Source organism: Amblyomma mixtum, chromosome 3 (genome assembly GCF_055824585.1).
Source record: "Amblyomma mixtum isolate Tamu chromosome 3, ASM5582458v1, whole genome shotgun sequence".
NCBI classification, from domain to species: Eukaryota; Metazoa; Arthropoda; class Arachnida; order Ixodida; family Ixodidae; genus Amblyomma; species Amblyomma mixtum.
Window position 1 is genome coordinate 313,205,404 of NC_143014.1, and position 71,699 is coordinate 313,277,102.

At 49.7% G+C, this 71,699-nt stretch overlaps 1 protein-coding gene and 2 pseudogenes across 1 annotated transcript; 1 reads left to right on the plus strand and 2 right to left on the minus strand.

The window, feature by feature from the left end:
* Positions 1-24,242: 24,242 nt before the first annotated feature.
* On the minus strand, positions 24,243-26,246 carry LOC149355648 (uncharacterized; annotated as a pseudogene).
* A 4,513-nt stretch (positions 26,247-30,759) lies between these two features.
* LOC149355649 (uncharacterized) lies at positions 30,760-42,009 on the plus strand. The gene is made up of 2 exons (XM_089576152.1): positions 30,760-31,897; positions 42,005-42,009. The coding sequence occupies exons 1-2, from the start codon at positions 30,760-30,762 to the stop codon at positions 42,007-42,009; spliced, it is 1,143 nt and encodes a 380-aa protein (XP_089432278.1).
* A 920-nt stretch (positions 42,010-42,929) lies between these two features.
* Positions 42,930-45,841, minus strand: LOC149355650 (uncharacterized; annotated as a pseudogene).
* Positions 45,842-71,699: the final 25,858 nt, after the last annotated feature.

Below are 71,699 nucleotides of genomic sequence, written 5' to 3' on the forward strand. Positions count from 1 at the left end.
CACCTGTATTTTATGACTGCGTTGTTATCCCTGTTTTATTGTTTCTACTGTAGTGACTGCATCTTGTTCCTGCTGATCTGCGTATGCCACAGGTTTGATGTTGTGTCCACACCTATATTGGTCCAGGTTGGACCGATAGTAGGTACTGTAAAAAGGAAGATGATCAGCAGTCGGAGCAGCGGAACCGAGGCGAGGCGCGAGAAGAGACGACGACGATCGGCAGCTGAAGCAGCAGAGTCGACGCGCGGCGCGAGACGAGAGCGTGAACTGTTCTGGGACCGGACCTGTCCTTGCCCGCTCTAACCGGCCTTCACAACTGTCAATAAAGGCCGTTACAGTATAAATAAATAAATAAATAAATAAATAAATAAATAAATAAATAAATAAATAAATAAATAAATAAATAAATAAATAATTAAATAAATCGAATAAAAGCGGTTATATATTTCACATGTTCGCGATGGGCGATAACAGGTGCTATAAACTAGATGCGCGCCCTAAGAATTTCGCCAGAAGGAAAAAAGTCATGACGCGCGTCAATTTCGCTACAAGAATGGAAAAACTGACATCAGTACAGGATGGCAGGTCCCGGAGAAGCATTGCTGCCGAAGTAGAGTGCGCAGTAGGGACCGTAACCTGCAATGCGCGTGCCTTCCTAGCAGAAGATAGGACCTGCGACGCGGAGCGTAGCGGGCGTCCGAGAGCCCGCACTGAGGAACAAGATCGGCTGATCATAGCCACCTCCCTCCGCAGCACCCTTATTACTGCTGCCGAGCTACAGGAGGAAATGGGCCTCTGCATAGTCGTGTCGCTTGTCGGAGGCCACTTCTGACTGCACATCACAAACGACTCCGTCTCGACTTTGCCATAAGCCACCTCGCTTTGACTGCAGAAGACTGGAGGGTAGTCGTATTCTCCTATGAATCGATATTCTGCACGAAGTGGGACCAGCGGCGGTGCGTCTGGACGCCCGTTGCTGCTCGGTAAGTGCACGACAACAAAATGTTCATATTTGATTTACACATCATTTTTGATCTGCACTCACTCGAGGGAGAGAAATTGAACTGGCCATTGACTATGGCCAGTGCTCCTTTTCAAGTGAAATGCAATATATGTTCTAGTTATTTTTGTACTGTTTCATCGTTAACAGTTGATCTTGGCGCCTTTATGTGTAGGATTAAAACCTTCAGCAGTCCGATTTATGAATGAGTATGCTGGAGGTAAAATAGATTGCACTTTTTTACTCGATTCTAACAATGAGAGGTTTTCGGAAATAAAAAATCAGCTTTTGTCACACAAATTGCATAGCCATGTATTTTTTTTTCACTTATGAACAGCAGTTGGCGCAGGTGGTCGCGTCCACCATCCATGGTGCTTCCTATTTCAGCACGACACAAGTCCTACCGACGGATGCAGGCATGACAACGGGTTAACTGAGGTTATGTCACGCCGGGATATTGTCTGCAAAACGAATTACATTTCCACCACAAGTGCGAACTGAAACTGCGTGGAGTCATCAGCGAAACAAGGCTACACTGATTAGCAGCTCATATCTGGCAGCAACGTGCATCTAGCAAAGCAGAAAAGACGTGCAAAAGATGAGCAGCAAAAGTAATGATACTGCCAGCTCAATAGCCCTGATTTCGACTTCACTTACATAAAACGTTTGCTTTTCTATATGAACCTTTTCCCGCTGTTTTGAGAATGCACTATGAAGCAAACAAAGTAACATTTAAGAATGGGGAAATTGTTGTCATGCGATTTTGTGCAAAAATGCGGTAAAATGAACAGAATCATTCTGCTATCTTTATTGTGTGTTCCCTTGCGCATTTTTCATTGTTATTCCTTTCATGCAAACACCAATGCTTGCATCGTATAATCGTTTTTTTCTCCAGGCGGATGCGGCAGCTGCTCGAAGTGCTCTGCATTCGAGAGCTTCTATGGCGTCCCAAAGGAGCAGAATTCAACGTCATTGAAGATATCTGAGGGTTAATGAAAGAGCGACTAAGTAAAAGCTAGCTGCACGGATCACTGCCAGATCTCCTTTGGACGGTGGTTCAAGAGGAATGGAGCAGGCTCCGGGCACATCCTGACCTTGTAAACAGCCTGTTTGACTTCTTGCCTGAGCTCTTTCAACGTGTCGTCAGGGTTGGTGGGGCCTACGTACGGCACTAGAGCAATGACGTGCTTGCGCTCGCGTACAGAAAGCGGCTCGGCGTAAACTGTTTTTTTTTTGTTCGCGGGTTCTGCAATCGCTCTTACTTCTCTCCATGGACTGAGGGGACTTTTCTCTTGTTAATTTTGTAACTACACCTTCCCAACAAAGTGACTTGTGTGAATTAGTTGCAGTGAAATAATAAACTCTGTCTGTTCGTCGAGCTTGTGTAATACTGGCTGAAAGCAGCGCTATCATATCCTGTTCCCGGGAGTTCCATCTGACAAGCCATCACGGACATAAAATAACAGTAATAAACAAGACACCATCGTTGCTCGTAATGAACGAGCCGAGCAGAAATTCCACATGCGCCGTCATGTAGGGCACGCACTTCGACGCTCGGTCGGTGGCACCCTTCATAGAGGTCACTTTCTGCCGTTGCCCCCAGTGCTGCAAACATGGGAACGGCCCGTTGGGCAGGTCTGCGAAACAGCTCCGCGTGCTGAGATGTCGCAGCGTGGTCGCCTGACATCTGTGCTAATATTTTTTACTCGCGACTGTACTGCTCTATGGTTGGGTGCACGAACAACAGCGGCTGCGACTGTGCCGTATGTATGATACTGTTTCCCACAAGATCAAAAGATCGCAACTCAGAGGGTTGCTGCTGTGAAGAGGGAGTACTTCAAACCGACCAGAGCAAGCGTAGTCTGCTTGAAGAACTTTCTTCAAAGTGGCTGCATGCAGAGCTTGTCCCTGATGTGATCTCTAGGGTTTCTGTCAAAAAGGCATGGCTGAAGTGCGGCACATCGATTTTCTCGCGTATGAGATGCGTGTAACCATAGCCAAGAAGCGCCTCCGCTAAAAGAAGAAACAAGTTTACGGAGCCCCTGCACGAGCTTTATAGAGGCTCAGGCATGTGTCGCTCTCCTCAGTATAAGCGCAGGCCAGACTTCCTGGTGCGTGCTGAGCGGGGTTCGGTACGAAGGATCAAAGCAAGGAAGCATCGAAGCTATTCCTATGCGGCATCTCCTTTTTTCAGCCTTTCCTGGCGAGGCTCGACACTTTGAACGTAGCTAAGCGATTGAAATAGAAACATTCGACAGAGGTCTGTCTGCTTTGGGAAGCAAATTTAAGGAAAAAAATTAACGCCAACCAAGCTCTAGTAAAAAAAAAAAACACGACATTTCGAAACTTTACTGGGTTTCTTCGTCAATGTGTGACTGCGGGGTAGTTGCAACGCACATATGGTTGACCATCCGGTCTCTGAAGTTGAACTGTAGATCTAGGATGGGCAAAGGATTCCGAGGGACCGATTAATATTTCCCAGCGTCTGGTGAACGCGCCATGAGGCGGATTTGCTTGGATTTTATCTAATTTGGGTTCCATAGTCCAGTATGCAGCATAAAAAACTCTAGGACGCCTTTGCCAGCACGATTATGATAAGAAAGTGCTTCAGTCGGCGGAGTCACTGACCCGTTAACCCAACGGCTTGGCCGAGGGCCCTTTTCTCAAGCACTTCAGCCCAACAAAGGGACCACCAGGCCGGGGAAAATCTTAAAAAAAAGGTGGGAACCCGGTGGCAGTGGGGATCAAACCCAGCACCTCTTCAATGCGAGCTCAAGTCTATCGACCCGCAACGACGATGGGGCTGCACGGATGTGCCCTTTCAACGGGGTTGAGATGCGATTTTTGTTTAGTTTTTCGTGAGATATTTCGAAACTGACCTTGATTGACGGGGCTAATGAAGCTTTTCATGCCTACCCCATCGAAAAGGGACGTCAGCTGCAGCCCGGCAGTGGCTGGGGTTTTGGAATTTCAGTCAGGGTATGGTTTCACGTACGTTCAAAGGCCTGATCTATTCCTGGCGCCTCGTAACGCTGGGTTGTGTGAACTGTTCACATGACCGTAGGCAACAACGGCAGATCTTTTATCGCGAATGAAGGAATCCTTCCAAAGTGGCACTGCCGGCTTGTGGTCCTAGCGCGGTGTTGTCGGAGTTAATTTATCGACGAGCTAAACCGACTTCCATGGAGGAAGCCTCCTCAAAGTTTCATACGCAGGAGCGAACGGCAGTCGGTGCTGCGAGCTTCTTTCGAAGACATTGAATTTGAGCAAGGTGCCAGAAGAAAGAGGGCTGCACTCTAGATGCCCCCTTCTTGCCCGAAGAGTACCTGTACTGTGTCTAAGAGAATAAGTGGATGCTCCTAGAATCAACAGAAAAGATACACACCTGGAAACAGGATGCGGCATTGTTCACGAATTCACCGCAGACTACGGTACGTATTTTATTGTAGTGAACTAAATTACATTCTACATGTACATTCTACATTCTATATGTAAAAACAAATTTCGTGTAGTCTCCTGCACGCATAGGCAAGGAGCCTTGTTGCCACACATCACAGGTGGTGGCCTCTTTGCTCGTAGAAGCAATTTACCAATTTCTTAGAAACAAAGTGAAACTGTTAAGGTGAGATTTAAAGTGGAACGAAAAACGTCTCCACCAATGCCGTAATGCCACATAGCTGTACAGCGCGCAGCATGAACCACACCACCACTTTCTTGTCAGAATGTCTTTGTGGAAAGTCCGATCACTTCAACAAGCCTGTACAGTTCACAAAAGCAGCAAAAAGTCTTGGCACACAAAAGGCATCACAAAATGCGGTGGTGGTGCGACAAGCACGGATAACAAAAGCACCTAAAAACATGTTTTGGGCGCCAGCACTGTTTACAAGTACAGCAGGAAGGCATCAGTGGTAGAGAAAAGCCAACAACCTTGAAGGGAAAAGCGGCGTGATGAACAATGACTGTATGGGAGACGGCAAAACAGGCACTTGTCCATGTTTGTTGTGCTACTCAGCCCTTCAAGGAAAAATGAGCAACTAGCCCAGACTGCTAACCCTGCGCAAAGCTTCTTTGGTATCTGCTGCGATGACTCTCAAGGGTAGCCCCTCACCCCCCCCCCCTTCCCACCCTCACCGAAACTGATACCCCCAACACTACGCTTCAAGCAGATGACTTAAAATCCAAGGGCATACTCTGCACTGCCCAATCGCCAAATGTGGAAGGTGAGGTGCAGTTGAAATATGGGTACGTTTGTCGCCCTACAGCTATATTTGGTACCAGTGTTGTCCCGAAGCCGATGTCTAACATGACACTGCAGATCTGTTGCTCTACAGTGCATCAATTAGTCAAAGTTAAATTTGTAAAAGGAATAATTAGTGCGTACGAGTTGTTTTCTTGTTAAGAGCTAAAGTATAAGTTCATTTAAATTCTCATTCGCTGTTAAAGCATATTACAAGATTTCAAGAGAGAGCTTTGAAGGTAGCATGTCTACACTGCACTCCTGCTGCTGCTCAATTTGGTAATCAAAAAAGGTAGCAATCAGAAAGAGCCTTTATTTACAATATTTACACTTATATGACACTTATATTTATGCACTTATATGCTATACTTATCGTTGCATTTCATTTACATTTACACTATAAATATGTAGGCAGGCTCAGGCGAAAAGCGAACTATTTTGGCTTTTATAGAACACGAGCAACCTTCACGTGGTATTTCATTTCTATCGTAACTTTTAAACAAAATTACAGAAATTTGCATTAGCTAGAAAAGAAGTAGCAACTATTCGTCTCTTTTTACGTTTTTAGCGCTGGGAGTGCTAGTGGATGGTAATGGGGTCATTAGGTACACTGGAACTGTTTGTTGTCTTAGCTCGAGCTTGTAACGAACCACTGGCTGCCTGGGCGTATTAAATTTTGTGCTGCATGCAGCTGTTCTGCTGGGCCCAGGTGCCCGTGAGAGCACGGGCACTATAATAACGCGCCTCCGCTCCATCGCTTTAGGGGTGTCCTACTTGGTGGTCGTAGAAGGTGATGTTTTGGCACCAGAAGACCTTCCCTCGGCTTTCTGCAACCAGCGGGGCCGTGCGACGGGCGGCGAGAAGAGATCCGCTGGTGGTTTTGTCTCGGAGGCTTTATCAATAGGCCCTGCAGGCTGGAGAAGCTCGTATCCTTCAGCATCAGCCGATCTCTTGGCCCGTGTCCACGAAGACGGCTGCCTTTCAGGTGGCGGTGACCCCGCATCACCAAGTGGCGGCTCCATCTCTGCACTGCCTTGTGCTTGGCGGAGCCATGGCTGTGGGGGCGCAGTGGACGTTGGCTTCGGCTGCTGCTCTGCTTCGGCGTCAGGCGCTTCAGCAATTGTGTCCAGTGCTGCAGTGCTAGAGAGCAGACAGCTGCGGAGAGCCAGCGGCGCCCTTATTGGTTGCGCAGTCTGGTCGGGCTTGCTTGGATGGCTTCGATTACTCGAGCGAGGGCTTGTCTCTGCGTCACATTCAGGACCATCGCCTTCAGCAATGCTCTTAGGAGAATGATGGGTGCTAGCTGCAGAAGAAGCCCTGCGTCGAGAACCACTCAGCCTGGACGTTGGTGTTACAGTGCGCCCTTCTGGGCGCTGCTGCCTGTAAGAAGTCAGGCGGGAACTGCGACGGGCCGACTTAGGCAGCAGCGCCTTCGCAGCACCTGTGGCAAGGGCACGTCGTGTTGTTCTGCCATCTGCCTTCTTGCTGGGCAATTTGTTTTCGTCGGATCCTGGGTCTGGAAGACTTTCCTGGGCGTCCGTTGAAGAGGAACGCTGATGCAACCTTATGATTTTCTTTCCAAGACTTAGTGCTTTGGCTTTAGCAGGACTAGACACGGGGGGCCCCCGTGTTCGACCCGGCTTCAGAGCAGTTCGCTTGCGGAAACTCTGCTTGAGTGGTAATGTAGCATGTTCTTTCCTGGCTTTCCGGTTTTGTAGACGCGATCCGTGATGAGTGGGTGTCGATGCAGACCCTCTTATAACATCGGCAGAAGTGGATGTTCTTTCAGGTCTGTCCCTTATCCTCTGGAACGGCGTTTTTTTCTTAACGAGACTTGGCAATGGTAGTCGTTCCTGCACTACGCTTGCGGAAGAAGGCCGCCTGGCTCTCGTAGTCTTCGAAGGGCTCGGGTTTTTCTCCTTGTCAATACAGCCCAGACGTGGTTCCCTTTCACGGCCCGATGTCTGAAAAATCTGCTTTCGCGGAGTGTGAGTCACAGGATGCTTGCGCCTGGCTCCGCCTGCTCTGGACTGCCCCCGGGTGTCTTGTGCCGGCTCCTTCCTTGCAGGGTTTGGAGTAGCATGTTTAGGTGCTTTCACTCGGCGTGTTTGCAGCTGTCGTTTAGGGCGGGGCATTCCAAACTGCTTCTTGGCTACCCCTGCCATTCTGGGAATAGACGTATTTGACTGCCGGTGAGGGCTGTGTGTGGCCAGCTTCTTGCCTGTAGTCCGTGAAGAGGCCAAGGTGTCTTTCTTGTTGCTTCTTCCTCTAGGACTGGTCGTCCTCGTCTTCCACCTTGGACTTGGTGCTGCATGTTTGGTGCTGGCTGCACCTGAGCTCTCGCTGGCTGGCCATACCTTCCTTGCGGGGTGCTCAACCAGGAGGTGTTCTACATCGGCTGCTGGCGTCATGCACCATGCTGTGGGCTCACGGGCCACTTTGAGGGTTTCCAGTGACGGCGGCTGCTGCATGTTACTGATCTTGGCCAGTAGTGTTTCAGTCTCCAAGGTGCTGGTGCAAGAGCTGCTCGGCCAGCTGGTCTCCGGCTTTCAGTGCGAGTGGGCGGCAGTTCCAAGACCGCCTCTGAGGAGGTACCTGGCAAAATCACGTCGTCTTCCTCTTCTTCCCTTTTATTTTCCGAGGCTTCAGAAGCACTGATGATGACTGCGTGCTGCAGAATAACAGGTTCCTCTTCTTCCTCGTCCCCCCCGCTGTTCTCCACTGACTGCGAAAGCAGGCACGCGCAGGAAGATTGATAACGCCTGGGAACAGGCTTTGCTTGGAGGGTCTTCAATTAGTTCGGTACCGTCACTGTAGGGGAGAGTAGAGGGCTGTTGAGCTTCAGCAGGCATCCAAAACTGAGCATAACTCTCCTGTGCATTGCCGACATGCACAGTGCCGAATGGTGCAGTGCCGAAGTCTGCCGTGCCGAAGTTTTCAGTAGCGAAGTTTTCAGTACCTACGTGAGGAGTACCGACTGTGAAGTGTTAATGTTTGTAGTGTTAAGGTTAGCGTGTCGAGTGCCCACATGTGGACTGCCGAAATGTGCAGTGCCAAATTTAACAGCGCAGACCTGTGGAGTGCTGAACTGTGTAGTGCCACCATGTGCAGCAGCAACCAAGCTGGGTACAGCCTTCTCTTCCTCAGGTGCCTTCACCACAAATCCTCTGCTCAAATGTACATTTGGCAGGCTATGTTGTTGACTCTTGCTCTGAAGAAGCGTCTACATATACCTCTTCAAAACTGACATTCCATGAAGGTCCTCTTCATCCGACGCCAGCACACTTTTGCAAGGCTTGGTGCTGCAGCTGCGGGCGCTGGATGAGGTAATGACTCCTTGGCCTGTGGCTGAGCAGTTCCGACAATAGGTGAATCGTCAGCAGTGGGCGAGTGCAGGCACCTGGAAGCCTCTTGTATCAGGGACTCTGGCAGAAGCGCCTCGCGCTCGGGGGAAGATGTCTAACGAGCTCCCTGTTTCGGTGCCTCTTTCGCATGTGTATCCTGGTCGACACTTCCGGGCTCTACACTGGTATCAGGCTGAAAACAGGGAGCATGGTGCAAATAGGGACCTGGATGCGCTGGCGTCGACTAATAAAAGCAAATAGTACCTGTATTCCGTCTTGCAGATCAGTGCCAGAGCCATCACTATCACTCTCCGTGGGAATCGTGAACTTGCTGGATGGATCAATGGATACTTGTGTGTTCTTTGAACGGCTTGCTTCCTATTCTGCCACCTGCCCACTCCTCTGGCGGGCACAGCATGGAGGAGTCTCCCAGGTTGTGGCCTGGTGTGTCAATGTCACCGCTTGCTTCCGAACTCTTCGAGTCTGACATGACAAATGTATGCGTTTTAACGGACGCATATGCAGCTGTTGCATGGACGTCGTCGCCAACTTCTATGGGCGTAGGACACGTGCCAGCGTGTTCTCTAGAGTCCCTTCGAAGAACAACTGGCGTGGCAACGACACGTGGGAGGACCATGGGTCGCCGCTTAAGGAAGGAGGAAGGTGTGCTTATTGATCGCTTCGCCGCGGAGGTGGTCGGGCGTGGAAGGACCTCCCACAGAGTGCCAGGAGGCATGCACAAGATCGATACCGCATCCTCCTCCAGCTGACTTTGCGCGGCTGGAGCTGTCCGCCAGCTGTTCCTTCAGCTCTTCTTCAGGAATGCCACATCGTCCACCGCTCCACCTCCGCCTACCATCTGCAGACAAATGGCCTGGTTGAGCGTTTTAACCGCACCTCTGGCGACATGCTGTCCATGTATGTAGCTTCCGATCACTCCAACTGGGACCGCGTTCTACCTTTCGTCACCTATGCTTATAATGCCGATGCTCACGCCACCACCGGATTCTCTCCATACTTTCTCCTCTACGGCCGGGAGCCTTCTTGCACAATGGACACCGTTCACCCTTACCGCCCTGATGCTTCTGAATTTATGACTCTTTCTCAAGTCGCCACTTACGCCGAAGAATGCCGCCAGCTTGCCCGGTCTATCACTTCACACTCCCAGCAGCAGCAGAAAAGCACCCGTGATCCCTCTGCCCTTCTTCCCACTTTTCTTCCTGACTCTTTGGTCTGGCTCTGGGTTCCTTCCTCAAGTCCCGGCCTTTCCTCCAAGCTTCTCAGCAAGTACCAGGGCCCCTACCGCATTCTTAAGCAGACATCCCCCGTCAACTACCTCATCAAACCCCTTACACCGTCTGCTGATCAACGTCGCCGAGGCCGCGAAATTGTCCACACCGACCGCCTCAAACCATACTACGACCCCGCTGTCGTCACATCACCCTAGGCCGCCAGGATGGCGTCTTTTCGCCCGTGGACAGTTGTAAGACAGGCCTTCTGCTCCCGAACCCTCGGCGGCTGGCTTAAGGAAGAAGACCACGAAGACAACGGCGCCGGTGCTCGTGCGTGTGCGCTAATCGCTGCCGCTGAGACTGATCGCTGCCTGAGGACTGAACCGAGACGTACCGCTAGCCGTTCGCGACGCAGCGCCTGCGAAGACGTCCTACAGTACAGTGTGTATATATATATATATATATACATATATACATACCGGGTGTTAAAGCGAGCACTTTCAAAAATGTTCAAAAAAAGGTTTTTTTGCGGTAAAAATAAAAATATGGCTTTTGCGAAATACTCTTTTCAGTGTTAGCGGACACCATAAAACCGGTGGATCGAGTTAAGTAGTAAGCTGGATAGCTAATTTTTAATTCTTAAATTTTTAACTAGTAGAGTTGGGCACCTAGTTGCAAATAGAGATTTGTAGGCGGTCGTTATGTATAGCCATATCAGTTTTTAGAATTTCGAAAACGCGATTGCCCTCGAAGCTCTGGATCGAGAAAGTTTAGCTTTTTCGACTAGTTAAGTGCACTGGAGGGGTTGCTTTGCCTTGTTAAAGATCAGGGAGCATGGTCGGGCCGGAGAGGGAATGAGAGAGATCGGAGACGAGGATGCGGGAAATACAAGGAGAAAACTTTATACAATAAAATCAGATTATGTACAAACAAGGAGCTTGATGACGAGACGCTCGATGCTGCGACCCCCGATGATGAGACGCTGGAATGTGCACGAGCGGCTTTCCTGCGCATTTCATGCGTTCGCATGTGCAGGGTCCAGGCTACGTGCAAGTCCAGGCGGTGTAGGGGAGACGCTCGCTGAAAACTTCCTGGCAGACGGACGCTGCTTCCGTGGATAATCCAGGCGTTGACCCAACGTGCCTTTCGTGGCTAGTCGGCGTTCCGCTGCAGCCGCGCCGTTTTGTTCGACACGACGAAGGCGAAACGTAACAGCCTGCATGCTTTCTAAAGCGCATGTATTTTCTTGCGATGCATCAAAATTTTGTCAAAGCACAGCGGCGAGAGTAATCGCGTTTTCTGAAATCTGAAAACTGGTATGGCTGTTACTAACGACCGGCTACAAATTTTTTGTTGGAGCTAGTCGCCGAACTCTGCATGGTAAAAAGAGCATTAATAAAAATGGTCAACCAGCTTACTACTTAAGGTGACTCACCGGTTTTCTGGTGTCTGCCAACACTCGTAATACTATGCCGCAAAAGCTATAATTTTACGCCAAAAATCCTTCTTTAGAAAAATTTTTGAAAGTGTTCACTGAAACACCCGGTATAACGCTAGTGATTACGGCGCACGGCTGCTGATCCGAGAGACGCGGGTTCGATCCCGGCCACGGCGGTCGAATTTAGATGTAGGCGAAATTCTAGGAGTCCGTGTACTGTACGATGTCAGTGCGCGTTAATGAACCCCACGTGGTCACAATTTCTGTAGCCCTTCACTACAGCGTCCCTCATAGCCTGAGTCGCTTTGGGACGTTAAACCCCCTAAAACCATATATGTCTATACCGGGTGTCCCCGCTAAATGTAACCAAGTCCGTCAAGTTACAATTTACGTAGCTTCATTTATTGGCCTTAAAAGAAAGTTATCACGTGACCAGCTGTTCGCTCACTTCTCTGCCCCAATGTGCACCCAAAGTCTCATCGAGGAGAGGACTTCAGAAAAAACGGACTTTATTCTTTAAGGCGCGTCTTGGGACGTTGAAGTGGCACAGTTGTCATGTGGAAGCTTTTTCTTATTGTGCGGGTTATGGTTAAAGGCTGGTAAAAAAACTACTTTACGTAATTATTACTTTGCTCCATATGTCTCCGTAAGCTGTTTCTCAAAGCGATCTATAACTGTTCCTTTGACACTTTGTTCCTCGAGTCAATAATTAAAAAGTTAGTTAATTAAGCTTAACTAATTAGTCAACCTTGAAGAACGAAAAAATACTGCAGGCTAGGTCACGCGACTCTAAACAACCCTCATTTGGTTTCAGACGGCTAAGACAACCCGTGTCTTTTAAAAGCTTGGTTACATTTATCTGGGAAACCCTGGTATATTAGGGGAGCGCGGTACTCCAAGGTTCCACAGGGGTTTAATGCTCCTTGTCCGCTCAGCTTCCTTCTGGCATTTCATACCATCCAGTCCGCCGCAACAGCAAGAAACTTAACAGCGTGTTTGAGCAAAACGATTCAATAAAGGAACAGTAGTAACGGAGTTGTGTTCCATGGCACATAAGCTATTAAAGATATCTAGAAAAAGGTTCGCTTTAAAAGGTTTAACATCCCGAAGTAGCTGAGGTTATGAGGGACGCCATCGTGAAGGGCTCTGGATAATTTAGAATGCACGAGGCTCTTTAACGTGCACTGACATCGCACAGATCTCGTGCGTGTAGCATTTTGTCCCCACTGAAATGCGACCGCAGCGGCGGGGATCGGACCCCTGTCTTTCGGGTCTGCAGCCGAGCACCATAACCACTGAGCCACCGCGCCGGTTCAAAATATAAGTTGCTAAAGTGGACCCCACAAACGGATATGAAGGGATCCTAAGGTGGTTGTAGAATGTGTTTACGTTCTAGGGTTCTGAATTAGACTCGTTGTTGATCATGTCTGTGAAGTTACTTTTTCCATTTTGACTAAAACACTGGTGCAATTAGCCTTTGAATGCGCGGTGTTCAGATCTCCCGCGTCCCGCACGAGCGCAGGAGAGGAAAACAACGAAGAGGAAAACATCGTCCGTGTCGGACAACGTGACGTCACGTTAAGTAGCCTGGAGTAAACAAGTGTAAACTATTTGAGCATATACTGTACTCCAATATTGCAAATCACCTCGATAAAAACCATTTTTTCTTTCCCAAACAGCATGGTTTCAGGGCAGGCTTCTCATGTGAAACACAACTCTTCGAATTCACAGCTGATCTTCATCTAAGTCTAGATTCTTTATTTCAAACAGACGCCATTTACCTAGATTTCTCAAAAGCATTTGATCGCGTTCCTCCCCAACGTCTCATCTGTAAACTCGCATGCCTGTCACTCGACCCTCTAGTCTTTTCCTGGATTCGCTGCTTCTTGACTAATCACTCGCAGTTCACCGTCATTGCTTATCACGCATCTGCAACTACCGTAGTTATCTCCGGTGTACCCCATGGTTCCATCCTTGCTTTGCTTCTCTTCCTAATCTTCATCAACGACCTGCCATCTGGAATCTCGTCATCTGTCCGCCTTTTTGCGGACGATTGCGTCATTTATCGCCGCATATCTGATAACACTGACCAGGAATTATTACAGGACGACCTAAATAAAATACAGAAATGGTGCTCCGACTGGCTCATACAGCTTAATATTTCGAATTGTAAATACATACACATATCACGCAAACGTTCCATTACTAATTTCCAGTACTCGATGAACTCTGTGGCACTGTCAGTAACGAATTCATACAGGTACCTTGGCGTCGAAATAACGAACAAGTTAACATGGTCAGACCACATTATCAAACTTTGCGCAAGTACTTCCAGAGCACTTGGCTTTATCCGAAGATCACTATCAATGTCCCTTCCATCAATTAGACAACAAGCATACGAAAAATTCAATCGCGCTAAAATGGAATATTGGTCAGCAATATGGAACCCTCACCAGACCTACTTAATACAACTGCTCGAAGCTATCCAGAATCGGGCAGCTCGCTTCATAACGTCGCCGTAATCGTCTCGACACAGCGTTACCAACCTAAAATCGTCTCTCGGCCTTGAACCATTAGCACACCGCAGAAAAGTATCAATTCTTTGTACTTTACAGAAACTATGCTTTAACTTCCCTGCACTACACCAAACTTCGTTACATGCTCCCTTACGCTCATCTCGCCGATTATTCAACTCCCTCGGAATTCAGCGGTTGCACGGCGGATCCAACGCTTTCAACAAATCTTTCCTTCCCATCGCCATAGAACAATGGAACAACCTTCCTGAAACCGTTGTCACCGAAACTAATCCCACCAGATTTAGGCAGCTAATAACAGATACTTGAACCGTCTATAGCTACTTCCCTCGCGATGCTCTTCCTGCAATTTGAACTGTTTGTGTCATTGCGACCCCCCACAAGTGTCTTCCTACTTATTTAATTTCCGTACATTTTAATGCTTAATTTTATATACTACTGCTCTGCCATATATTTACTGCAATATTTGGATTACCTGACGTTAATTTCACGTCAAACTTGTTATTCTTGTTATTTTTAATTATGCTTTTTTATGTTTACAGGCCTTTGTATGACCGCTTCACACCACTGTCTGCCCCCCCCCCCCCTTATGTAATGTCCAAGATGGGATCTTTAAGGGTTCAATAAGTGATGATGATGATGAGTACTTCGAGGCGCCCGAGCGAGATTTCACGGAGCCTTGATTCTAGTGCTACGTGCGTTGTGACGTACAAAACGTGTCAGCTGAGTTTGGGTACCAGGTTCAACGGGAGGTACGGTCGCGAGTAAAAACGTTTACCCCACATCACGGATCACAGGAGCGCCGCAATGACAATGCGTGGCGCTGCGGATGACGAAGAGGCTGTTAACGAGAGTGTCGGGACTTTACCGTTCTTCACTATAGGGGGTTCAGTGGAGTGTCACGGCAACGCAAAATTTATTTTTCTGTCTCGGCCTCCCTCTTTTCTTTTCTTTTGAATACAGCATTGCTCTCGTAGGCGACTGGTGAAAATTGGGATAGTTGTTTGTTTTTTGCTGTTTGGCAGTTATTTCGCGAGGAGCCTCTAACGCTCTGCGTAAGGATGGCTACAAAGGAAGAGGGAATAATTGCCTGAAATGGGGCGGTTTTTGAATGTTGCCTAAGCAATGGAGCAAGCGAGAAAAAGCGTTGATATCTTTCACCATGTTCGCGATGGGGGGTAGCAGGTGTTATAAATTAGATGCGTGCCTACGAATTTCGCCAGAGGGAAAAAAGAAATGCCACGCGTGAACTTCCCTACGAGATTGGAAATCCGGACATTAGTCCAGGAGGGCAGGTCTGGAAGAAGGATTGCTGCCGAAGTGGGGTGTGGGGTAGAGATCGTAACCCGCATTGCCCGTGCATTCCGAGAAGAAGACAAAACTGTCGACGCGGTGGGTAACGTCTTCCGGGAGCCCGCAGCGAGGAAGAAGGTCGGCTGATCCTAACCAACGCCTTCTGGGGCCTCCATATTACTGCTGCCGAGACACAGGAGGAACTGGGCCTCCTGGGAGTTTCTTTGTGGACGATTGGGAGAGAGCTTCGGTCAGCCAGACTGTGTATACTCGCGTCGCCTGTAGGAGGCCATTTCTCATCGCGCACCACACACGACTCTATCTTGACTTCGCCACAAGCCACCTCGCTTTGGTTGCAGAAGACTGGAGGGAAGTCGTATTCTCCGATGAATCGATGTTCTGCACGAAGAGGGACCAGCGCCGGTGCGTCTGCACGCCCGTTGGTACTCGGTAAGTGTAAGACAAGAAAATGTTCAAATTTTGTTTCGACATCTTTTTTAATTTGCAGTCGCTCGAGGGTGAGAATTTCATATGGGCAGTGGCTATGACCAGCGCTCCTCTTGAACGGAAATGCATTATATGCTCCAGTTATTTCTATAGTGTTTAACCGCGAACAGTTCATCTGGGTGCATTTATGTGTAGCAGTCGAAGCTTGAACACTAAGATTTATGAATGAGTATGCTTACGTTAAGAGAAATTGCACTCTTTTAATCGGAAATAGAAGATCAGGTTTTGTAAGAAAAATTGCATCACCTTATTTATTTTTTGCAGGTATGAACCGCAGTTCTCGCAGGCCGTCGCATGCAGCGGACGTCGCTCCATTAACGGGGGGCGTTGCATTATGCACAAAGAGCTCGGGCCACTGGTCAGGGTCGAAGGAACGCTCACTGCTGTTTCCTACGAAATTATTGTTCAAAACGACCTTCTCCCTTTGCGGGTGTACTTACGTCAGATCTCAGTGATCACTTGCCTATATTTTTGTGCGCCAAAAGTCAGTTCAGCAAAAATAAAGCACGACATACATATTTCGTTCAACATATGAAACACTGCAACCTTTCCAAGTTTTATAGCAAAGTTTCACGCACTTCGTGGGATCAAGTTTTTGGCAGCGAAGATGCGAACGTTGCTTATGACACATTCATGAAAATACTGAAACCAATCTGTGAGGAGAGTTTTCCTTTAGTAGCAAGGAAGAACGGTAGAAAAATCCGAAAACCATGGGTTAACGCAGAACTTTCCGCGAGGATTAGAAAAAAGAATAACTTGTACCACCAATTTGTCAAAAGCAAACACAAAAAAATACTACTGGAATTTAAAGCTTTCCGCAATCGTATAGATAAAGATATAAAAAAAGCCAGACGTGAATATTTAGACAATGTATTTATGCCTGCAGCAGGACAAATGGATGCAGTTTGGCGTAGACTGAACTCGATGCTAAATTACAAGATAGGAACTGAAAAAGTGTGTAAGATAAAAAGACATGATGCTGAGTTAACAGGAAAAACCCTCGCGAACGCTTTCAACCAACATTTTGTTCAAGGTAACACCGCCATTTGCTCCAATGACCTAGCAAACTTTCCGCGTAATGATAACTCGGTGTTTCTGACTCCAGTAAGTGAAACAGAAATTGCAAGCATAATTCTGAATTTAAAAAATAGCAGTGCCAAAGACGTAGATGGAATTCAGGTAAAACCAATCAAACACGTTGCGCATTTTCTTGCTCCATGCTTAATGCATGTACTTAATCTATGCTTTCAGCAGGCCATATTTCCGCCCAAAATGCAGGTCGCTCGAGTAAGCGTGCTATATAAGGTGACATTTATGATATGGGAAATTATCGGCCCATATCAATTCTCCCGGTCTTTTCCAAAGTCTTTGAAAAAGGTATTTTAAACCGATTGACAGCATTTCAAGAAAAGCAAAAATTGCTAGCTAGTAGCCAGTTCGGTTTCCGCAAAGGATTTAACACAGAACTTGCCCTCTTGACGCAGAAAGAACAAACTTTAAGCGGTTTGGAGAAAGGTAAGCTAGTCTTGGGCCTTTACGTTGACTTATCGAAAGCATTCGACACTATCAGCCACGCAATACTTATTAGGAAGTTCGAACATTATGGCATTCGCGGAAAGGCCGGTGTTCTTATGGAATCCTACCCTAAACATCGTACCCAAATTGTAGCCATTGGTGATTCTTTTTCAGATGCACTTCATGTTTCCCAGGGTGTACCGCAAGGCAGCATCCTGGGCCCCTTTTTGTTCAATTTGTACGTGAACGATGTTTACGGTATCGCTCCATCCGCTACTTCTGTGAATTATGCGGATGATAGAAGCGTGTTTTTCACAGGAGAATCAAGTGATCAGCTAATAGCTGCAGCAAATGTAGCGCTTGCTAAGCTTGATGAATGGACCCAAAAAAATAGCTTGAAGATTAACGCTGATAAAACTAAAGCAGTTTTGTATCATACTAGGAACAAAAACATAGACACACAAAACACAATTACACTACGGTCAACTCCTGTAGAGATTGTGTTTAGTTTTAAAACTCTGGGTGTCATTTTTCAAAACACAATGTCATGGGATGCCCACATAGATTATATTACAAAAAACTATCAAAAATAGTAGGCATTGTTTCGCGAAATCGCCATGTATTCCCTCGCCACATTCTGATGCTGATTTATAATGGTCTTTTCTCCCCTAGACTTAATTATTGTCACTTGGTATGGGCATCGACTACTATATCTAATATAGACAGAGTGCTCATTTTTCAAAAAAAGTTTTTAAGAACTGTCGAAAACGTACCAATGCACTACCACACACATAAATTATTTAAAAAATACAATGTAATTCCAGTAACAAAATCCTATGACTACCGGCTTTGCAAGTTGTTCAAACAAGAAACTAAATGCAACAATTGTACTATTCAGAACATAGCTCAGCTAGAAAATAATGTAGATTCATACCAGACGCGTCATTTTGAACCATGGAAGGTTAACACAAGTAGAACTACATGCGGTCTACAAATGCTGCAAAACAAGTTACCCCGATTACTAAACAGTTTGCAAGCTAAAAACATCCAACTCGACAATATAACTTTCAAAGCACTGCGCGATCTTTTCAAAACGAAGTAAAATGTGATTTTGTCTATAATATTTCCCCATGAATGTATAAAAAATGTGAGTACGTGTTACACTGAAATGTGGTAACAGAATATATGTTTTAGCGTTTCTTGTAATATGTTGTATTTTCACTTTTTTTCTTTACATGTTGTGATAAAATATGCTGTGTATCAACTTTTTTTACGACATTCCGCCAACTTCCAATGAAAGGGGGCCTGCGGCCCTGTCAAGCTGGCTTCTGGCAGCTTTTTCTGCAGCCTTCCTGCATCATGTAATGTGATGTGAATAAACTTCTTCTTCTTCTTCTTCCTTTCGTTCTGGATGGCCCGCTACCTGATACGAGCTTCCTATTTGAGCACGACAGAAGTGCTATCCACACATGCAGGTATTTCAACTTTTTAACTGAGGTTATGTGACGCCGAGATAATGTCTTCAAAACGAAGTCTATTTCCGTGACGAGTATGAACTAAAGCGGCGTAGGATACACTGATAAGCAGCTCATATCTGGCAGCAACGTACACATAGCAAGTTAGAGAAGACATTGAAGAGATGAGCAGCGAAAGTGATCATACCGCCACCTTATTAGCCCTAATTTCGATTTCACTGAGGTAATAAACGTTTGTTGGTCAATATGAACCTTTCCCTCTGTTTTGGCAATGCATTATGAAGCAAATAAAGTCTCGTTTTCGAATGGGGCAATTGTTTTATAGTACACTAAAGACGATAAAACCGACAAAATGATTCCGCTTGCTTTATTCAGAGCTCTCTACCCGAGTTTTCATTGTTGTTCTTTTCATGCAAACGAGAATGCTTGCAGCGTGTAACCGTTTTTTGCGAATGCGGCAGCTGCTTGAGGGGCCCTGCATCCAGGAGCTTCCATGGTCTCCCAAGGGAGCAGATTTAAACGTCAGTGTAAATATTTGGCGGTTATTGAAAAAAACGACTAGCTAAAAGCGATCTGCACGGATCATCACCAGATCTCCCTTGGGGAGCGGTTGAAGAGGAATGGAGCAGGCTCCAGCCATTTCGTGATGTTGCAAACAGCCTGTTTGATGCCAAGAAGCGCCTTTGTCAAAAGATGAAACATGCTCATGGAGCCCCTGCAGAAGCTTTATAGAGGCCCAGGCACGTGTCACTCGCCTCAGCATAAGCGCGGCCGGACTTCCTGAGGCGTGCTGAGAAAGGTTCGGTTCGACGTGTTCAAGCAAGCGAGCAAGCGAGCTATTGAGCTATTAAGGCGGAAGCCTTTAATGTCTCATCGTTGTAAGCAGCAGTTGTCGACAGAAAATGTCACGCTTTTCAATTAGTGGAAACGGTCGTGACGTCACAGTGCGCGAATTTCAAACGGGGCCAATTGTACTTTGGCTAGTAACCATGCAACCAATTGAAGGGATCGTATAGTGATGCTCCAAGTAAGTGGGACTGAGCTTAGTTAATTGCTTAATTACCCAATTAGTCTAATTAGCTTTACTAGTCAGGCCATATAAATAAATAAAACCGATTAAGAAATTGGTCGAGCTCAGGAATCGAACCCCGGTCTTCGGCGTGAGAGACGAGCATGCTATCCACTCCGCCATGCCAGCTCGATAGTTTGGAATGAACAAAGGCGCTTCTAGTGAATACGGTGTCTTCACTCACTCTCATCCTCCTCCATTAACTTCCGGCGAGGTTTAGGTGTCCACCGACAAATGAGAAACAGATACATTTCCTTTCCTCAAAAACCAATTTACAGACGAGCGAGGCGTAGAACCGATTGGGCGATGGCGTTCTATGGACTCCTTGGCAGCGTTGTAAGACGCTGTCGCGTTCCACTCTTAGGGGCGAAGACCTTGACCACACATCAGTGACCACACTTTAGGTCAAAAAAGTGCCCCCTTGAATTTGTGAGACAGTTACTGCGTAATTTCCTTTCCTCAAATACAATTTTCATTTTCTTCATTACGGCTCCTCTTTATCTATCTTCTTTCACTCCCACTTCCTCCCTTCCTCTACGGTGCGGTTCAGGTGTCCACCGAGATGACAGAGAATTACTACGCCATTTCCTTTTCTCAAAAAGCGTTGCGTTCAAAGGGCAAGGCATCGCGCCGAACGGGTGGTGGCGTTCCGTGGACTCCCTGGCAGCGCTACAACGCGCTGTCGCGTTCCACTCCTAAAGGCGATGCTTAAGCGTCATTAATTAGCAGTTAATTAGTATTCAGGCATTAATCAGTAAATAACCATTAATTAGTCATTCGTCATCACTTAGTAATTAGTACTCAATTATATGTGACGCCACCAGTGCCACAGAAACAGCGAAGGTGGTGCGGAAAACGCTTCCTCCTCTACCCACTTTAGATAGTCAAAGTGCCCCCTGAATTTTTAAGCTATTAAGCGAGCTATTAATAGGGCGCATCTTGTTTTTTCATCCGTTGGTGCCTCGTTCCTTTAATCGTAGCTACGCGATTTAAATAGAAACGTTCGACAGAGCGCTGTCGAATTTGGGATGCAAAGTAATGGAAGGAATGAGCGCCAACCGAGCTGTTGCAAAAAAAAAAAAAACGCGACATTTCGAAATCTTGCTCGTTTCTTCGTCAGTGGGTGACTGCGGGTGAGTTGCAGCTTTGAACACAGATAGAGTTGACCACCACGTCTGTGGAAGGTTTCCGGGAGAGCGATTAATATTTCCCGGCGTCTGCTGAACGCGCCATGACTGAAGCAGAAGCCTTGTGCGCGGATTTGGCTTGACCTCCAGCGCGCAATCATTCCGTCAGTCTAACCTGTAGCCGCATGCCTCGTAGTGCTCCGTCACGGCGCTTTTCTGACTCTGACGTCAGCATTGTGCCTAATCCTTTCCGTGAAATACTTTGTTGCCCCAGCGTACAACGCCGGGCACTAAGAGCAAGAACCCTTTAATGGCTCATCGTCCCGTCCGTCCATCCGTCACACTATAGCTGTCAATCATCCCGATGATGTCATCAGTGGTTTAATACGCCGTAACCAGAAACTACTGAATTCACTGTGGCATAGTCTGTCGTAACCATTAATTTGTAATGTGGCACTAATTGGTACCGCTGATAAGTAACTGACTAGTAATAAGTCATTTATTGGTAATCAGTAATAGTTTATTCATTAGCAATTATTCATTAATCACTCATTAGAATTTAGTCATTAACTCCTAACTAGACATTAATTAGTAATTGATAATTAGTGGTTATTTAGTAACTAGTCTTTAATTGGTAACTGGATCAGAACATGGTTGGTGGCTCCTTACTGCGCATGCGCTTGGCGCCTTGGTGGCGCCATCATCGTGTGGCGCTCACATTTCAGCGGACCGAGTCAGACGTCTCCTTTCATTCGTAAACAGCATTCAATCAGCAACAGAAGCACAGAAAGTGATGCAGGAAGGCTTTCGCCTCGCGCACTTTAGATCGTCAAAGTGCCCTTTGAATTTCTGCACACAACACCTAGAGATTTTCGTTAGGATGACGGTCTTTGGGGCGAGCCAGGAGGCTTCCTGGCGTGGTAATAGGCTTGAGTATCGTTAGCACTACTTCCTTGCCGAGAATACGAGCCGAGGTTGTGCTGGCGCCATTTACGAATGGAATGCATACGCGTGTGTCACGCTGACGGATGCTTGGGTTAGGCGTAGAATTGCACTGGTTGCAGCATTTTTGATTACAGGTGATACTTGAAATGAACCAACTGTGGTATCCTTTTCTTCGGTGGTCAGCGAAAGAATATCCGCCAAAATCGCTTTTACAACACCGTTGCGATCTGCACTGAACGCAGCGCCGTGTCCATCTCGGTAGCTTCTACAGTCCTCAATGTGTCGTCGTGTCCTAGTCGCAACCTCTTGACAAGTCACGGGGAGCGGCGTGTCCCAAGGCGTGCCCCGCTGCGGCGGCAATTTGCGCTTTTTTGTGTGTCTAATTTGGGTTCGATATTTGAGTATGGAGCATGAACAACTGTAGGACGGCCCGATTTGCATAAACAGTGCAGGAACGAGTTACTGACCCGTCAACGCGACGGCTTGGTCCAATACTCATTTCCCAAGCACTTCACCCCAGGAAAGCCGAGCATTAGGCCGAAGGGTATTATTGTAACCATTAGATAACTAGTGGCTCTGAGAATCGAACCCCGCACCTCCCGAATGCGAGCTTAAGTTTATCGGCCAGCAGCAATGGCGGCTGCACGGATTCGCCCTTTCAACGGGATTCGAATGTGATTTTCTTAGTTATTCGTGACTTCTTTCGAAACTGACCTTGATTTACGGGGCTAATGAAGCTTTTCATGTCTTCCCTCTCTAACCGGGACGTCAGCTGCAGCCCTGCAGTGGATGGGGCATTGGAATTTCTGTCAGCGTACATTCTCACGTAACCTCGAAGGCCTCAGCTATTACTGGCTCCTGGCAACATTGTGTTCATGTGAGCCGTTCACATGACCATAGGCAGCAAAGGCAGGTCTTTTATCGCGGATGAAAGATTCCTTCTAAAGTGCCACTGCCGGCTTTTCGTCAAAGCGCGGTGTTGGCGGAGTCAGCTTTTCGATGAGCGATACCGACTTGCACCGAGGAAGGAAGCCTTCCCAAAGTTTCATACGCAGCAGTGAACGGCAGTCGGCGCTGTGAGCTCCTTTGAAGGCATTGAAGTTGAGCAAGGTGCCAGAAGAAAGAGGGCTGCACTCTAGATGCCCCCCTTCTTGCCAGAAGAGTACCCGCACTGCGTCCACATGAATAAGTCGATGCTTAAAGAATCACCTGAAAAGATACACACCTGGAAACAGGGGGCGGCATTGTTGACGAATTCACCGCAGACCACGGCACGGTGTTTTATTGTCGCTCACAGGCTGTAGTGAACTAAATTGCATTAAATTGCATGTCCCACAATTCATTCTATATGCAAACAAAGTTTCGTGTTATTTCCTGCACGCATAGGCAACGAGCCCTGTTGCCACGCATTATGGTGGTTGCCTCTTTGCTCGTAGAAACAATTTAGCAATTTCTTGAAAACAAAGTGAAACAGTCAAGGTGAGATTTAAAGCGGAACGAAAAACGTCTCCACCAATAACGTAATGCCATATCCTTAGCTGTACAGCGCGCAGCATGAACCACACCACCACTTTCTTGTCAGAATGTCTTTGTGGCAAGTCCGATCACTTCAACAAGCCTGTACAGTTCACAAAAACAGCAAAAGTCTTGGCACACGAAAGGCATCACAAAATGCGGTGGTCGTGCGACAAGCGCTGATAACAAAAGCATCTAAAAACACGTTTTGGGGGCCAGCACTGTTTACAAGTACAACAGGAAGGCATCAGTGGCAGAGAAAAGTCAACAACCTTGTAGGGAAAAACGGCGGAACGAACAAGGACTGTATGAGAGACAACAAGCACTTGTCCATGTTTGTTTTGCTACTCAGCCCTTCAAGGAAAAATAAGCCAACTAGCCCAGACTGTTAACCCTGCGCAAAGTTTCTTTGGCATCTGCTGCGATGACTCTCAAGGCTAGCCCCTCACCCCCTCCCCGTTCCCACCCTCACCGGAACTGATGCCCCCATCAGTTCAAGCAAATGACTAGTGTTCTAGCAAATGACTTAAAATCTAAGGGCATATTCTACACAGGTCAATCGTCAAATGTGGAAGGTGAGGTGCAGTTGAAATATGGGCACGTTTGTCGCTATACAGTTACGTTCGGCACCACTGTAGTCCTGAAGCCGATGTCCAACCTGACACATGCCGATCTGTCGCATTACAGTGTATAAATTACTCAAATTTAAATTTGTAAAAGGAGTAATTAGAGCTTACAAGTTGTTTTCTTGTTAAAGCTAAGACCTAAAGTTTAAGTACATTTAAAATCTCATTCGCTGTTAAAGCATATTTCAAGAGAGCGTTGAAGGTAGCATGTCTACACTGCACTCCTGCTGCCGCTCAATTTGGCCCTCAAAAAAGGTAGCAATCTGAAAGAGCCTTTATTTACACTGTTTACACTTATATGACAGTTATCTTTATGCACTTATATACTCTTTTAGACTCATAGTTGCATCATATTTTAATTTACCCTATAAATATATAGCTAGGCTCAGGCGAAAAGCGAACTATTTTCGCTTGTATGCAACACGAGCCCCCTGCAGTTAGAAAAGATGTAGCAACTATTCGTCTCTTTTTTTACGCTTTTAACGCTGGGAGTGCTGGTGGATGGTGATGGGGTCGTTCGGTACAGTAGAACTGTCGGCTGTCTTAGCTCGAGCTTGTAACGAACCACTGCCTGCCTGGGCGTCTTAAATTTTGTGCTGCATGCAGCTGTTATTGCTGGGCCCAGGTGCCCGTGAGAGCACGGGCACTATCATGACGCGCCTCCGCTATATCGCTTTCGGGGTGTCCTACTTGGTGGTCGTAGAAGGGCATGTTTTGTCACCAGAAGACCTTCCCTCGGCTTACTGTACCTGGCGGTGCCGTGTCACGGGCGGCGAGAAGAGATCCGCAGGGGGCTTTGCATTGGAAGCTTTATCAGCAGGCCCGGCAGGCTGGACAAGCTCGTAACCTTCAGCATCAGCTGATCTCTCGGCCCGTGTCCACGAAGACGGCTGCCGTTCAGGCGGCTGCGGCTCCGCATCACCAAGTGGCGGCTCCATGTCTGCACTGTTTTGTGCTTGGTGGAGCCATGGCTGCGGGAGGCAGTGGACGTTGGCTTCGGCTGCTGCTCTGCTTGGGCCTCATGCGCTCGAGAAATTGTGTCCAGCGCTGCTCTGCTATACAGCAGACAGCTGCGGAGAGCCAGCGGCGCCCTTTTTGGTTGCGCAGTCTGGTCGGGCTTGCCTAGGTGGTTTCGATTTCTCGTGCGAGGGCTTGTCTCTGCGTCATTTTCAGGACCATCGCCTTCAGCAATGCTCTTAGGGGCATGGTGGGTACTAGCTGCAGAAGAAGCCCTGCGTCGAGAAACGCTCATTCTGGACGTTGGTGTTGCAGTGCACCCTTCTGGGCGCTGCTGCCTGTCAGGAGTCAGGCGGGAACTGCGTCGGGCCCACGTAGGCAGCAGCTTCTCTGCAGCACCTTTGGCAAGGGCACGCCTTGGTGTTCTGCCATCTGCCTTTTTGGTGGACAATTTCTTTTCGTCGGATCCTGGGTCTGGCAAGCTTTCCTGGGCCTCTGTTGAAGAGGAACGCTGTTGCAACCTTACGATTTTCTTTGCAGGACTTAGTGCCTTGGCTTTAGTAGGACTAGACACGGGGGGCCCCCGTGTAGGACTTGGTGTCCGAGGAGCTTGCTTGCGGGGAGTCTGCTTGAGTGATAATGTAGCACGTTCTTTCGTAGCTTTCTGCTTGACCAGACGAGATCTGTGATGAGGTGCTGTCGATGCAGGCTCCCTTATAGCATCAGCAGAAGTGGACGTTCTTTCAAGGCTGCCCGTTATCCTCTCTACTGGCGTTTTGTCCTTAACGGGACTTGGCACCGGCAGTCGTTCCTGCACTTCGCTTGCGGAAGAATGCCACCTGGCTCTGGTAGTCTTCGAAGGGCTCCAGCTCTTTTCCTTGTCAGGTCTGTTCAGACGCGGTTCCCTTTCAGGGCTCGGTGTTTGAAAAATGTGCTTCCGAGGATTGTGAGTCACCGGATACTTGCGGCTCTCTCCGCCTACTCTGGACTGCCCCCGGGTGTCTTGTGCCCCCTCATTCCTTACAGGGTTTGGAGTGGCATGCTGTATAGGTTCTTTCACTGGGCGGGTTTGCACCTGTCGTTTAGGGCGAGGCATTGCAACCTGCTTCTTGGCTACCCCTGCCGTTCTGGGAATGGACGTCTTTGACTGCCGGCGAGGGCTGTGTGTGGCCGGCTTCTTGCCTGTAGTCAGTGAAGAGGCCAAGGTGTCTTTCTCGTTACTTCTTCCTCTCGGTCTGGTCGTCTCCGTCTTCCACCTTGGACTTGGTGCTGCATGTGTGGTGCTGGCTGCACCTGAGCTCTCGTTGGCTGCCCATACCTTGCTTGCGGGCTCCTCGACTCGAGGTGGTCTACATCGGATGCTGGCGTCATCCACCAGGGTGTGGGGATCACGCCCCACTTCAAGGGTATGCACTGACGGCAGCGGCTGCATGTTACTTCTCTCGGCCAGTGGTGTTTCAGTCTCCTAGGTGCTGGTGCCGGAGATGCTCGACCAGCTGGTCTCCGGCTTTTAGTGCGAGTGGGCGGCAGTTCCAAGACCGCCTCTGAGGAGGTACCTGGCAAATTCACGTCGTCCTCCTTCTCTTCTTTCTTTTCACTTTCCGAGGCTTCAGAAGCACTGATGATGACTGTGCGCTGCATAATAGGAGGTTCCTCTTCTTCCTCGGCATGACGTTGTTCGCTTTGTGTTCAGGAAAGTAAAAACAGCGCTGAATTCTACACAAACCACAGAGAATGACGGACAGGACGGAAGCTGTACGTCTTTCTGTGTGGTTTCTGTAGAATTTAGCGCTGTTTTTACGTTCCCGAACACAATGTCACACCCACCAGCCCCGCAAAATGTACTGGTAAACGTTGTTCTCCACCGAGTGCGAAAGCGGGCACGCGCAGAGAGACTGCTAACGCCTTGGAACAGGTTCTGGTTGATGGGTCATCAGTTATCTCGGTAGCTTCACTGTCGCAGAGAGGAGCGGGCTCTTCCGCTTCAGCTGGGATCCGAAACTGAGCAATGTAGACCTGTACGTTACCGACATGTGCAGTGCCGAACGGTGCATTGCCGAAGCATGCAGCGCCGAAGTTTTCGATGCCTAATTTTTCAGTACCGAAGTTTTCAGTACAGCGTGTGGAGTACCGACGTGTGAAGTGCTAATATGTGGAGTGCGAACGTGTCAATTGACGAAATGTGGAATGCCGAACTTTACAGCGTCGAACTGAGCAATGCCGACCTGTGCACTGCGTTACAGCGCAGTGCCACCATGTGCAGCAGCAGCCGAGCTGGGTACTGCTTGTTTTCCGCAGGTGCCGTAACCACAAGGCCTCTGCGCAAATCTGCTCCATGTGGCGAGCAGTGTGGCCGACTCTTCCTTTTGAGGAATCATGTCCACATAGCTGTCTATAAACGAAGTTTTATCAATGTCCTCGTCATACGACGTCTTCCACACGCTTGCAGGGCTTGGTGCTAAAGCTGCAGGCGCTGGATGAGATAGTGACTCCTTTGCTTCTGGGGGATCAGGGCCGGCAACAACTGAAATAGCCTCTTCAATCAGGAACTTTGATAGAAACACCCCGCGCTCGGGGGAAGATCTCTAACGAGCTCCCTGTTCTGGCGCCTTGTTCGCATCTGTATTCAGGTCGGAGCGTCTGGGCTGCACACTAGGGGAGGCTGCTCACTGGGAACATCCTGCAAACTGGGACCAGGCTGCGCTGGCGTCGGCTAATAATAGCGAATATGACCTGAGTGCTGTCTTGCAGATCAGGGCCAGAGCCACCACTTTCACTCTCCATTGGTGTCATGAACTGGATGGATCGGTCACTGGATACTTATGTGTCTTTTGAAGGGCTTGCCTCCTATTCACCACCTCCCCTCTCCTTGGGCTGGCGCAGCATCGAGTAGTCTGCTAGGCTGTGACCAGTGGTGTTAATGTCACAGCCAGCTTAGTAACTGCGAGTCTGACACGACAAATCTAATCATTTTAACTGACGCATATGCAGGTGTTGGCTGGACATCTTCGCCGAGTTCTGTGCGCGTTGTACAGGTGCCAGCGTGTTCTTCTCTCGAGCCCCTTCGAAGAACAACAGGTGTGGCAACGACAGGTGGGAGGACTACGGGTCGCCGCTTAAGGTAGTAGGAAGGTGAGCTTATTGATCGCTGCGCAGCGGAGGTGGTCGGGCGCGGGAAGGATCTCCCACAGAGTGCCATGAGGCATACACAGGATCGATACCTCATCCTCCTTCAGCCGACTTTGCGCAGTATAGTTGCTGACAGTCGGCAGTAGACGTTGAGGGACACGATTCACGCTCAACCACCCTGTCAGGTCAGAGATCGTGTCGAGATAACCATACCAGAGGCGCGGCGCAAGAGTGCGGACGACATGGAAGAGCGAAATACGGCGACAATGGCTGCCGCTTGGTTAACGCACGCTGTTTTCGCTGTGGGCGACGCGGCCACTTGGAAAAGGAACGTTGCAGTGTCCTAACAGATCTAAATTCTGCAAGGTGCATCACTTGTCTCAAGGCAATGACCGTTGAAACCGCTTCGAGCAAATGAGACATGGAAGGGGCACGCACCCGAATGTTAATTTCGGAAAGAAAAAATTGCCGACGATTACGGTATCTGCAAAAGAGGAATTTGAGCACAGCTCATCAGCGGTTTCAGCTTTTCGATAGATTGATGCGAAGGATCCGATCAATACATGCATGTACAATTACAGACAGCTTGTTATTTTTCAGGCATATTTCTTCTTCAAGAAACACTCCACTAACAGTAAAGTTAAACTTAAGAGAGATTACAATACAAAAGAATTATTGCACTGAAAGTGCACTACCACAAGAGGGAGAGGCAAACAAACAAAACACAATTTGTTTACTGAAGCTGAAATGGCGGCTCGGGTGGTCAACGCCCTTCTTTTATAGGCTCACTCCACGTCTGTCTGTTCTTCGCGCCAAGTCAGGCGTGCACATATATACAGTGTCGGCTCTGCAGTCTCCTTCTTGTTCTCGCGCAGGTTATGCGTCCTCATTGGTCAAAGGCTGGGAGTGGCTTCGAGGAGCATCTGGAACTTTCTGTCGTGGCGCCGCCGCCGTCGTGCGAGTGAAAAGGTGGAGGGCATCTCTTAGCGCACGCAAGGCTACGCCCTGTCCTTCAATATCGCGTAGAAGCGACTCGGAAAGTCTAGAACAATCGACGGCATTCCCTCAGCGTGCGCGTTGGCGAGAGGTGGGAGAGGGGGCAGCCACACACTCACGGCTAATCGCTTTCCAGCGGTTCCTTCTCCACCGTTTAATGACGCGCACCGGCGAGAGCCATCCGCGTGGTGCTGTTTTTTTTTTTTGCTTGTTGCTAAGGAGGGGAGGAGGTAGCGCTTTTACCCTCTCCTGGTTACAACGAAAACAACGACGGCTACGGCGACGGCGACAGCGACGCCGCGAAACGCCGAAACGGGCGCCTCAGAGCTGCGCTCTAAAAACAGCTTGGAACCACTGGTACGCCGCACATTTCGCTAGGGGGATATTGAACTGGCCGCGCAAGCGGCCCCTGATCTTGTTGAGCGTCATATCACGACCAGATTTCGACCAACACCGCTCGAAGTGGCCACGCTTGAACTGACCACTAGTCTATTTGTCATGTTACGTGGGACAATTGGCGGTGCGAGGTGAACAGGAACTTTCTGTGCGATGCAAAAAATTGTCCATAGCCTGTTCACTTGTTGTGCTTGTGAACCGGGGTAGTCGGGGAAAAACAACATTGCGTCCGAATTGTCCAGTATGAAGTGTGTTCCGATTTCGGAGAAACGTGGACGAAGTCACAAAATCGGCCTGTAAACAAAACTAAAACATCGTACAATTGTGCACAGTGTCCCCTTAAGCTGACTGAGTACGACACGGTAGCGCCTTTTTGGTCGCTCGGACAACCCTTAGCGGCATTACCTGCTTGCAATAAGCAGACGACCCAACAGTGGTATGGCACGTCTCTACGCAGTTCACAGACTCCGAGCACCTGCGCATGCGCTCAGGAGCTTCCGAGTTCTCGGCGCATGCACTGTGGTACCGAGTGCTAGTGCCGGGAACGTTCCACATGTGGACAATAGAGACGATCTTCCACAGGTCTCTACTACAGTTGAACGTGGTTATAAAGAAGCTGTCAACAGCAAAATAACGTACACAATGATTTAGACAGCATTCTGAGCGAATTTTAACCTTAGGTGCTAACACGCGACTGAAATTAAAAAAAAAACATGCAATGGCTATAACAAGCGATTTCAGCACCCCTGAGCTCAGCTATGAGGAAGTATGTGTCCGACTAAAAGGAAGGGTGATGGTTGGTTGGTTTAGGGGGTTTAAAGTCCCAAAGCGACTAAAGCTATGAGGGACGCCGTAGTGAAGGGCTCCGGGCGAAGACATTTACCCTCCCCCTTCCCTGTTCCGTTTGTGTATTTTTTGCTATTTTTTTCTTTTTTTCTCTTCCTTGAGCCGTGCTTCCTTCTGCATCGTCTGCTTGTTTTGGCTCATGTGTCGAACACCTGTACAGATGAAGACCCTTTAAAAAGAGAAGCAAGAACCATGTAATTTCAGTCTTGAAAAAAGACATGCTCTGTCCGAAACGTCATCTCCCAATAAATGCTTACTTAAATGAAGCGTTTCTCACTCTTTCGCATCTTACCTCTAGCAACCAAGTACGTTTATCTTATTGTGCTATATATATATTGTAAGGCTAAAGAAGATGCGTCTGATGGTTTTGCAAAGACGAAGACGAAGTGACAGTGCTCTCGAGAGTCTTTGGCCAGCGCTACGCTTGTGTGCCTTTCGCCGACCTGATCCCGGACTGCTGCCGTTGCCATTCCCGTCGCCCCAGTACCTCGTACTAAACCCCCCGTTACATTTGGTGGAGGTGCTGGGTAAAAACATCGGCCCTGGAGCTCCGTAGTCGTGCTCTCCCGACGCGCACGATGCCTGAGGACGTCCAACACCAGGCCGTACAAGTGGGCCAGGCTGTCATCTGTGCCGGCTCCCTTCGTCAACGGGACCCGACCATTTTCAGCGGCACGGACGAGAACGATGTTGAAGATTGGCTCACATCGTACGAGCGGGTGAGCGTATACAACAAATGGGACGATGTGACGAAGCTAAACAACGTCATCTTTTACCTCGCCGGTGTGGCTAACCTCTGGTATCGCAACCATGAGGCAGATATTCAAACCTGGTCCACCTTTAAGACTAAATTTTCCGAAGTATTTGGTCGGCCGGCTGTCAGGCAACTCCGAGCCGAACAGCGATTGCGCGAACGATCTCAGCAGGCTAGTGAAAGCTTCACTAGCTACATTGAGGATGTCGTCGACTTGTGCAAGCGGGTCAACGCTCGTATGTCGGAAGCCGACAAGATCCAACACATCTTGAAAGGCATCGATGACGACGCTTTTCAGATGCTTCTAGCGCGCGACTTGCGTACCGTTGCTGAAGTTGTCACGCTGTGTCAAAGCTTTGAGCAGTTGCGCAAGCAGAGGATGCTGACACGCCAGCGGCCACAGCAGGTTGAGTCGCTTGCCGGGCTCACGCCTGCTCCTGACCCATCGCTGCTACAGCAGATTAAAGACTTCGTGCGGGAAGAAGTGGCACGTCAACTTTCCTTTCTGCCGAGCGCTCACGACCGACCATCATATCTGGCTCCAGCCCTCCGACATACAATTCAAGAACAAATTGCTGAGGCTCTTCCACCGGCCCATCCGTCACCACCTGTCACGGTTCCGCTGACATACGCTGACGTTGTCGCCAGACCACAACCTGTGGCGGCTCCGCTCACATATGCCGAAGCCGTCGCAAGACCGCCTCCTGTCGCGGCTCCAGTGACGTATGCCGATGTCGTCGCAAGACCGCAGCCGCAAATCTATAATGCGCCTCCGGCGCATTTGCGAGGGCCAGTGGCTTACCGTCGACCTACTCCAAGGGTCAGCGATTATTGGCGCACAACGGACAATCGGCCGATTTGCTTCTTTTGTGGTCTCCCAGGTCATGTATCTCGGCATTGCCGCCGTCGTCGCCCGGACGCAGAAATTCCTCCCCAAGCTCCTGGGTACTGGCCTCCACCGAGTCAGTACTCTGTGCCAGCTGCGCCGCCGCAAAGTCGTACTTTCTCGCCGGACCGTTCTACCCTCTCCAGCCGCCGGCCCTCTTCTCCACGACGCCGGTCTATCTCGCCTATGCGACGTCGCCCCACCGCTAACCAGGAGGAAAACTAGGCGCCGCAGTTCCTGAGGCGAGAACTGCGTCCACAACGAACTTCGAAAGGCCTCATCCGTCAGCCGCTAACCTCATTGAAATTTCCGTCGACGGCGTTTCTGTCATGGCGCTTGTCGACACTGGTGCTGCGGTTTCCGTCATGGACGCAAAGCTGTGTAGTTCTTTAAGAAAAGTAAGGACGCCAATTGCTGGACTCTCACTGCGCACTGCCAGCGCTCAGAACATCCAGCCGTCAGCAGCGTGTACCGCTCGCGTTGTCATCCAGGGGACCATCTATGCCGTCGAATTCGTCGTATTGCCCTGCTGTTCTCATGCTGTTATCCTGGGCTGGGATTTCCTATCGCGCCATGCTGCTATCATCGATTGTGCTCGAGCTGAAATCGAGTTCTCTCACCTGCCCGAAGCTGTCTTGGACACTGCCCCCCCTTCTGGTGCCTGTGTTAAGGCCCTCGTTGCCGAAGACATTGACCTGCCTCCCTGCTCTTCTGTCCTCGTACCCCTTTCTTGCGGCCCTCTTCGCGACGACACTGTCCTCTTCACTCCGTCCTCTATCTTTCTGCACCGCAAGTGCCTGCCTCTGCCATACGCCGTACTGACTATATCCGCTGGCCTCTCCGTACTGTTCGTGTCTAACCCATTCTCGTTCCCCAACGCCTTGCGCCTAGGTGAATGTCTCGGCACTGTACAGCCATTCGCGTCTCTGCTCATCCGCGAAGAGGCGGACGACGCGCCGCACCTCTCCATAGCCGCACTCAGCCCACCTACTGCTGCGCCCGATCCCTCCTCAACCGAAGCATTCCTTCGCTCCATCGACGACAACCTTCCAGCGCCGCAAAGGGCACAGCTTCTCACTTTACTTGATCAGTTTCGCTCCTCATTTGACTCACATCAAAGTTCCTTGGGCCAAACTTCCACTGTCACCCATGCCATCGACACAGGTGACCACGCACCGCTGCGACAACGTCCCTATCGTGTGTCTGTCGCCGAGCGCCAAGTTATTGAAGACCAAGTCGACAAGATGCTCCAGAGCGGCGTCATTCAGCCCTCAAGCAGCCCATGGGCGTCGCCTGTGGTACTCGTCAAAAAGAAGGATGGCTCCATCCGCTTCTGTGTAGATTACCGCCGCCTTAATAAGATTACGCGCAAAGATGTCTATCCCCTCCCGCGCATAGACGACGCTCTGGACTGTTTGCAAGGGGCCGAACTCTTTTCCTCCCTCGATTTGCGTTCCGGGTACTGGCAAGTTCCTATGAAAGAAGCCGATCGCCCCAAAACCGCCTTTGTGACACCGGATGGCTTGTATGAATTTACGGTGATGCCCTTCGGGCTTTGTAACGCCCCCGCGACTTTTGAGAGGATGATGGACACCATTTTGCGCGGACTTAAGTGGAAGACATGCCTTTGCTACCTCGACGACATTGTGGTCTTTTCCCCGGACTTTGACACCCACCTCTCCCGTTTGAAGCACGTCTTGACCTGCCTCTCTGACGCCGGCCTGCAGCTGAACTTAAAAAAATGCCGTTTTGCCGCCCGTCAATTAACCATCTTAGGTCATGTTGTCTCTAAGCAGGGTGTCAGTCCCGACCCAACGAAACTTCGTGCTGTGGTTGACTTTCCCAAACCCACCTCCATCAAAGACCTGCGCAGCTTCCTGGGTTTGTGCTCGTATTTCCGTCGATTTATTCGCAACTTTGCGTCCATTGCTGCGCCTTTGACTCAACTGCTGTCTGGAAGTGCGGATCTATCACTGTGGTCTCCAGCGTGCGACGACGCATACAACACCTTGCGCCGTCTCCTCACGGCGCCGCCCATTCTGCGCCATTTCGACTCGGCCGCACCTACCGAAGTTCACACGGACGCCAGCGGTGTTGGCCTCGGCGCTGTCCTCGCCCAACGAAAACCTGGCTTTGACGAATACGTCGTTGCTTATGCTAGCCGCACACTCACACCAGCAGAACGCAATTACTCCGTAACTGAAAAGGAGTGTTTGGCGATTGTATGGGCCCTCGCGAAGTTTCGACCGTACATCTATGGGCGCCCTTTTGACGTTGTGACCGACCACCATGCGCTCTGTTGGCTTTGCAACCTGAAAGACCCCTCCGGCCGCCTCGCTAGATGGGCCCTTCGCTTGCAAGAATATGATATCCGCGTCGTGTATCGCACCGGCCGCAAGCATCAAGACGCCGATGCACTGTCACGCTGCCCCCTTCCAGTCGAGTAGGGAAGCGATCCACGGATCCATGCGTTGCGCTGAAGGCATGTCGCTGAGACGAAGCAAGGGCAGAGAAGCGCCGGAGGTGGAAAAGGTGGAAAGGCTGGCGATCTCGGGGGGATGTAACGGGGGGTTTAGTACGAGGTACTGGGGCGACGGGAATGGCAACGGCAGCAGTCCGGGATCAGGTCGGCGAAAGGCACACAAGCGTAGCGCTGGCCAAAGACTCTCGAGAGCACTGTCACTTCGTCTTCGTCTTTGCAAAACCATCAGACGCATCTTCTTTAGCCTTACAATATATATATATATATATATATATATATATATATATATATAGCGAAGTTTACGCTTCGTTAAAGGAAACATATATATTGTCACGTAGTGGTGACTGCAGTCCGGCGAACAGGAACACAGCGAGGATGTCTTCGAAACGAAACTTTTTATTCGGGCTGACTTGCGCCCGCAAAGAACCGAATCACTCGGCGGCGGCGTAGCAACAAGCGTGCTCGGCGGTCGTCGGACAGAATGCCCGCCGCTGTCGGCGGTGCTCTTTTTAAAGCTGATAGCGAGCATTCGAGATAAAGCTTAGGAAGTTACTAGAACCTTCTGGAACAAACTAGAAAACAGCTCCGTCCGGTTGAGATCAATCAAGATAATTCTAGGCGCGTCTTGCATCACAAACGAAGCTATAAAGCGGCGTGCCGGCAGCCTTGAAGCATGAACAAATAAAAACAACAAACAAACGCTACAAAGACTCGCGGCAATATATGCATGTATATATATATATATGCTTATATATACACATATTTATATACATTTATATATATATACCGGGCGTTTCAGCGAGCACTTTCAAAAATTTTAAAAAGGGTTTCTTGGGGTAAAAATATGGCTTTTGCGAAATACTATTACCAGTGTTGGCAGACACCAGAAAACCGGTGAATCGAGTTAAGTCCTTCAGACATGGCAGTTGCGCGAAACACACACACACACAAGACAGGTTACGGGACGAGCGCTACAGGTTACGCGACGAGTTAAGTAGTCAGCTGGTTAACTGTTTTTAATCCTTAAATTTTTAACTAGTAGAGTTGGGCACCTAGTTGCAGACAGAGATTTGTAGGCGGTCGTTAGACATAGCCACATCAATTTTTAGAATTGCGAAAACGCGATTGCCCTCGAAGCTCTGAATCGAGAAAGTTTAGCTTTTTCGACTAGTTACGTGCACTGGAGGGGTTTCTTTGCCTGCATACTTTCGAAATCGCATGCATTTTCTTGCGATGCATCCAAATTTTGTCGAGGCACAGCGGCGAGGGTAAACGCGTTTTCTAAAATCTGAAAACTGGTACGGCTGCTACTAACGACCGGCTACAAATTTCTAATTGCACCTAGTCACCTAACTCTAAGTAAAAAGTGCATTAACAAAATTTAGTTAACCAGCTTACTACTTAAGACAATTTACCGGTATTCTGGCGTCCGCCAAAACTCGTAATACTATGCCGCAAAAGCTATAATTTTACACCAAAAATCCTCCTTTAAAAAAATTTTGACAGCGTTCGCTGAAACACCCAGTATATCGCTAGTGATTATGGCGCATGGCTGCTGACCCGAAAGACGCGGGTTCGATCCCGGCCGTGGCGGTCGAATTTCGATGGAGCCGAAATTCTAGAGGCTCGTGTACTGTGCGATGTCAGTGCACGTTAATGAACCCCAGGTGGTCGAAATTTCCGTAGCCCTTCACTACAGCATAACTAATAGCCTGAGGCGCTTCGGCACATTAAAACGCTATAAATCCATATATGTATATATCTTAGGGGAGCGCGATACTCCAAGGCTCTACAGGGGTTTAATGCTCCTTGTCCGCTCAGCTTTCTTCTGGCATTTCATGCCAGCCAGTCCGCCCCAACCGCAAGAAACTTGACAGCGTGTTTGAGCAAAATGATTCAATAAAGGAACAGTAGTAACGGAGATTGTGTTCCCTGGCACATAAGCCATTAAGGCTATCTAGAGAAAGGTTCGCTTTAAACGGTTCAACATCCCGAAGTAGCTGAGGTTATGAGAGACACCGTCGTGAAGGGCTCGGGATAATTTAGACCGCATGGTTCTCTTTAACGCGCACTGACATCGCACAGATCACGTGCACAGCATTTTGTCCCATTGAAATGAGACCGCAGCGGCGGGGATCGCACCCCTGTCTTTCGGGCCTGAAGCCTGCACCATAATCACTGAGCCACCGCGCCGGTTCAAAATATAAGTTGCTAAAGTGGACCCCACAAACGGATATGAAGGGATCCTGAGGTGGTTGTAGAATGTGTTTACCTTCTAGGGTTCTGAATTAGACTCGTCGTTGATCATGTCTGTGAAGTTACTTTTTCCATTTTGACTAAAACACTGGTGCAATTAGCCTTTGAATGCGCGGTGTTCAGATCTCCCGCGTCCCGCACGAGCGCAGGAGAGGAAAACAACGAAGAGGAAAACATCGTCCGTGTCGGACAACGTGACGCCCTGTTAAGTAGCCGGGAGTACTTCGAGGCGCCGAGCGAGCTTTCAGCGAGCTTTGATTCTAGTTCTGCGTGCGTTGTGACGTACAAAACGTGTCAGCTGAGTTGAAGTACCAGGTTCAACGGGAGGTACGGTCGCGAGTAAAAAAGTTTACCCCACGTCACGGATCACAGGAGCGCCGCAATGGCAACGCGTGGCGCTGCGGATGACGAAGAAGAACGAGATTGTCGGGCCTTTACCCTTCTTAAGTATAGGGGGTTTAGAGGAGTGTCATGACCGCGCAAAATTTATATTTCTGTCTCGGCCTCTCTCTTTTCTTTTTTTTTTAATACAGCATTGCTCCCGTAGGCGACTGGTGAAGATTGGCATAGTTGTTTGTTTTTTGCTAGTTTGGCAGTTATTTCGCGAGGAGCCTCTAACGCGCTCCGTAAGGATGGCTATAAAGGAAGAGGGAATAATTGCCTGAAATAGGGCGGTTTTTGAATGTTGCCTAAGCAGTGGAGTAAGCGAGAAAAAGCGGTGATATCTTTCACCATGTTCGCGATGGGGGGTGGCAGGCGTTATCAATTAGATGCGTGCCTACGAATTTCGCCAGAAGGACAAAAGACATGCCGCGCGTCAATTTCGCTACGAGAATGGAAATTCTGACATTAGTCCAGGACTGCAGGTCCAGGAGAAGCATTGCTGCCGAAGTAGGGCGCGCAGTGGAGATCGTAACCCGCATTGACCGTGCGTTCCTAGAAGACAAAACTGTCGACGCGGTGGGTAACGTCTTCCGGGAGCCCGCACTGAGGAAGAAGGCCGGCTGATCAAAACCGCCACCTCCTGCAGCCTCCATGTTACTGCTGCCGAGACACTGCAGGAACTGGGCCTCCTAGGAGTTTCTTTGTGGACGATTTGGACAGAGCTTCGGTCAGTCAGAATGTGTATACTAGCGTCGCCTGTAGGTGGGCACTTCTTGTCGCAGATCACAAACGACTCTGTCTCGACTTTGCCACAAGCCACCTCACTTTGGCTGCAGAAGACTGGAGAGTAGTCGTATTCTCCGATGAATCGATATTGTCCACGATGTGGGACCAGCGGCGGTGCGTCTGCACGCCCGTTAGTACTCGGTAAGTGCAAGAGAAGAAAACGTTCATATTTTGTTTCTACACCTCTTTTAATTTGCAGTCACTCGAGGGCGAGAATTTCATATGGCCAGAGGCTATGACCAGCGTTCCTTTTCCACTGATATGCATTATATGCTCCAGCTATTTCTATACTGTTTCATCGCTAACTGTTCATCTGGGTGCATTTATGTGTAGCAGTCGAAGCTTGAACAGTAAGATTTATGAATGAGTATGCTGAAGTTAAGAGAAATTGCACTCTTTTAGTCGGAAATAGAAGATCAGCTTTTGTAAGAAAAAATTACCGACGATTACGTTACTTCCTAATGCGAAATTTGAGCGCAGCAAATAAGCTGTTTCACCTTTTCGATAGTGAGTCAACCCCAGCTGCGGAGTTGGTTTCAGGGACAACGCCGCCGATGCCGACACAAACAATATGATACCCTCGCTTCCGCAGCGCTAAGAACCAGGTCTAGCCGTGAGAAGGTGGTCACGTATTCGTCGACGTGCCGGGGCCTACGTGAAATAACCGGCGCGTCGGCAACTGAAGAGCACCCTATCCGCCACACAAGAACAGGGGGGGGGGGACCCTTTCCTCCTCTTTCTGCATGGCGGCGACGGTGTTCTATGCAGTCACGTTATCTTGACTCTCTAGCGGCGTCAGCGGCATCCAGCGGTATCAGTCGGTCGCTGCTAGCGCTGGGGGGATGAAAGGGGGGCGGAGCTGGTTACGAGGCCGACAAGGGGGGGGGACCCTTTCCTCCTCTTTCTGCATGGCGGCGACGGTGTTCTATGCAGTCACGTTATCTTGACTCTCTAGCGGCGTCAGCGGCATCCAGAGGTATCAGTCGGTCGCTGCTAGCGCTGGGGGGATGAAAGGGGGGCGGAGCTGCTTACGAGGCCGACGACAACGCCGACGACGACGCGAAACCCAGGAACGGACGCCAAAGAGCTGCGCTCTAAAATTGCATCACCGTATTTATTTTTTGCAGGTATGAACCGCTGTTCCCACAGGCCGTCGCATCCAGCGGTCGTCGCTGCATTAACGGGCGACGTTGTAGTAATAATATTAATAATTAATAATAATAATAATTCTTTATTGCGCCAAATATTTAAAAAAATATACAGAAATCCGGCCTGCCAAAGCCTCATAGGGCTTCAGCGGCAGAGCCCGACAGGCAGCGGAACCGCGCAGACATACACAGAGGCAAAAAAAAAACACATTCAAAATAACGGACATCAAATTAGTATGACGGTGAGAACAAAATAGACACAAGACTCATGTTACATGAAGGAAAAAAAAAATCCTCATCAGATTAAATCGCAAGGAAGAAAAACCAAAGTGGCATAACAATACCTCAGATCAGTGCAATAAATACAGCAGTAACCAATGACATCACAAAATTTACTTGACAGGTGGTAAAGCACATGTGCGTAATACATGCACATGTATTACGCACAAAGAGCTCGGGCCACTGGTCAGGGTCGAGGGAACGCTCACTGCTGTTTCCTACGAAATTATTGTTCAAAACGACCTTCTCCCTTTCGTTCTGGATGGCCCGCTACCTGATGTGTGCTTCATATTTCAGCACGACAGAAATGCTATCCACACATGCAGGTATTTCAACGTTTTAACTGAGGTTATGTCACGCCAAGACAATGGCTTCAAAACGAAGCGTATTTCCGTGACGATGATGAACTAAAACTGCGTAGGATGAACAGCGAAACAAGGCTACGCTGATAAGCAGGTCATATCTGGCAGCAACCTGCACATAGCAAGGCAGAGAAGACATTGAAGAGATGAGCAGCCAAAGTGACCATACCGCCACCTTATTAGCCCTAATTTCGATTTCACTGAGGTAATAAACCTTTGTTGGTCTATATGAACATTTTCCCCTGTTTTGGCAATGCACTATGAAGCGAACAAAGTCACGTTTTCTAATGGAGCATTTGTTTTACAGCACACTAAAGGTTATAAAAAGGACAGAATGATTCCGCTTGCCTTATTTGGTGCTCTCTACCCGAGTTTTCATATTTGCTCTTTTCATGCAAAGACGAATACTTGCAGCGTGTAACCATTTTTTTTTTTTCATGCGAGTGCGGCAGCTGCTTGAAGAGCTCTGCAGCCACGAGTTTCCATGGCCTCCCAAGGGAGCAGATTTCAACGTCATTGAAAATATTTGGGGGTTGATGAAAAAACGACTGGCTAAAAGCCAGCTGCACGGATCACCACCAGATCTCTCTTGGGGGGTGGTTCCAGAGGAATGGAGCAGGCTCCAGCCATTTCGTGATCTTGCAAACAGCCTGTTTGAAGCCAAGAAGCGCCTCCGCTAAAAGATGAAGCATGCTCATGGAGCCCCTGCTAAAGCTTTATAGAGGCCCAGGCACGTGTCACTCTCCTCAGCATTAGCGCGGCCAGACCTCGTGGGGCGTGCTGAGAAAGATTCGGTTCAACGTGTCCAAGCAAGCAAGCAAGCAAGCGAGCAAGCAAGCGAGCAAGCAAGCAAGCAAGCAACCAAGCAAGCAAAGCAAAGCAAGTATGCAAGCAAAGCAAGCAAAGCAAGCAAAGCAAGCAAAGCAAGCAAAGCAAGCAAAGCAAGCAAAGCAAGCAAAGCAAGCAAAGCAAGCAAGCAAGCAAGCAAGCAAGCAAGCAAGCAAGCAAGCAAAGCAAAGCAAAGCAGAGGAGAGCAGAGCAGAGCAGAGCAAAGCAGAGCAAGCAAGCCAGCAAGCAGAGCAAGCAAGCAAGCAAGCAAGCAAGCAAGCAAGCAAGCAAGCAAGCAAGCAAGCAAGCAAGCGAGCAAGCGAGCAAGCGAGCAAGCGAGCAAGCGAGCAAGCGAGCAAGAAAGCGCAATTGCGCAGTAACTGTCTCACACATTTCGGCGGACATCCGCAAAAGTCGCGCGAAGTGACTTCACGACCATTTCGGCCAATCTGAAAGGCGGGCACATTTGCTAACACTTCTTGGTCACGACAGCATGAGCCATTAAAGGACCTTGTCCGGTTTCTTCTTCAGTGTGTGACTGCGGGTCACACATTGCAGGTCACACTGCGGGTCTTTGAACACCATAGAGTTGGCCACCACGTCTCTGAACTTAAACTGTAGATCTAGAAAAGGGGAAGGTTTGCGGGTGAGCGATTAATATTTCCCGGTGTCTGCTGAACTCGCCATGACTGAAGCAGTATCCTTGTGCGCGGATTTGGCTCGGCCTCCAGCACGCAGTCATTCCATCAGTCTAACTTGTCGTCGCATGCCTCGGAATGCTCGGTCACAGCGCTTTGCTGACTGTGAAGTCATCATTGTGCTGCTTAATCCTTTCCGTGGAATACTTTGTTGCCCCAACGTACAACGCTGGGCGCTAAGAGCAGGGTATTTTAAGGCGAAAGCCTTTAATGGCTCATCATTCCGTCCTTCCATCCATCACACTATAGCTGTCAATCATCCCGATGATGTCATCAGTGGTTTAATACGCGGTAACCAGAAATAACTCACATCATTGTGGCATAGTATGTCATAACTATTAATTTGTAATGAGTCATTAATTTGTACCACTGGTAAATAATTAACTTGTAATCAGTCATTGATTGGCAATTAGTAATAGTTTAATAATTAGTAAGTAGTCATGAATAATTAATTAGAAATTTTGTAATTAACTGCTAATTATAAATTAATCAGTAATCGATAATTCGTGATTATTTAGTAACAAGTCTTTAATTGTTAATTGGATCACCACATGGTTGGTGGCTCCTTACTGCGAATGCGCCTCGCGCCTTGGTGGCGCCACCGTCGTGTGGCGCTGACATTCCAGCCGACCGATGCAGACGCAGTCGCTCTTCCGGAGGCCCTAGGGCTTAAAGATAACAATGGTCATGTAAATAAATCTGCAGTGGAAGTTAGCAAAAAGCGATTGGAGGATTGGTGGCTGAAAAGCAAAGACGTGACATAAGGTTAGAAGTGTAGGAAACCGTAGGTATAGAAGATAGCGGATATTAATGAAAATTGACAAGACAGTTAAAAAAATAAAGAAAAGCTCAGCATGGTGGCAACTGCCACCACCCCGTTTCAAAGGGGGCGCTCCCGTCCGTCCGTCCGTCCATTCGCACTTTTTTTGTCTAATTTGGGTTCCATATTTGTGTATGCAGAATGAAAAAGTGTAGGATGCCTTTGACAGCCCGATTTGCATAAAAAGTGTGGGAACGAGTTACTGACCCGTCAACGCAACGGCTTGGTCCAGGACTCTTTTCTCGAATACCTCACTCCAGGAGAGCCGAGCACCAGGTCGAAGGGAATTATTGTAACCATTAGAAAATTAGTGGGTACCCAATGGCACTGGGCATCGAACCCAGCACCTCCCGAAGCTGAAGTTATCTGCCAGCAGCGATGGCGGCTGCACGGATTCGCCCTGCCAACGGAATTTTGATGTGATTTTCTTAGTTATTCTTCACCTCTTTCGAAACCGACCTTGATGGACGGGGCTAATGAAGCTTTTCATGACTTCCCTCTCGGACTGGGACGTCGGCAGCAGCACTGCAGTGGCTTGGGCCTTGGAATTTCTGTCAGCGTATATTCCCTCGTAAATTCGAAGGGCTCAGCTATTACTGGCTCCTGGCAACTGTGTTCGTGTGAGCCTTTAGCATGTCCGCTGGCAGCAGTGGCAGGTCTTTTATCGCGGATGAAAGAATCCTTCTAAAGTGCCACTGCCGGCTTGTGGTCCAAGCGCGGTGTTGTCGTAGTTAATTTCTCGATGAGCGATACCGGCTTCCATGGAGGAAGCCTTCCCAAAGTATCACACGCAGCACTGAACGGAAGTTGGCACTGCGAGTTGCTTTTGAAGACATTGAAGTTGAACAAGGTGCCAGATGAAGGAGGGCTGCACTCTAGATGCCCCCTTCTTGCTCGAAGAGTGTGGACATGACGAGACACGGTGCATGAATGACGCTTCATTCAAGAAGGCAAGTGGTTAGATAACAGAAATGGGGGCGGCTTCTGTCCGGCTAGGGGCATGTGCATGACTTGCATTACGTCACATCTCCCCTCTCTTTTTTTATAGTCGAAACAAGCAGCGTTTTAGAACTCAGGCGCCGGGTATCTTCGTGGTGGTTGGCGCTTCCGTTCACTCCTGCGGAGTTGTATAGATCCAGATGTCCCTGTGGTGTCTTGGGCTCGCACAGCTGGCAGCGGCGCGGGTGTTTCGTGGTCTGGAGACGAGGGAGGAGGAGCCGGATTGAGGTGTTCTCTTGTGCGCTGAAACTGTTGACCCTCTTCCGTTTTGATGATGTAGGCACGAGGAGTCTCAGCCCGCTGTACGACCGTGACAGGGGACCATGATCTTGAGGGCACGTTGTACATAGTTGCGGTCTAGGCAGTGCGAAGCTCTGGAAGAGGCCGTGTACCTCTGTTGTAGTAGCAGCGTTGCTTGCTCCTGATGTCTTCTAGCCTTCGTCGCACAGTCTTGGGTGGCACTGTTTGTGGCTGTAGGTGGCTGGTTGGTACAGGAAGCAGCGTTATTGTCTGTCGGCCCATGAGCCTCTGCACAGGGGAGAGAGAGAGAGAGAGGGGGAGAGAGAAAAGGACGGAAAGGCAGGGAGGTTAACCAGGCGATGCCCAGTTGGCTACCCTACACTTGGGGAGGGGAACAAAGGGGAAAAAAGGAAAAAGAGCGGCAAAGAAATGAGTCTGTCAAGTGTCCATCGACCACTATGTCACAGGGACAGAGGGCGCGCACAGAAAACTTAGATTATAGGCGGGAATGCAAACCTGAGTCCCTTAGGAAATTCAGGAGCGCTTTCACCGCTTTCCGTTGTCTGGAAGGTTGCGTCCAAGGCCCCAGAACGTTAGACTCTGTTAAAGGACGCGAGTCCAAGCGGAGCAGAGAAGCAACTAGGCAACCGCGCTCTCGCTCAAAACGAGGGCAGTCACAGAGGAGGTGGCTAATCGTCTCGTCACAACCACACTGGCCACACGCAGGAGAGTCAGCCATTGAGATGAGATGGGAATAGGCGTTTGTGAACGCCACTCCCAGCCACAGGCGGCACAACAGCGTAGTATCACTGCGGGGGAGGCCGAATGGTATATGATGTTGGAGCAAGAGGTTGAAGTGATGCGAGCGGGGTGTCCAACCTCCAGGGGCAGACCACGATGTTACAGTCAGGTTTCGGGCGAGCAGTTGAAGGTGCCTTGCTGCGTCAGCTCTTGTCAGTGGTATGCGGACAGTGTTGGTTGTCTCGTGAGCCGATCGAGCAGCATCGTCAGCTAAGGCGTTACCAACAATGCCGCTATGGCCTGGTACCCACTGGAAGATGATTTCATGGTCTTGTTCGATTGCCTGGTGATGCAGATATCGTATCTCCGCTATAAGTTGCTCATGGTCGCTATGTCTCAAGGCAGATTGAAGACATTGTAGGGCAGCTTTTGAATCACAGAAAACAGCCCATTTTTGAGGTGATTGTTGTGAGATATACTGTACCGCCGCAAGAAGTGCGGCCAACTCTGCTCCAGTAGAGGTAGTCCGATGCGAAATTTGTTGGTGAATTTGAGTCTGTCGCGCAGGAACGACCACAGCGCAAGCAGAACTAGTAGAGGTTACTGATCCATCCGTATAGACGTGAGTACGGTCCCAGTATTCGAAGTGGAGCATGGACAGTGTCAGTTGCTTAATGGCTGGCGTCGATAAATTTGACTTCTTCGCTATCCCCGGAATAGCAAGGCGCACACATGGGAGCCGCGTACACCAGAGAGGAGAGGGAGGTAGTGATGCCGGGGTGAACTGTTGTGGGATCGACGACTGTTGCGTCGTTATCACCTTCGCAAATGCAGAATGTGGTCTCTGCAGTGGCAAGGACGCAAGGTGATGCTGTGGAATCCTTGAGATATGACGTATGTGCATTCGCAAGCAGTCTAGGACAATATAAGTAGAGATCGGGTGGTCTTTGGCGAGTGCAATGCTACCCAGTGTTGATGCGCTCCGAGGGAGACCTAGGCATGTGCGAAGGGCCTGACCCTGCACTGACTGGAGGGCACGCATGTTAGTTCTGCACAGGGGACTTCAGAGAAGAGTCCCGAGGTGAATTTCGGCACTTAAGCAATGCGGCACAAAATTCAGTGCTGACGAAACGGAACCGCCTTAACAGCTTCTTAGCTTCCTGTACTGCTTTTTGTGACATTCCATTCGAATGGGGATAGTACGGACTAGACCGGACGTGTTGCAGGCCAATCTTATCGGCGTAATCCTTGAACTGTTGGCTACTGAAGGGTGGTCCGTTGACTGCAAAGTCGCCTTGGGAAGCCACGTGTTGCAAAGATGTCATTGCATGCTGCAATAACCTTGTGAGCTGAGGGCGCTTGCACAAGCTTGATTTCTTTTGCCACATTTTAAGCACTTGCGTCCCTTTGCACGGCATGTTTCACTGTTTGAACACGAGCACATTTGTTACAGCGACTTTTCATTTGGAGGACTGCATTGACCGCCACTTGACGGTTCTTGCTGGAGTGTATTTCTTCACTTTGCTCTTTGCCGTGTTCCCGAGCTCGACACATTTCAACAGTTTTGGCCAACGAAACATTTTCTGAAAGAAGCGTCTCTTGAGGTTTCTTGTCTCTCATTCCCAGAATGATTCTTCTTCGTAGCATGCGTTCTTCCAGCTCACCGAATTCACAGCTTTTTGCTGGTACACGCAGCTCCATTAACCAATCGTTAAAATGTTCGTGTTCCTTCTGTTCACGCTTTCCAAATCGAAACTCGTGATAAGCTAGGTTTAGTGCTGGTTTCTAGAGCGCTTCAAACTTTCGCTTCAGTACAGCAATGTCGCTTTTATCCTCTCCAGCATCAAATACGAAAGTGCTGTACGTTTTGCGTGCGTCTTCTCCAATACTGATGAGAAAAGTGGCTGCCTGCACCTCTTTCGGTTGTTGGTCCAGGTAGGTTGCAGTTGAGAAGAGCTCGAACTCTTCCCTCCATGCTTCCCAGCTAGGCCAGACATCTCCCGCTGTATCCAGGGGCTTCGGTGGTGGCAGCAGCGAAGTGACGGGGGCGGCAGGCTGGGGGAGGTGCTGCTCGGCGTCTGTCATGGCTCTGGTCCGAGGCAATTACCCGGGCCTCCCGGATTGCCGTGCTTCTGCCGTCGGTTACCTTGAACGGTTTCGTTGCGCGTCTCTAACCGGCCACTTCTGACACCATGTGGACACGACGAAGCATGCTGCATGAATGACGCTTTATTCAAGAAGGCGAGCGGTTATATAGGCAAGCGGTTAGATAACAGAAATGGGGCGGCTTCTGTCCGGCTAGGCGCGTGTTCATGACTTGCATTATGTCACAAAGAGTACCCGCACTGCGTCCACATGAATAAGTCGATGCTCCTAGAATCACCAGAAAAGATACACACCTGGAAACAGGAGGCGGCATTGTTCACGAATTCACCACAGACCATGGCAGGAAGTTTTATTGTCCCTCAGACGCTGCAGTGAACTAAATTACATTACATTGCATGTCCCACAATTTATTCTATATATGTAAACAAAATTTCGTGTAATTTCCTGCACGCATAGGCAACGAGCCCTGTTGCCACACATTACAGGTGGTTGCGTCTTTGCTCGTAGAAGAAATTTAGCAATTTCTTAGAAAGTGAAAAATCAAGGTGAGATTTAAAGTGGAACGAAAAACGTCTCCACCAATACCGTAATGCCATATCTTTAGATGTACAGCGCGCAGCATGAACCACACCGGCACTTTCTTGTCAGAATGTCTTTGTGGCAAGTCCGATCACTGCAACAAGCCTGTACAGTTCACAAAAACAGCGAAAGTTTTGGCACACAAAAGGCATCACAAAATGCGGTGGTGGTGCGACAAGCACTGATAACAAAATCATCTAAAAACACGTTTTGGGCGCCAGCACTGTTCACAAGTACAGCAGGGAGGCATCAGTGGGAGAGAAAAGCCAACAACCCTGAAGGGAAAAGCGGCGCAGCGAACAAGGGCTGTTTGCGAGACGAGAAGACAAGCACATGTCCATGTTTGTTGTGCCACTCAGCCCTTCAAAAAAAATCAGCCAACTAGCCCAGACTGTTAACCCTGCGCAAAGCTTCTTTGGCATCTCCTGCGATGACTCTCAAGGCTAGTCCCCCCCCCCCCCCCTCACCGAAAATGATGCCCCAACATTACGCTTCAAGCAGATGACTTAAGATCTAAGCGCATACTGTGCACTGCTCAATCGAAAAATGCGGAAGGTACGCAGTTGAAATATGGGCACGTTTGTCGCCCTACAGCTATGTTCGGCACCACTGTAGTCCTGAAGCCGATGTCTAAGCTGACACATGCAGGTCTGTCGCATTACAGTGCATCAATTAATCAAAGTTAAATTTGTAAAAGAAGTAATTAGTGCTTAAAAGTTTTTTCCTTGTTAAGAGCTAAAGTTTAAGCACATTTAAAATCTCATTCGCTGTTAAAGCATATTACAAGAGAGCTTTGAAGGTAGCATATCTGCACTAGACTCCTGCTGCACAGCTCAATTTGGTCCTCAAAAAAGGTAGCAACCTGAAAGAGCCTTTAGTTACACTATTTACACTTATATGACACTTACATTTATGCACTTATATACTCTTTAAGATTTATAGTTGCATTTAATTTTAATTTACACTATAAATATGTAGGTAGGCTCATGCGAAACGCTAACTATTTTTGCTTGTATGGAACACCAGCCCCCTGCACGTGGTATGTCATTTCTATCGTCACTTTTAAACAAAACTACATAAATTTCCATTAGCTTGAAAAGAAGTACCCACTATTCGTCTCTTTTCACTCTTTTAGCGCTCGAAGTGCTGGTGGATGGTGATGGGGTCTTTCGGTAGACTGGAACTGTCGGCTGTCTTTGCTCGAGCTTGTAACGAACCACTGGCTGCCTGCGCGTCCTAAATTTTGTATTCCATGCAGGTGTTCTACTGGGCTCGGGTGCCCGTGAGAGCACGGGCACTATCATGACGCGCCTCCGCTCTTTCGCTTTCGGGGTGTCGTACTTGGTGGTCGTAGAAGGGGATGTTTCGGGCACCAGCAGACTTTCCCTCGGCTTTCTGCAACCGGCGGTGTCGTGCGACGGGCGGCGAGAAGAGATCCGCTCGTGGCTTTGTCTCGGAGGCTTTATCAATAGGCCCTGCAAGCTGGAGAAGCTCGTAACCTTCAGCATCAGCCGATCTCTCGGCCCGTTTCCACGAAGACAGCTGCCTTCCAGGCGGCCCCGGCCCCGCATCACCAAGTGGCGGCTCCATCTCTGCACTGCCTTGTGCTTGGTGGAGCCATGGCTGCGGAGGGCAGTGGACGTTGGCTTCGGCTGCTGCTCTGCTTGGGCCTCATGCGCTCGAGAAATTCTGTCCAGCGCTGCTCTGCTAGACAGCAGACAGCTGCGGAGAGCCAGCGGCGCCCTTTTTGGTTGCGCAGTCTGGTCGGGCTTGCCTGGGTGGTTTCGATTTCTCGTGCGAGGGCTTGTCTCTGCGTCACTTTCAGGAGCATCGCCTTCAGCAATGCTCTTGGGGCCATGGTGGGTACTAGCTGCAGAAGAAGCCCTGCGTCGAGAAACGCTCATTCTGGACGTTGGTGTTTCTGTGCGCCCTTCTGGGCGCTGCTGTCTGCCAGGATTCGGGCGGGAACTGAGTCGGGCCGACGTAGGCAGCAGCTTCATCGCGGCACCTGTGACAAGGGCACGCCTTGGTGCTTGGTCATCTGTCTTCTTGCTGGACAATGTGTTTTCGTCGGAACCTAGGTCTGGCAAGCTTTCCTGGGCGTCCGTTGAAGAGGAACGCTGTTGGAACCTTACGATTTTTTTTGCAGGACTTAGTGTTTTGGCTTTAGCAGGACTAGACACGGGGGGCCCCAGTGTTGGACTCGGTGTCCAAGCAGCTCGCTTGCGGGAAGTCTGCTTGAGTGATGATGTAGCACGTTCTTTGGTAGCTTTCCGCTCGTCCAGACGCGATCTGTGGTGAGGTGCTGTCGATGTAGGCTCTCTTATAGCATCAGCAGAAGTGGACGTTCTTCGAGGGCTGCCCCTTATCCTCACTACTGGCGTTTTGTCCTTAACGGGACTTGACATTGGCAGTCGTTCCTGCTCTACGCTTGCGGAAGAAGAATGCAGCCTGGCTCTAGTAGTATTCGAAGGGCTCGGGTTCTTCTCCTTGGCAGGACTGCCCAGACGCGGTTCCGTTTCAGGGCTCGGTGTTTGAAAAATGTGCTTTCGAGGAGTGTGAGTCACTGGATCCTTGCGCCTTTCTCCGCCTGCTCTGGACTGCTCCATGATGTCCTGTGCCGCCAACTTCCTTCCAGGGTTGTGAGTGGCATATTGTTTAGGTTCTTTCACTGGGCGGGTTTGCAGCGGTCGTTTAGGCCGAGGCATTGCAAACTGCTTCTTGGCTACCCCTGCCGTTGTCGACGTATTTGACTGCCAGCGAGGGCTTTGTGCGGCCAGCTCCTTGCCTGTACTGCGTGAAGAGGCCAATGTGTCTTTCTCGTTGCTTCTTCCTCTAGGTCTGGTCGTCTCCGTCTTCCACCTTGCACTTGGTGCTGCATATTTGGTGCTGGCTGCACCTGAGATCTCGCTGGCTGCCCATTCCTTGCTTGCGGGCTGCTGAACCTGGAGGTGGTCTACATCGGATGCTGGCGTCATCCACCAGGCTGTGGGCTCACGCGCCGCCTCGAGGGTATTCACTGACGGCGGCGGCTGCATGTTACTTATCTCAGCCAGTGGTGTTTCAGTCTCCCAGGTGGTGGTACCAGAGATGCTCGACCAGCTGGTCTCCGGTTTTCAGTGCGAGTGGGCGGCAGTTCCAAGACCGCCACTGAGTAGGTACCTGGCAAATTCATGTCGTTCTTCTCTTCTTCTCTTTCCCTTCCGAGGCTTCAGAAGCACTGACGATGACTGCGCGCGGAATAATAGGAAGTTCCTCTTCTTCCAAGGTGCCGCGTTGTTCTCCACTGACTGCGAAAGCGGGCACGCGCAAGAAGACTGCTAACGCCTTAGAACAGGCTCTGCTTGGTAGGTCATCAGTTATCTCGGTAGCTGCACGGTCGCAGAGAGGAGCGGGCTCTTCCGCTTCAGGTGACATCCGAAACTGAGCAATACAGACCTGTACGTTGCTGATATATGCAGGGCCGGATGACGCAGTGCCGAAGCATGCAGTGCCGATGTTTGCGATGCCGAAGTTTTCATTACCGAAGTTTTTAGTACCGACGTGTGGAGTACCGATTTGTGAAGTGCTAATATGAGGAGTGTGAATGTGTCGATTGACGAAATGTGGAATGCCGAACTGTACAGCGTCAAACTGGGCAGTGCCGAGCTGTGCAGTGCGTAAAAGCGCAGTGCCACGGTGTGCAGCCGCAGCCGAGCTGGGTATTGCTTCTGTTCCTCAGGTTCCGTAACGCCGAGGCCTCTGCGCGAATCTGCTCTATGCGGCTAGCAGTATGGCCGACTCTTGGTTTTGAGCAACCGTGTCCATATAGCTGCTTATAAAGGACGTTCCATCAATATCCTCTTCATATGACGTCTTCCACACGCTTGCAAGGCTCGGTGCTGGAGCTGCGGGCGCTGGATGAGAAGTGACTCCTTGGCTTCTGGCAGAGCAGGCCCGGAAACAGCTGAAATGGTTGCTATGAGCTACAGAAAGCCCATGGCAGCCTCCTCAATCAGGAACTCTGACTGAAGCGCCGCGCGCGCGAGGGAAGATGTCTAACGAGGTCCCTGTCCTGGCGCCTCGTCCGCATCTGTATTCAGGTCGGAACTTCTGGGCTGCACACTAGGGGAGGCTGCTCACTCGGAACATCCTGCAAACTGAGACCACGCTGCGCTGGCGTCGGCTAACAATAGCGAATATGACCTGAGTGCTGTCTTGCAGATCAGTGTCAGAGCCACCACTGTCACTCTCCGTGGGTGTCATGAAATGGCTAGATCGGTCACTAGATACTTGGGTGTCCTTTGAAGGCCTTGCCTCTTATTCGCCGCCTGCCCTGTTCTTGGCATGCAGAGCATGGTGTAGTCTGCGAGGCTCTGGCCAGGGGTGTTAATGTCACAGCCAGCTTCTGAAGTCTTCGAGTCTGACATGACAAATCTAACCGTTTTAATTGATGCATATGCAGGTGTTGGCTGGGCGTCTTCTCCGAGTTCTGTGGGCTTCGGACCGGTGCCAGCGTGTTCTTCTCTGGGGCCCCTTCGAAGAACAACTGGCGTGGAAACGACAGGCTAGAGCACCACGGGTCGCTGCTTAAGGAAGGAGGAAGGTGTGCTTATTGATCGCTGCGCTGCGGAGGTGGTCGGGCGTAGAAGGACCTTCCACAGAGTGCCAGGAGGCGTGCACTGGATCGATACCGCATCCTCCTGCTGCCGACTTTGCGGCATATAGTGGCTGACAGTCGGTAGTAGACATTGAGGGACACGAAGTCACTCTCAGCCACCCTGTCAGGCGAGAGATCGTGTCGATATAACCATACCAGAGGCACGAAGCTAGATTGGGGACGTCATGGAAGAGCGAAACACGACGAAAATGGCTGCGGCTTGGCTAACGCACGCTGTATTCGCTGTGTGCGACGCGGAGACTTGGAAAAGGTTTGTTGCAGTGTCCTAACAGATGTAAATTCTGCAAGGTGCCCCGCTTGTGTAAAGGCAATGACCGTTGGAACCGCGTCGAAACACGAAGAGATGGAAGGGGCACGCGCCTGAACGTTAATTTCCGTAGAAAAAATTGCCGACGATTACGTTATCTGGTAATGAGAAATTTGAGGGCAGCTCATCAGCGGTTTCAGCTTTTCGATAAATTGATGCAAAGAATGCGAGGAAGAGATGTATGTACAATTACAAACAGCTTTTTATTTTGCAGATATAATTCTTCTTCAAGGAAGACTCCGCTAACAGTAAAGTTACACTTGAGAGAGATTACAATGCAAAAGAATTATTGCACCTAAAGTGCACTACCACAAGAGAGAGCGGCAAACACACAAAACGCAATTTGTTCATCGAAGCTTAAACGACGGCTCCGGCGCTCAACGCCCTTCTCATATAGGCTTGCGCCACGTCTGTGTTTTCTTCGCGCCAAGGCAGGCGTTCACATACACACAGTGTCGGCTGTGCAGTCTCCTCCTTCTCGTGCAGGGCGCGTCTTCATTGGTCAAAGGCCTGGAGTAGCTTGGAGGAGCATCTGCAACTTTCTGTCGGGGTGCCGCCGCCGTCGCGCGATTTAAGAGGAGGGCATCTCTTAGCGTATGCAAGGCCACGCACTCTCCGTCAACATCGCGCAGAAACGACTCGGACGGTCTCGAACAATCGATGGCAATCCCTCAGCGCGCGCGTCGGCGAGTGGTGGGAGAGGGGCAGTCCCACACACACGGCTAATGGCTCTCCATCCGTTCCTTCTGCGCGCGCCGGCAGGAGGCGTCCGCCCGGTGCTTTTTTTTTTGTTTCTTGCTAAAGAGGGAAAGAGGTTGCGTTTTAACTTCTGCTGGTTACAACGGACAACGAAGACGGCGACGGTGACGGCGACGCCGCGAATCGCCGAAACGGGCGCCTAAGAGCTTCGCTCTAAAAACAGCTTGGAACCACTGGCACGCCGCACATTTCACTGGGGGGATATTGAACTGGCCACGCAAGCGGCGACCGATGTTGTTGAGCGTCATATCACGAACAGTTTACGACCGACACCGCTCGAAGTGGCCATGCTTGAACTGACCACGAGTCAAGTTGTCATGTTACGTGGGACAATTGGCGGTGCGAGGTGAACAGGAACTTTCTGTGCGATGCAAAAGATTGTCCACAGCCTGTTCACTTATGGTGCTTGTGAACCGGGGTAGTCGGGGAAAAAACATTACGTCTGAATTTTTCAGTATGAAGTTTCTTCCGATCTTGGAGAAGCGTGGACGAAGTCACAAAATCGCCCTGTAAACAAAACTAAAACCTAGCGCCTTTTGGGCGCTCGGCCAACCCCTTGCGGCATTACCTGCTTGCAGTAAGCAGACGACCTAACAGTGGTACGGCGCGTCTCTACGCAGTTCATGAACTCCGAGCACCTGCGCATGCGCTCAGGAGCTTCCGAGTTCTCGGCGAATGCACTGTTGTACCGAGTGCTAGCACCGGGCACGTTGTACACATGGACAAGAGAGACGATCTTCCACAGGTCTCTACCACAGTTAAACGTCGTTATAATGAAGCTGTGAGCAGCAAAATAACGGATACAACGAACAGTACGGTTTTCCGACCGAATTTTCACCTTAGGTGTTAACTCGTGACTGAAATTAATAAAAAGGGTAGTGGTTTAGCTCTGGTTAAACCGGGTAAATTGCGCAAGCAATGGTGTGCAATCCTTCAGTCGATTCTTCGGCGCGTTGCCTTCGCCTGGTAACATTGCGGTGTTGCTGAACAGTGAGGTGTTGAGATTCTTCGGTGACAGATAACGTGGAACCACTCTGCGAGGCAGAACGTTGTCGCCGAGCTGCATCCTTAGCACGAGGTTTCCAAGACGTTCTTCACGCTGTCCTGGCGTCTCTTGTGCACGTTGTCTCTTTCTCCCTTCTTCCTGTCGTTGTCACTTCTCCTTAGAGGACTGCATAGCAAACCATTCACGCCGAGGCAAGCGCGCATATATAGACGCTTAACAGAGCGGGAGCATGGGCGCCGCCATATTTGGTCCCGTGACCACTCCGCCACGCTGCCAGGGAGTCCACAGAACGCCAACGCCCGTTCGGCTGCACGCCTTGCTCGTCGGTAAATTGGTTTTTGAGGAAATGGGACTGTATCTGTCTCGCATACCTCGGTGGACATCTGTACCTCGCCGGAACGAAAAAGGAGGAAGATGGGAGTCAACGAAGACAGACTATTCACTAGAGGCGCTTTTTATGCGAAGCATATTAACGTAGGTTTCGGGCCTTCGCGCGACGCCCGGCGGTGGCCACCATTGACCCTGAAGTGGGGTCACGTGACATGACGTCACGTGGTGACGTCACACCGGCCTCATATCGTCACACCGGCGTCATATGGGGCCTCATATCGCGCCGTCGGACGTCGCCCGGCGGAGGCCTCCACGCTTCGGTTCGCGCCGTCGCGCGCGACGCGGCGGCGGCGCCACCATCGCTGCATCACGTGATATGTGACGTCACGCCAGGGATGAAGCGGCGCGCGCCCGCCGTCGCGTCAGTCTCTGAGGCCCGCAACCGCGCCAGCGTGTTTGCGCCGGGCGTGTATGCGGTCAAGATGCCTCCAAACGCTAAGGACGTTAATAATAGGAATGCAAAACGAAGGCTGCAGCGTGCTACGGAAACCGATGAAGAACGCGAAGAATAAGTGATGTGCAAACCAAGAGTCATGCATTTACGGACCATAAGAGCGTGTTTGTCGGGCTGCAAAGAATAAAGTACGAAGATTAACCTAAAACCACGTCTCCGTTACTTAGCCCCATCCACACTGAGGCAGCTGCTTAACATGCTTCGCATCCACTGGGCTTAATCTTGATAAGCCTCCAATTTTTTGTTCATTCCGAAGTATCGAGATCATTCTACTTCCTGACGCGATAGCGGACGGTTGCAGGATCATGGGTTCCCACGGAGCGGTGATAGCGGCCGTTACTGGCCGCGGAAACAGGCTTACCAGCGAAGAAGATAAGGAATACAAGATCGTTCTGCCTACCTTGCCCACTGGTCGTGTCGTTTTAAACACTGTGTTTCTGTACGGTGACGTGCGTGTGAGGCCCTGCAGGGTCAAGGACTCCCGTGTCGCCCTCGCCAATGTTAGTGCGCTTCCCGAAGTTGTGGCATTGGGGGCATACCAGATAAACCACGTGTGCGTGGTTACGTTCAGTAGCGCGGATGCCGCAAAGAGACCGGCCGCCTTGAAGGAGCTCGAAGTGAAGAGACGCCGCTGCACAGTGTTCGACCCGGAAGAGCACCAAGTGAAGTTGTGCCTGCACTGGATGCTACATGGCGTCGCCGACGAGGACATCCGTACGGCATTCGCGGCGTTCGGCAACGTTACCGAGGTCACCCGGGAGCGTTGGCGCGTCGCCGGTATGAAGGAGAAGGGGTCCACCCCGAGGACCGTGGTCCTAAAGATGAAGCCAAGCATAAAGGTGGACGACCTGCCCCACCAGGCTCGAGTCGCTGGTGAGTTGGCTCTCGTGGTGGTACCTGGGCGGCCGATGCAGAGTCTACGTTGCGGCGCCACGGGGCACGTTCGGCGTGAATGCAAGGTGCCCAGGCGCTCGAAGTGCCGACGCTACTGACACTCTGGAGGCTGACGGCGTTCGCACCTACGTGTCGGCTATCGGGTGTGTAGCGGCGAGCGACTCCGCAGAACTCATGGACGTCGTCGAAACGGAGGAGGCAGCGAGCGGTGCTGACGACGCCGGCAAAATCCACGGGGTGGTGGTTGAGTCAGCTGTTGCGAGGAGCAACGCTGACACGACGGTCGCACAGGAGAGCGGGTCGCCAACTAGTGACCCATCTTTGACGCGTCTGGAGAGGCCAAAAGATGGAGCCAGCCCGCCAGTGCCCGTGGCCGTGGAATCAAAAGCGGCCAGCGAGGACCAGGACGATAAGGCCGACAGCCGCATGACTACCGGCGTCACTACCCTGGCGAAGCGTCTGCACGCCGAGACCAAGCTCCACGGGGACCAGTCAGCAGAGCCCAGCGTCGAGGAACCTCTGGCAAAAGCGTCTCAAGCGCGACGGTCCAGTCTGCGGCCGCGCCCAAAGGTTCCGTCCGACAAGCGTGGTGAAGACAAGGCGCCTTCTGACGAGGGGCAAGTGCTCGCGCCGGATGACACCGGCGACAACGGTAACGTCTAGCGACATGCTACAGGTGGGAGGTAAGCACCGTGCTTTCGGTGTCTTCTTCCTATGTATAAATGGCTTCTGCATCTCCGTTCAAAGTCGCCACTCTAAGCGTCAGAGGTCTGGCAGGTAAAAGAAAACAAAGCCAGCTGTAACGACTTATAACGGAGCAAGATATTGATGTACTGGCTGTTCAGGAGACAAAGGTTGACGGCGTAGAAGAGACCGGGAGCATGGTGCGATGCTTCACGTCTAAGTATTTTGCCGTCGTTAGCCATGCTGTTGGCACATAGGCTGGTTGTGTTGTGGTTGCTAAGAATTTGGCGGTGCTAGAGGTACACGGTCATCATTCGTGCATGTCGGGTCAATACGTGTCACTCAATATTTCGCTGAGTAACACTGACTGGCGCATTGTTTGCTTGTACGCGCCTTGTGCGGTTGATGGCCGAGCCGCGTTTTTTGAAAATGTCTAAAACCGTCCTCGCACGGACAGACAGCTCATTGTTATGGGCGATTACAACTGTGTCCTTAGCGCGCGCGATAAGAGAAGCGTACAGGTTTTTTGACATAAAAGCACTTAAGTTTTGTTGTGAATGATCGAGAACTGCAACCTAGAGGATGTAGCAAAGTGTCTCGAAGGAGCGCGTGCTGTAAAGTAGACACGATTACAGGGCTCAAGTCACGCACGGCTAGGTCGCATTTATGCATCTGTGGCTACCGTAGCTAAATTGAATTGTTATCGAGTTGTGCTGGTATCATTTCTTGACCATTGTTTGGTTCAATGCAGCATAGGGATCGTTAAAAAGGCGAATAGTTTTTCGTGGCAATTATAAAAAATAAATTACACGTTACTGCAGGACGAATTTTATAACCGAACTGTCAAAGCAAAAATATCAAAAATAGAACCCAGTAAAAACAAGAGGATATGACAGCAGTGAGAGCTCACTAAAGAACCTTTAAAATTAGTAGCAAGACAAAGAGCTACCTGTATACATCATGAGGCGAAACATCAGGAAACGGAGCTAAAGACAGGCCGAGCGCCTGGTAAATGAATAGAAGACTTAAGAAAAACCAAACAAAAGGTAGAGCTAATCTAAGAAAAACGTTATCAGGGAGCGCTGGTGAGGGCAAGGGCTGAAGACACAGCTGCAGGGGAAGCGCCAACTAGACGAGCTCTTGGTTTAGGAAAAGCTCGTGCCGAAAGAATCCGTATTAACGAAATAGAATGGAGAGGTGTTTTAATAACGGACATCGATCACATCTAAGCAGCCTTTTTCTGGTATTATCAGGCGCTCTTCGCATGGCATCCGGTTGATGTTAGCACATTTAAGTAGGTGTTTCTAGCTCACATACCACGTCTTGACGACGGAATAAAAGACAGATTAGAGCGGGACATAACGCAAGGAGAAGTGGAGCAAGCAATAAACAGTTTAAATCGTCTTAAGTCGCCTGGACAGGACGGCTTGAGTGCGGCTTTCTATGAAGAATTCAAACATGTTATTTCCCCTGCCTTGAACGTAATTTTTAATGAAGCCTTTAAAGTAAAAGCACTGCCTCCGTCATATGGGTCGTCCCATACTGTACTGGTTCCGAAAACGCAAGACGTTGATAGATTACGACAGGTTACAGCATACCGACCAATAGCACTCACTAACGTTGAGTACAAAATTTTCATGAAGGTTTTTGCGCGAAGGTTGCAGACTGTCATTCATTACTTAGTTGGTTCCCATCAGACTTGCGGGATTAAATGCCGGTCCATTTTTCCCAGTATTCACGTAGCGCCCAGTGTCTTAGAATGCTGTGATGACACTGATGGTCGGGTGGCTATTCCCCAAATTGATCTAGAAAATGCATTTGACTGCGGCGGCCATGAACTTTTGTTTGCTGTATTAGGCCCCGTTACTGTAGGTTCTGTTATCCGTAGGGGTGTGGTCCTGGCATACCGGAACTGCACGCCGAGATTGATTGTTAACAAGAGTTTGGGGGCCGCCATTCGTGTGCAGCGTTCGGTGCGCCCGGGCTGACCCCTTAGCCTCCTGTTATTTTATGTTTACGTCGAGATCCGTTGTTTGAAAATGATGAAAAACGGGAGTATGAGTGGATCTAGTTTACAAGCAGCCGAAGTAAAGCTCTTGGCATACGCAGATGACATTGCTGTGTTTATAGTTGACGAGGGAGGCATAAGCGAGGCTGTTAAATGTGTACGCGAATTCAGCCAAGCTACCGGCAGCGGGGTTAATTGGTCGAAGTGCCTCGGGCTTTGGCGTGGAAGGTGGCCATCTACGACTGAGCGGTTCGCCAGTGTGCCTTGGACGACGGTACCAGATAACTACTTGGGCGTTCCGCTCGATGCTTACCGAGACAGTGAACAGTATTGGAAAGGTCAAGACAAAGAGATACGGGAGAGAGCGGATAAGTGGAAAGAAACAACCTTGTCCATTTTTGCCAGAGCCACTGTTTGCGACTTGTTCTTTATCAGCAGGCTCTGGTACGTGAAGCAGGTGTTCCGCTGTTCAAGGTTAAACATTCAAAAGCTACACAGGATTTTCTCCGCCTTCATCTGGTCGTCTGAATGGGAGCGCTGCAGCCGGACCAACCTATTCAGACGGGTACAGGGCGGAGGGCTGGGACTGGGCCATTTGTTTTTGCGGCAGCTGGTCAATCGTTTTTGGTTTTTTTCTGGACACAAGAGACCCGCTTTTGCGCACCATACGCTAAGTTGGGCTGCGGTGCATGCTGCCGGAGTATGTAGTCTCTACTACTGAGGTTTTCAGGATCAGCGGCTTTTACCGGGAAATTGTAGCGAGTGTTAGATTCCTTTCCGCCCGGTTTTTAAATGATTTTCTCTCGACTGTGAAACGGAAGAAACTGTACCGTGCTTTGTGCGATATAATTTTCCCAGTGCCCTTGTACAACGCCTTGTACGGTGGAGGCCCAGGCAGAGATGTTTTAAAGCGGGTTAAAATAATGCAGGTGCCGCCGGGAACAAAAAACTTCTTTTTTAAACTGCACACTGGCACCTTACCGGTTAAAAAATTTTTAGAAGGAAGGGAATTTTTTTTTACCCTGGGGATCTCACTGTTTAATTTCCAGAAAGCCGGAAACAATAGACCACGTGTTTTTACACTGTTGGGAAGGGGTTTATTTTTTGGATGTGTTGCAGCGAACCCTAAAGAAAGAATTACCACTTGATACGTATGGCATCCGGTACTTATCTGTAGAAAATGAGGATGGGGTACCGTTTGACTCAATAATGCTAATAGGCCTCCACTGTATATGGCGCTCCAGAATGCCACGCTACCATTGTGACGAAGACGCAAGACCTGCCCGAACATACTTCCGGCAAAGCATGGACAGGTTTCTTGCCATCCGGAGAGCCGCTGCAGAGCCCCCAGAGTGGCTCTCGAGACTAGAGCCGCTGAGGAATTTGCGTTAATTTTAATCTGACGATGCTATATTCATGCAGGCTGACCACGACAGTGCCGTGTGTATGTACATAGCGTTTAGTGTGCTTTGTTGGTTGTTTGTTTTGTTGAATGTTATGTGCCAAAGCCAGGCAATAAAGAAAAAAAAAAGCTGGCATGCGGGAGTGGTTAGCGTGCTCGTCTCACCCCGGAGACCCTGGTTCGATTCCCCAACTCAACCAATTTCCTACTCGGTGTTTTTTTATTTATGCGGTCTGACTAGAAATGAGGCTTATCGCTTAACCGATATCATTCCAATGCCATGGACGCACTGCGTGCCAATCTGCTAACGCTGGCTTTGAAGCCCAGAAGTGGCGGACCTCCTACTGGTGCCATCTGTCGTAGACAGAGCAAACTGCTCGGCGCCGCTTCCGCGGGGCACGCCGACAGCGGTGCCATCTGGCGGAGCGCGGCTGAAGCAACGCTGTTCAAGGTCAACCGTGGCTACCGCCGGGGTCCATACGACGGTTCGAAACCTGGCGCAGTATTGCTTATGCAATAAAAATGCAATGGCTATAACAAGCGATTTCAGCACCCTTGAGCGCAGCTATGAGTAAGTCTGTGTCCGACTAAAACGAAGGGTGAATTCTTCCCAAACGCCCGCGTCGCGCATGCCCTATACACAGAAAGGCGTCGACTACAGGGGAAGCGGCGGGACTATGCGCGATACTTCCGACACATGGCACGAGTTTCCCGCGGCAGTGCGCTCAGCAAAGCGGTCGCCCATCAATAGGCGCTCACGTACTAACACGAAGTCCTCTTTCAGTTGTGGGTGGTTCTGAGATATCCCGGAGCGTTGTTTGCGACATGAGAAATGTGGGGGTCAGGCGTTTCGCAATCTCGACATCTCGACGCTCCGGTTGCGCCTTGACAGAACGAACGAACTTCGCAATGACTGACACGGGAGGAGAGGAGATCAGGTAAGAGTTTGTGTGCTTATGTCTCCTACTAAATGACAAATATCGCCGATCGGCTTTCGTGTAACAAGCTCACATTGCTGAAGGGCTTCGTGAATCCCAAAAGCAAAAACAGAAACGAAAAGCCAATACGATGCCAGTATCTGCTTGACGGGGAGAAGTATAAAAAAACCGCTGTATATAGGTATGCCTTAAGCGCTACACCCTGGTCCGAAAACGGAGAGGGACACTTGGTAAGTTGAAATGTGAGAGCGCCGCTATTTGTCTCAGAAGCAAATCCCGGTACTGTCACCAACAACAGCTCCTTGCGTTGTAGGCTTCACCTGCAAAGCGTTGTCACGTTGAGACGAACACGAAAAATTAAGACCACCATAAAAGAGAACTAGACCATCAGGTGGAGGAACTATTTTAGTTCAAAAAAACAACAACAAAAGGTCCTCAAGAGCGGGCTCCTACTTATCCAAGAATCCACGGAGCTGGCTTTGCTGAGAGCTCTGTCCGCTAGTCATGTTTGGTCAGCTGGTTGAGCGGTAATCAGTGCATAAGCGCTTATCAGTGCAAAACGCCTTCGTATCGCTGTTGACAACTGTTGAAGCATGCTCAGCCAACAAGAACGGAAGCTTCAGCGAGCCGCCACTGTGAGGCATGCACCAGCCCCATATGACGCGACGTTAAAGTTATCGAACGTGGCTTTCAGCGAGCGTTGATTTTCGTGCTGCGTTAATTGTGATGCACAAAACGTGTCAGCTGAGTTTGAGCACAAGGTTCAAGAGGAGGTATAGTCACGAGTAAAAAAGATTACCCCACGTGGCGGATCACAGGACCGCCGCAATGACAACTCGTGGCGCTGCGGGTGACGAAGAGGCTGTTAACGAGAGTGTCAGGGCTTTCCCATTCTTCAGTTTAGGAGGGTGTAGCGGAGTGTCACGGCCGCGCAAAATTTATTTTCATGTCTCGCCCTCTCTTTTTTCTTTTTTTCTGAATACAGCATTGCTCTCGTTCGCGACTGGTGAAGATTGGGATGGTTGTTTGTTTTTTGGTAGTTTGGCAGTTTGCTAGTTTGGCGGAAGAATGATTATAAAGGAAGAGTTCCCGGAATAATTGCCTGGAATAGGGCGTTTTGCTGAATGTTGCCTAAGCGATAGCGCAAGTTACAAATAGAGAATCTCGATAACAATTTTCCGTCCGTCTTGCTAAGCATATAAAGCAATAAAGTATATAAAGGGAATCTTTTATTACCTGCCATTTTTCATGTGTATTTTATGACTGTACTTCGTTAACACTGTTTTATTATTTCTACTGTACTGATTGCATGTTGTTCTTGCTGGTCTGCGTATGCCACAAATTTGATGTTGTGTCCACTCCTATCTCGGTCGAGGTTGGACCGATAGTATGCACAAAGAAATAAATGAATAAATGAATAAATAAATAAATTAATTAATAAATAAAGCGAATGAAAGCGGTGATATCTCTCACCATGTTCGCGATGGGCGATAAAAGGTGCTATAAATTAAATACGCACCCTCAGAATTTCGCCAGAAGGAAAAAAGTCATGACTCGCGTCAACTTCGCTACAAGAACGGAAATCCTGACATTAGTACAGGATGGCAGGTCCCGGAGAAGCATTGCTGCCGAAGTAGGGTGCGCAGTAGGGACCGTAACCCGCATTGCTCGTGCCTTTGTAGAAGAAGACAGGACTGGCGACGCGGAGCGTAGCGGGAATCCGAGAGCCCGCACTGAGGAACAAGATCGGCACATCATAGCCGCCGCCCTCAGCAACACCCTTATTACTGCTGCCGAGCTACAGGAGGAAATGGGCCTCTGCATAGTCGTGTCACTTGTCGGACACCACTCCTGACTGCACATCACAAACGACTCTGTCTCGACTTTTCCACAAGCCACCTCGCTTTTGACTGCTGAAGGCTGGAGGGTAGCCGTATTCTCCGATGAATCGATATTCTGCACGAAGTGTGGCCAGCGGCGGTGCGTCTGGACGCCCGTTGCTGCTCGGTAAGTGCACGACAAGAAAATGTTGAAATTTTATTTGGACATCACTTTTGATCTGCAGTCACTCGAGGGCGAGAAATTGATCTGGCCATTGACTATGGCCAGTTCTCCATTTCAAGTGAAATGCAATTTATGTTCCAGTTATTTTTATACTGTTTCATCGCTGACAGTTGATCTGGGCGCCTTTATGTGTAGGATTAAACTCATCAGCAGTCCGATTTAAGAATGAGTATGCTGGAGGTAAAAGAGATTGCACTCTTTTACTCGATTCTAACAATGAGAGGTTTTCGGAAATAGAAAGTCAGCTTTTGTCACACAAATTGCATAGACTTATTTATTTTTTTCAGTTATGAACCGCAGTTCGCGCAGGAGGTCGCGTCCACCATCCAGGGTGCTTCCTATTTCAGCACGACACAAGTCCTACCGACGCATGCAGGCATGATAACGTTTTAACTATGGTTATGTCACGCCGGGATGTTGTCTGCAAAACGAATTACATTTCCACCACAAGTGCGAACTGAAACTGCGTAGAGTCAACAGCGAAACAAGGCTACGCTGATAAGCAGCTCATATCTCGCAGCAAAGCGCATGTAGCAAAGCAGGAAAGGCGTGCAAAAGATGAGCAGCAAAAGTGATGATACCGCCTTCTTCTTAGCCCTAATTTCGACTTCACTTACATAAAACATTTCCTTTTCTATAGGAACCTTTTACCTCTGTTTTGAGAATACAGTATAAAGCAAACACATTCACATTTAAGGATGGGGAAATTGTTTTCATGTGATGTTGTGCAAAAATGCTATAAAATGGACGGAGTCATTCCGCTTGCTTTATTCTCCGTTATCTAGCGCATTTTTCATTGTTATTCCTTTCACGCAAACACCAATGCATGCATTGTATAATCGTTTTTTTTCTCCAGGCGGATGCGGCAGCTGCTCGAAGTGCTCTGCATCCGAGAGCTTCTATGGCGTCTCAAGGCAGCAGAATTCAACGTCATTGAAAATATCTGAGGGCTAATGAAACAGCGACTAAACTAAAAGCCAGCTGCACGCATCATCGCCAGATCTCCTTTGGACGGCGGTTCAAGAGGAATGGAGCAGGCTCCGGGCACTTCCCGACCTTGCAAACAGCCTGTTTGACTTCTTGCCTGAGCTCTTTCAAAGTGTCGTCAGGGTTGGTGGGGCCTATGCACGCCACTAGAGCAATGACGTGCTTGCGCTCGCGTACAGAAAGCGGCTCAGCGTATACTGTTTTTTTTTTGTTCTCGGATTCTGCTATCACTCTTACTTCTCTCCCTGAACTGACGGGACTGTGCTCCTGTTAATTTTGTTTCTACAGCTTCCAAAAGAAGTGATTTCTGTGAATTAGTTGCAATGAAATAATAAACTCTGTCTATTTGTCGAGTTTGTGTAATACTGGCTGTAAGCAGCGCTATCATCTCCTGTTCCCGAGAGTTCCTTCTGACAAGCCATCACGGATATAAAATAACAGTAGTAAACAAGACGCCATCGTTGGTCGTAATGAACGAGCCGAAAAGAAATTCCACATGCGCCGTCATGTGAGGCCGGCATTTCGACGCTCGGGAGGTGGCACGCTTCATAAAGGTCACTTTCTGCCGTTCCCCCCTGTGCTGCAAGCATGGGACGACCCGATACGCAGGTCTGCGAAACAGTGCTCCGCGTTCTCAGATGTCACAGCCTGGTCGCCTGTCACTTGTTCTAACATTTTTTACTCGCGACTGTACTGCTCTATGCTCGGGTGCACGAACAACTGCGGCTGTGAATGTGCCGTCTGATACTGTTTCCCACAAGGTCAAAAGCTCGCAACTCAGAGGGTTGCTCCTGTGAAGAGGGACTACTTCAATACGACCAGAGCAAGCGTAGTCTGCTTGAAGAACTTTCGTCAAAGTGGCTGCATGCAGAGCTTGTCCCTGATGTGATCTCTAGGGAATTGTGTCAAAAGGCACTGCTGAACTACGGCATGGTTCGATCGATTTTCTCGCGTATGAGATGCGTGCCACTATTGCCAAGGAGCGCCTCCACTAAAAGAAGAGACATGCTCATGGCGCCCCTGCACAAGCTTTATAGAGGCTCAGGCATGTGTCGCTCTGCTCAGCATAAGCGCGGCCGGACCCCCTGGGGCGTGCTGAGCGGGGTTCGGTTCGAAGCATTAAAGCAAGCAAGCATCGAAGCTATTCATATGCGCCATCTCGTTTTTCCAGTTTTTCCTGCCTCGTCACATTGAACGTAGCTGCGCGGTTGAAATAGAAACATTCCTTAGAGGTCTGTCTGACTTGGGATGCTCATTTAAGGAAAAAAAAAATGAACGCCAACCAAGCTCTTGCATTAAAAAAAAACACGAAATTTCGAATCCCTACTCGGTTTCTTCGTCAATGTGTGACTGCGGGCAAGTTCCAACGCATATATAGTTGACCACCGGGTCTCTGAATTTAAAATGTAGATCTAGGAAGGGCGAAGGATTCCGAGGAAGCGATTAATATTTCCCGACGTCTACTGTACGCGCTATGACGCGGATTTGGCTTCGCTTTTGTCTAATTTTGGTTCGATAGTCCAGTATGCAGCATAAAAAACTCTGGGACGCCATTGCCAGCACGATTTTCATAAAGAAGTGCTTGCGTCGGTGGAAAGAGTCACTGAACCGTCAACCTAATGGCTTGGAACAGGACCCTTTTCTCAAGCACTTCACCCTGACAAAAGGAGCTCCAGGCCGGGGAAAATCTTTTAATTTTAACCATTAGCAAACCGGGGGTACCCGGTGGGACTGGGGATCGAACCCAGCACGTCTTGAATGCGAGCTTAAGTCTACCGGCCAGCAAGACGATGGGGCTGCACGGATTCACCCTTTAGACGGGGTCAGAATGTGTTTTTTGTTTTAGTTTTTCGTGAGATATTTCGAAACTGACCTTTATTGACTAGACTAATGAATCCTTTCATGCCTACCCCATCGAAATGGGACGCCAGCTACAGCACGGCAGTGGCTGGGGTTTTGGAATTTCAGACAGGGTGTAGTTTCACGTAAATTCAAAGGCTTCATCTATTCCTGGCACCTGGCAACGTTGCGTTCGTGTGAGCCTTTCGCACGACCGTAGGCAACAACGGCAGATCTTTTATCGCGGATGAAAGGATCCTTCCAAAGCGGCACTGGCGGCTTTTCTTCAAAGCGCGTTGTTGCCGGAGTCCATTTCTCGATGAGCAAAACCGACTCGCATGGAGGAAGCCTTCCCAATGTTTCATACGCAGCAGCGGACGGCAGTCGGCGCTGCGAGCTCTTTCCGAAGACATTGAAGCTGAGGAAGGTGCCGGAAGAAAGAGGGCTGCACTCACGATGCCCCACTTTTCGACCGCAGAGCGCCCGCACTGTGTCCACAATAATAAGTCGATGCTCATAGAATCAGCTGAAAAGACAGAGATCTGGGCACAGGAGGTGCCATTGTTCCCGAATTTACAGCAGACCACGGCACGGTGTTTTATAGTATTTCACACGCTGTAGAGAACTAAATTACATTAGATTGCATGTCACAGAATATATTACATATGTAAATCCAATTTCGTACAATTTCGTGCACGAATAGGCAAAGATCCTTGTTGCCCCATATTACAGGTGGTTGTCTCCTTGCTTGTATCAGCAACTTAGCACTTTCTTAGAAACAATGTGAAACAGTGAAGGTGACATTTAAAGTAGAACGAAAAAACTTCTCCGCCAATGCGATAATGCCATGTCCTTGCGTGTACTGCACGCAAAGTCAACCACACCACCCCTTTCTTGTCGGAATGCATTTGTGTCGAGATCACTGCAGCAAGCCTGTACTGCTCACAGGAAGAGTAAAACTCTTAGCACGCAAAAGGCATCACAAAATGAGATGGCGGTACGAAAAGCACTCATAAAAAAGCATGTAAAAGCACGTTTTGGGTGCCAAAAAAATAATTTTCAGGGAAGGAAATGTGGCAGTAACCGTGTCACATATCTCGGTGGACACCAGAATCGCGCTGCAAGGGAAGATGGACGGATGGAGTGAAACTAGAAAGCAAGGAAAAGGAGCCGTCATGGAGGTGTCAGGATTACTTTCGACCACCTCGGCAATGTTAATGTGCACTGACATCGCACAGCACACAGATGCCATTTGCGTTTCACCGCCATCGAAATGCGGCCGCCGCGGTCGGGATAGCTTTTTGGCGCGAGCACTGTTTCGGTTCGGTTCGTCTTTTGGCGCGAGAAAAACGGCAACAACTTTGAAGGAAAAAGCAGCGCAACGAAGAAGGACGGAAGAGACGAAAAACAAGCACTTGTCCTTGTTTGTTGCGCTGCTATGCTCTTCAAAAAAAAGTGAACAAACTAGCCCAGACCGCTAACCCTGCGCACAGCTTACTTAGCGCCTGCTGCGAGGAGTCTCAAAGCCACGCCCCCCGAAACTGGTGCCCCCAACTCTACGCTTCAAACAGCGTACTTCCCAACTGAGGGCATATTCTGCACAGCTCAATCACAAAATGTGGAAACGGGTGGAATTGAAACAGGGGAACATTTGTCGCCCTACAGCAACCATTGTAGTCCTGAAGCCGATGCCTAACCTGAAGCACGCATTTTCATCTCCAGTAGAGTGCGTCAATTACTCAAACTTAAATTTATGATAAGCAGCAGTGCTTATGAGTTGTTTTTGTGTATGAGAGCAAAAATGTAAGAACATTTAATACCACGTTCACAGTAAAACTTTCTGCAAGAGAGCTTTGAAAGCCGTGTGCAGGATGCGTGACTGCACTGCCCTACTGCTGTTTCCCAATTTGGTCCTGAAGTTTTGTCAGCAATCTGCAAGAACCTTTCTTTCCATTTCATTTTTATTTACACAATGAAGATTGGCAGGCTCAGGCGAAACGCAGATTATTTTCGCTTGGAAAAAATTTGAGCCCCTCCTACGTGGCGTATCAGTTGTATCGTCACTTTAAAACAAAACTACAGAAATTTGCATCAGCTTGAAAAGAAGTAGCCACTATTCGTCTCTTATGCTTTTAGCGCTGGATTTCCTGCTGGGAGTTCGATACACTGGAACTGTCGGTTGTCTCAGCTTCAGATTGTAACGAAGCACTGGCTGTCCGCGCGTCTTTGGGAACTTTCTGCTCTTGCAGCTGCTCTTGTGCTGCGCTAGGTGTCCGTGAGAGCACGGGCACTATGATGACGCGCATCCGATGCTTCGTTTTTAGGGTGTTCTCCTCTTGCTCGTAGATTGGGATGACTTGGCTCCAGCAGACTAGCTCCCTCAGCTTTCTGCAACTTGCGGTGCCGTCTGACGGGCGGCGAGAAGAGCACCACTGGTTGCTTTGTCCTTTTGCCTTTATCATCAGTGTCTGCAGGCTGGACAAGCTCGTAACCTTCAGCATGAGCTGACCTCTTGGCCCGCTTCCTCAAAGATGGCTGCCTTTCAGGCGGCGGTGGCTTCGCATCTCCAACCGGTGACTCCATCCCTTCACTGGCCTTGGACTTGACGGAGCCATCGCTGCGGGGTGCAGTGGAGGCAGGCTTCCGCTCCTGCTATGCTTCGGCACCAGGCGCTTCAGCAATTGTATCCAGCGCTGCGCTGGTATAGAGCCGACGATGCGGCGGGCCATAGGCGTCCTTTTTGGTTGCACAGTCTGGTCAGGCTTGCCGGTGTGGCTTCGATTTCTCGTGCGAGGACTTGTCTCTGCGTCACTTCAGCACCATCACCTTCAGCAATGCTCTTAGGAGCATGGTGGGTGCTTGCTGCAGAAGAAGCCCTGCATCGAGAACTACTTAGCCTGGACAGTGGTGCTGCAGTGCACCTTTCATAGTCCTGTTGCTTGTCAGGAGTCAGGCGGGCACTGCGTCGGGCCGACGTAGGCAGCAGCTCCTTCGCAGCACCTGTGGCAAGCGCACGCCTTGGTGTTTTGCCGTCTGCCTTCTTGCTGGGCAATATGTTTCCGTCGGAACCTGGGTCTGGTAAGCGTTCCTTGGCGTCCGTTGAAGAGGAACGCTGTTGCAACCTTATGCTTTGCTTTGTAGGACTTAGTGCTTTGGGTTTAGCAGGATTAGGCTTGGGAGGCCCCCATGTAGGACCCGGCGTCTGAGCAGCTCGCTGGTGCGGACTCTGCTTGAGTGGTGATGTAGCACGTTCTTTCGTAGCTTTCTGCTTTTCTAGACGCGATCTGTGATGAGGTGCTGTCGATACACGCTCTCTTATAGTATCAGCAGAAGTGGATGTTCTTTCAGGCCTGCCCCTTGTCCTCTGTAATGACGTTTTGTCCTTTGCGATACTTGGCAGTGACAGTCGCTCTTGCAGTACACTTGTGGAAGAGGAATGCCGCCTGGCTCTTGTAACCTTTGAAGGGCTCGGGTTCTTCTCCTTGGTAGGGCTGCCCAGACGTCGTACCCTTTCAGGGCTCGGTGTCTGAAAATTCTGCTTTCGAGGAGTGTGAACCTTGGAACCTTGGAACCTTGTGCCTGCCTCCGCCTGCTCTGGACTGCCTCCTGATTCCTTGTGCTGGCTCCTCCTTTGCAGGGCTTGGTGTGGCAGGTTGTTTAGGTGCTTTCACGGGGCTGGATTCGGGCCGTCGTTTGGGGCTGGGCATGCAAACTGCTTCCTGGCTACTCCTGCCCTTCTCGGACTAGGCCACCTTGATTGCTTGCGAGAGCTGAGTGTGGCCAGCCTCTTGCTTGCAATCCGCGGAGAGCCCAAGGTGTCTTCTACGTTGCTTCTTCCTCTAGGACTGCACATCTCCAACTTCCACCTTGGAATTGGTGTTGCAAGGTTGGTGCTGGGTGCTCCTTCGCTCTCGCTGGCTGTTCACGCCTTGCTTGCGGGCTGCTCAACCTGGAGATGCTCTACATCGGCTGCTGGCGCCATCCACCATGCTGAGGGCTTACGCGTCGCTTCGAAGGGATCGACTGACGGTGGTGGCTGCATGACACTGAGTTCGGCCAGTGGTGTTTCAGTCTCCAGGTGCTGGGGCGTGAGCTGCTCGACCAGCTGCTCTTCGGATTTCAGTGCGAGTGGGTGGCAGATCCAAGACTGTCTCTGAGGAGGGACCTGGCAAAACCACGCGTCCTCCTCTTCTTCCGTTTCACTTTCTGATGCTTCGGAACGTTGATGATGACTGTGCTGCTGAAAAACGGTTTTGTCTTCTTCGTCGGCACGGCGTTCTTCTTCATTGACTGCGAGTGTAGGCAAGCTCAGGAAGACTGCTAAGACGTGAGAGCAGGCTCTGCTTGCAGGGTCTTCAATTAGCTCGCTAGCGACATTGTAGGAGACAGTAGTGGGATGTTCTGCTTCAGCAAGCATCCAAAACTGAGCATTGCTTACCTGTGCATTGCCTACATGTACACTGCCGAAGTGCGCCGTGCCGAAGTTTAGAGTACCGAAGCTTTCAGTATTGACTTGTAGAGTGCCGATTGTGAAGTGTTAATGTTTAGAGTGCTAACGTGTCCAGTGCCCATATGTGTACTACCTAACTTTGCAGGGCCAAACTGCGCAGTGCCAAACTGAACAGTGCCCACCTGTGCAGTGCTGAACTACACAGTGCCACAGAGTGCAGCAGCAGCCAAGCTGCTGTGTACTGTCTTCTCTTTCTCAGGTGCCTTCACCACAAATCCTCTGCTCAAATCTCCAAGTGGCAGGATATGTGGCCGACTCTTGCTCTCAGGAACCGTGTCCCTATACCTCTTCATAAGTGAAATTCCACCAAGGTCCTCTTCATATGACGCCTCCACACTTTTGCGAAGATTTGTGCTGCAGCTGCAATCGCTGAATGAGATAGTGACTCCTTGGCCTCTGGCTGAGCAGGCCCAGCAAGAGGTGAATCGTCAGCAGTGGGCGAGTGCAGTCACCTGGTAGCCTCGTGTATCAGGAACTTTTGGAGAAGCGCCTCGCGCTCGGGGGAAGATTTCTAACGAGCTCCTTGTTTCGCTGCCCCGTGCCCATATGTTTCCCGGTTGTCACTTCTGGGCTACACATTTGGTAGCAGGCTGAAAACTGGGAGCATAGTGCAAATTGGCACCAGCATGCGCTTGCGTCGGCTGATAAGAGCGAATGGGTCCCGAGTGCTGTCTTGCAGATCATTGCCAGAGTCATCGCTGTCAGAGTGCGTGGGAGTCATGAACTGGCTGGATAGGTCACTGGACCTTTCTGTCTCAATTGAATGACTTGCCTGTTATTCGCCACCTGCCCGCTCTTCGGGCGGGGACAACGTGGAGGAGCCTCCCAGGCTCTGGCCAGGGGTGTCACGGTCAATGTTAGCTTGTGAACTCTTCGAGTCTGACACGACAAATTTAAGCGTTTTAACTGACGGATATGCAAGTGCCGGCTGGACGGCTTCGCTGAGTTCTGTGCGCGTCGGACAGGTGCCAGCGTGTTCTTATCTGGAGCCCCTTCGAAGAAAAACTGGCATGGCAACGACAGGTGGGAGGAGCCTTCGAGTTGTCTGTGCATGTGCTGTGGTAATTAGTGCTAGCTACGGGTGCGTTCCACACATGGACTGGAGAGCCGATCTTCCACAGGTCTTTACCTCAGTTAAACCTCGTTTTAACGAAGCTGTCAACAACAAAATAACAGACACAACGAAGGAGATGGTATTCCGAGCGAATCATAAACTTAGGTGCTAACACGAGACTGAAATTAAGAAAAAAAAAGACGGCTAAACAAGCGATTTCAGCGGCCCATTTGCTCCGCTATCAACAAGTCTAACTGCGCCCGACTAAAAGGAAGGCTGAATTCCTCCGAAACGGCCGCGTCATGCATGCGCTATAAACTCGAGACCATTGACCACAAGGGAAGCGGCGCGACTATGCGCGATAGTTTCGTCACATGGCTCGAGTTTCCCGCGGCAGTGCGCTCAGCAACGCGGTCGGCCATCAGTAGGCGCTAACGCACTAACACGAAGGCCTCTGTCAGGGGTGGGTGCATGGTCCCGAGATATCCCGCAGCATTATTTGCGAGATGATAAATGCAGAGGTCAACAGTTTCTCAGTCTCGACGTCTCGACGTCTCGACCTTCCGTTGCGCCTTGACAGGAAGAATGACCTTTGCATTGACTGAGACGGGTGGAGATCAGGTAAGTGTTTGCGTACTTCCTATCTCTCGTCCTAGACGACCAATATCGCCAATCGTGATTCGGTGAGCAAGCGCACATGGCTGAAAGGCGTCTTTCTTCGTGCATCACATAAGTACGAACAGAAACGGAAAGCCTAGACCACGCCAGTATCTGCTTGACGGGGAAGATAAAAAAAACGGCTGTATATAGGTATTCCTTAAGCACAGAACCCTGTTCGGAAAACCGGGAGGGACACTTGGTAAGCTGAAACGTGAAACAGCCGCTATTTGTCTCAGCAGCTAATCCCGGTACGGTCACGAACAAGAGCTCCTTGCGTTGTAGGCTTAACCGTCAACGCGTTGTCGCGCTTGAGAAAATAGGAAAACGAAAGACCACAATAAAACAGAACTGCACCGTGAGGACGAGGAGGAGGAGGAACAAATTTATTTTGAGAAAATCACAAAAAGTCCCCAAGGGTGGGCTCTTACTTGTCCAAGAGTCCACAGGCCTGGGCGCCACCGAGAGCTTTGTCTGCTAGCCACGATTGGCTAGCTTTTTGAGCGGTAACCAGTGAATATGCGCTTGTCCGTGCAAAGCGCTTTCGTATCGTCGTT

What these genes read in the sequence shown, in the direction of transcription:
- LOC149355649 (XM_089576152.1), top strand. Translation starts at nt 30,760, where the DNA reads ATGCCTGAGGACGTCCAACACCAGGCCGTACAAGTGGGCCAGGCTGTC.